Source organism: Cucurbita pepo, chromosome 10 (assembly GCF_057944985.1).
Source record: "Cucurbita pepo subsp. pepo isolate OVF chromosome 10, ASM5794498v1, whole genome shotgun sequence".
NCBI classification, from domain to species: domain Eukaryota; kingdom Viridiplantae; phylum Streptophyta; class Magnoliopsida; order Cucurbitales; family Cucurbitaceae; genus Cucurbita; species Cucurbita pepo.
Genome location: NC_141807.1, coordinates 18,659,553 through 18,720,500, shown reverse-complemented (window position 1 = coordinate 18,720,500; position 60,948 = coordinate 18,659,553). Strand labels below are relative to the sequence as shown.

The following is a 60,948-nucleotide window of genomic DNA, read 5'->3' as shown; positions in this document are numbered from 1 at the left end:
TATCACCACCACTAGCAAATATTGTTCGCTTTGACCCGTTACGTATCACTGTCAGTCTCACGGTTTTAAAACGTGTCTAATGGGGAGAGGTTTCCACATCCTATATTTTGACGTGGGATCTCACAACCCTACTCGTTATTAGGTAGGATTATATTTTTTTTTCTATTTAGTTTGGGTTGAATTTATAAAAAACCGAAAATTTTGGTCAATTTGTAGGTTGACATTTGACCCACCAACCCGAAAATAAAGTTACAACTCAATTTTACCATACTCTACTTTTAAGATCATTATGAACATCAAGAATATTTGACGTTTGTAACTAATGTCAGTGATATATTGTAACTTGTGAATGTTTGATATATATTATAACATGTATCGTGGATAAGTATGATTTTTTTAAATAATAAAAACGACCCGACAACCCAATCCCAACCAGATTGGTTGAATTGGGCTGTGAACTAACTCTATTCCGATTGTTCGGGTCACCAACTAAATAAACTAAAAATTTCATGTTAGTCCAATCGATTTTACCGACTCAACCCGTACACGCCCCTACAAAAACGATTCTCATAAAACCCAAAGCTACATAACACCAAAATTTAAGCATCTTCATTTTAAAATCAAAATGATAAAAAAAAAAAAAAAAAAAAAGTCTCCTACAATAATGATATATGTGAATTTGGATATACAGAAAACAAGCCATGGAGCTAAGACATGTCTTCAGCTCGACACCGAACTATCATCCTCTGCAGCCGAGAAGACAGCAGCATCGTGAAGGTTCGTTGTCGAGCCGATCAGTTGAAGCGCCTTGGCGACTTCCAGCATCGACGGTCGTTTTTCAGGCATCATAGAAGTGCATTGGAGGGCAATGTCTAGAGCTTCCAGCATCGACCCTCGTTGAGAATGCTCCGATATGCTCGGGTCAAGGACTTGGGAAGCACCATTCGCTATGTTCACCTTCCTCCTCACCCACTGGATCACGTCGAGAGCGTCTGTCGATTCCGAACGCTCGGCTAGTCTTCCAGTCACCAGTTCTAGCAACACTACTCCAAAGCTGTACACATCCATTTGCTCTGTTGCCTTTTTGTTGTATTTACATTCTGCATTCCAAATGATAGATGTAATAAGACTCTTTAGATCGCTTTACTACCAACACATTTTGAACAAAAGAAACCTATAAAACCCGACTCGACTATAATAAATTGTACTGGACTGATAGATTTTTCGGGTTATCGAGTTTTTGAAACAGCCGGGTTCACTATGTTGAGGATTGTTGAGAGGGAGTCCCACATTAGCTAATTTAGGGAATGATCGTTGGTTTATGCTCAAAGTGGACAATATCATACCATTGTGGAGATCCGTGATTCCTAACCTAGTATTAGAGTCATGCCCTTAACTTAGTCATGTCAATAGAATTCTCAAATGTCGAACAAAGAAGTTGTGAGCCTCAAAGGTGTAGTCAAAAGGTGACTCAAGTGTCGAACAAAGGGGGGTGTACTTTGTTTGAGGACTCTAGAGAAGGAGTCGAGCCGGCTGTTCGAGGGCTTCATAGGCCTCAGGGGAGGCTCTCTAGTGTACTTTGTTCGAGGGGAGGATTGTTGGGAGGGAGTCCCACGTTGGTACGAGGCTTTTTGGGGAATCAAAAAATAAAGCCACTAGAACTTATGCTCAAAGTGGATAATATCATACCATTGTGGAGATCCGTGATTCTTAACATGGTATCAGAGTCATGTCCTTAACTTAGCCACGTCAATAGAATTCTCAAATGTCGAACAAAGAAGTTGTGGGCCTCGAAGGTGTAGTCAAAAGGTGACTCAAGTGTTGAACAAAGAGTGTACTTTGTTCGAGGACTCCAGAGAAGGAGTCGAGCCTCAATTAAGGAGAAGCTGTTCGAGGGCTCCATAGGCCTCAGGAGAGGCTCCATAGTGTACTTTGTTCGACAGGAGGATTGTGGACTGGACAATATCATACTAATATGGAGATCCCTGATTCCTAACACACTATCGTAAACTTTTGTGTACCTGGTGCAATATAGCAAGAATGAGCGGATTCCGAAGCGATTGTCGAGTGAAACGCCGACTCTCCAACGATATGGTCGAGAGCAAAATCCGTGAGCTTCGGAACCAAGTCAACGTCCAGTAGAATGTTCGACGATTTGACGTTTCGATGAAGCAAACGTGGGACGTAGTCCTTGTGAATGTAAGCAAGTCCTTGAGCAACTTCAATAGCAATTCTTAGTCTCACATTCCAATTCAAACAAGAATCATTTCTGCATAACAAGTCAGCCAAGCTTCCTTTATGTAAGAATTCATAGATCAAAAAAATGGCATCATCAGAATGACAAAACCCCAGAATTTTGATGATGTTCTTATGCCTGATCTTAGCCAACGTCTTGACCTCGGCTTTCAACGACTTCCACGAACGACTCCCGAACTTAACAAGTTTCTTCACGGCAATCAGTTCACGGCTCGGTAAGCTTAAAACAAACACTTGACCAAAAGCTCCCTCACATTCTTGTGCAGTTTTCTCATTCATCCCCATGATCAACGCGTGCTCACTGATTCTAAGAGGGTAGAAGTAGACCGAATGCCAGTTATCGACACGGGATTTCGATTTGAACGACCGGTAATACAGAACGAACCCAGCAGCTAAGCTCATAACTCCGAGAACACAAGCTATAGAGACAAGGGCACATGTCATTTTGTTAAGTCCAGACATATCATTTACTGGATGGCCTTGTGAACAAGGAGTTTGCAAACCAGGGCCACAAAGATCAGGGTTTCCTTGCAGAAAAGAAGCTGGCAATCCAGAAATCAAAGAAAACGGAACAGCGCCCGATAGTTGATTAAACGAAACATTAAACAGCGCAAACTTTAAGTTTTCGAGTCGTTGAGGGATCGAGCCAGTGAGATTGTTATCAGAAAGATCAAGATAAGTCAACACAGGTAGATCTGCAAGGGAACTAGGTATCTCTCCACTAAAACTATTCCCTGCTAAGGACAATGAGACAAGTTTCTTGCAGTTCTTCGGCTCGGGAATTCGACCCGAAAGAGAATTATGAGACAGATTAATAATACTCATCAATGGAGAATCACAGAAGTTCGGTGGCAGATCACCATGAAAACGATTAAGCGAGGCAGAGAATCGATATAAGCTTCGAATCGATCCGAGACCTTGGGGTATTCTACTCGAAAAACTGTTGTTATCAAGCTGAACTTGCTCAAGATGAGTAGCCATTGATATGAACTCAGGAACTTCACCAGAGAAACCATTGTTTTCAGCTCTGATTAGCTTAATCTTAGGCAATGACCATAAGGATTCAGGGAAATCCCCTGAAAACCCATTGTTCTGAACTTGAAACCTCTCAAGATTCAAGCATTTATTCAAGGAATTAGGCAAATTCCCAGTGAAAAAATTGGTATGAACACTAAAACTCACAAGGGATTTTCCACTACAAAACCCATTTGGGAAAGCCCCCATGAGTTTATTCTCAGAAACATCAAAGAACACCAAATTCTTCAAAGAAGAACCCATCATTTCAGGGAGTTTTCCAGTGAGATTGTTCTGAGAAAGATCCAAAACATTCAAACTCTTCAAACCCAATAAAGAATAAGGGATTTCGCCATAGAAACCAGAGCTTTGAAGCCATAGCTCCTCAAGCTTCTCAAGCTTCCCAATCTCACTAGGAATATCACTCATCAGATAAGCATTTTCAGACAAATCAAGAACAACAAGTTCAGTAAGATTATGAAAGATAACAGAGGGTACTCTACCAGAAATCAAGTTGTTCCTCAGATTAAGAATTTGAAGATTCTTCAAAGCCCCAATGCCTTCAGGGATCTTCCCTTCGATGTGATTCCTCGCAAAATCAAGAACACGTAGAGAATCAAACAGAGAAATCTGATCTGGGATTGTTCCCCAAATGAGATTATTACTCAGATTCAAACTCTCCAACGCGCTGCACTGCGAGAGATGAAGAGGAATCGGCTGATTGAAGCGATTATCAGCGAGATTAAGATGGGTTAAACGAGGGAGTTCGCAAATGGAAGATGAAATTTCACCGGAAAGGTTCAAACCCTGAAGAACAATGGCGGAAATCGAAAGCGATGAAGGAGAAGAACTCGTACAAGAAATTCCAGTCCAATTACAGAAATGGGTTGGAGAAGAAGAAACCCAATTCGAGAGAGAGTTCGTTGAATCGTTAATGGAAGCTTTGAAGGTCAAAAGGGTCGATTCCTCAGAGGATGAAGAACACAAAACGAAGAAAGAAAAGACTAATGAGAGCAACAATGGCGGTTTCAAGGGGGAAGCCATGGGAGGGACTCAGAGTGAGCTCTGTACTTCAGTACTCCATTATATATATATATATATATATAGGTTGAAAAAGTCTCGACCCTTTTACTTTGGGGCAATTTTCTTGAGAAAAGTGATTTGGGGGAAGGAAATTGACCTTGGGAATCATATAATAATATAAGGGTTGATTTGAATCACGGGTATGGTTTTTTTTTGGCGAATAAATGACAAAAAGTTGAAACATTTGGAGAAATTATAATAATATCTCTCATTTTTCTTTGTATTGTAACAAGAAGTCTTCGTCTTTCATCTCAAATCTATGCTTCATAAAATTATTTATTTATTAAGATCCGGATAGTGGTTTCAAATCTCAACATTTTCTGTCTCGAGCGAGGAGCAAAATCGCTTTACTAAGTGAAAGAAAGGAAGAAGCAGAGTTTTTAGCTAGCTCTTTCGAGCGGGTAGCTTCCCACTATACTAATTGAGTGAAGCAGGTGCTAGATGTCACACCTCATTGAGAAGATAGTAGGTTGTGACTCTCACATGTAGACCAACTAGATGGCGACCCTCAGTTGGCGTCCAATCGGCTATGTGAGGGTCGAGATAAATAAGTGTCATGATGAGATCGAAGAGAACGATGCATCATCTAACACACCAACTGGGTAGCTTCCCACTACACTAATTGAGTGAAGCAGGTGCTAGGTGTCACAACCTCGTTAACAAGAAAGTAGGGTGTGACTCCCACATGTAGACCAACAAGATGGTGACCCTCAATTGGTGTCCAATCGACTATGTGAGGGTCGAGATAGATAAGTGTTATGATGCGATCGAAGAGGATGATGTATCGTCTAATACACCAACTGGGTAGCTTCCCACTACACTAATTGAGTGAAGCGGGTGCTAGGTGTCACAATCTCATTAAGAAGACAGTAGGTTGTGAATCCCACATGTAGACCGACAAGATGGCGACCCTCAGTTGGCGTCAGACCGACTATGTGAGGGTCGAGATAGATAAGTGTTATGATGCGATTGAAGAGGACGATGCATCATCTAACACACCAACTAGGTAGCTTCCCACTACACTAATTGAGTGAAGCAGGTGTTAGGTGTCACAATCTCATTAAGAAGACAGTAGGTTGTGAATCCCACATACAGACCGACAAGATGGCAACCCTCAGTTAACGTCACACCAACTATATGAAAGTCGAGATAGATAAGTGTCATGATGCGATCGAGGAGGGTGATGCATCATCTAACACACCAAGAAGAGTATGCATTAACGACAAGTTGAGGCATAAGTAAGATTGGAGAGTACAAGACGACATGAGTTAGACAGTATCTCAAATTCTCGATCAACAGGGTCAACATTTCGAACCTCTAATGATAATATAATTTTTTTTGTTCGGTTCGAGGTCAAATAAAATCTACAATTTTTTTATAAATAATTTCAAATTTTAAAAGGTCGAGAGATTAGGTGTGAATAATCGAGTGATGTTTGAAATTCGTTTTGATTAATTTCAAATTATGTTATGAGAAAAGTATGAAAAAGAATCCTAAGTGATATTATTAATAAAAAGAAAAAGAACTAGAGATCTGACCTTCCACCTACCCTTTTAAACCCTAAACCCTAAACACATTTCAACTTTCCTCAACCACTCTACTTTCTTCGACCCGTCTTTTCGTACGTAGTCACTCGTTAAACGGTTTAATACAATATATCTTTAATGGGTTTAGGGATTCCGTCAAATATATAAAAACAACTCTCATCTCTATAGGTCCCGCTAGTCCTCTAACAAGCAAGTAAGTCAACTAGTAGGTTAGCTCTCTACATTAGAACTTTGGTCGGTGGCGGATGGAAGCGATGTGAATGGGAATAATAAGGCATTTATTCAAGACCTTCTCTCGAACATCCATATAGAATACTAGTTTTCAACCTTTCTTAGCGTACTTGCAAAACCATAATTACTAATAATATTATCGTGGGCTCTAGCTGCAGTCGAGGTGGGTAATTGGCTAAGCCTCTTTTGTCGCATGAGAATCGTAATGAATATATGAGACACAACCTCGTAGCTGAACCCCTAAGAGACATTTAGCCTGATCAATCACTATTAGAGGTTAGCAATCATGTATCTCAACCGACTACTGAGATACATATGCATACTCTATCTATCTACACAGTTAACGACAAGAAATTAGTTGACAACCCTCTAACAGTCCCTATAGATAGAACCAAATAATATCAACTAGGTCATATGTACGGATGATAACGTTAGTTGAGGAGGTCATAGGACCAACATGTTGTAGCAGTCTTATTTTAAAAGAAAAAGTATGGTTGTTACAATCTATCAATTAGGTAAGACCTCGACTAGACGATGAACAAAAACAAGGGTGCTACCGACGTATAATCCTCTCATGAGCCATCGCCTTAACGACTTAAGCATCATAGCTGGTTTAACATAGCCACATGTGTGAGTTACTGTAATTGTTGAGTCAATTCTAGCATGAGAGGACCCATGAGACAAAACAATGTTGGATGCATTCCTTCATTGATTGGTTTACAAGATTAAATGACTAATTTGCCATTCGATTGTTTTCTAAGAATGTTGAGCGGGGTATGCCCCGTTCTGTAACTTCCTTTCTTTTGTCCGTCCACGAAAGCGCATCGTAGCTAGTTCGACATAGTCACATGTGTGAATTACTGTAGCGAGCCAAAGCGGACAATATCAGCCCAAACACATCATAGCTTGTTCGCTTTGATCCGTTACATATCGCCGTCAGCCTCACGATTTTTAAAATACACTCTTGTAAAAAATGTTTCGTTTCTCTTTCCAATCGAGACGAGATCTCACAATTATCTCCTTCTACGTCGATCACTCCGTGCTGACAAACGGTCGGATTAAAAAAAAAACAAAAAAAAAAACAAGAAAACAAAGGTAAGGACGGTAAAAAGTGGAAAAGAGAAACGGTAAAAAAAGAAAGGGGGCGGCAGTTGAGCTTTGGGGAACGCTGACTTATTTAGTTTGTGGCGGTGGTTTTACTGCTGACAGTAAGGGTAAAAGTTAAAAGCTGCAGTTCCCCGGCAAGATCTTGCCAAAATTGTTACCCTGTCTGCGTCAAGATTCTTACCCTTATTTTATTTCACCTATTAATACAAATACTGTTAAAATTTGCTTTAAATTAAAAATAATAATAATAATAATAAATTTTATTTAATTATATGCTACGGGAAGGTTTTCACACTGTTATAAGTTGACTTCTTATCTTCCCCAACCAATGTGGGACCTCACATTTTAAAACCATTTTAAAAGTTTAAGGTTATTTTTAAAATTTTTCCAAAGTTCTTGGAATATTTTTTAAATAAAATATTAACAGTTTCTATCCAAAACTAACTGCAACGGTTTCTATCCAGGACTAACATTTCAAAATTTTAAAAGTTAATATCATACAATTATGGAGAGTCGTGATTCCTAACATGGTATCAGAGTCATGCCCTAAACTTAACCATGTCAATAGAATCCTCAAGTGTCGAACAAAGAATTGTAAGCCTCGAAGGTGTAGTCAAAAGTGACTAAAGTGTCGAACAAATGGTGTACTTTGTTCGAGGAGTCCAGAGAAAGGAGTCGAGCCTCGATTAAGGGGAGGCTTATAGGGTACTCATATTGTTGAAGATTATTGGGAGTAATATTTTTATTAATTTATGTCTAATAAAACTATATAATTCGTTATTAAAATTAAATACCCTAATAAAAAAACATAGGAATAGACAAAATAATTAAAAATATTAAAATAGTAATTTGATTTGACATTTGTGGCAATATATAATGTATGCTTATATCTTAATCAAGACAAAATAATAAAAGATCACTCTTTTTTTTTTTTTTTTTTTTTTTTTTTAAGTGAATGATTATTAAACATAATGACATTTAATAAAATATATATATTATTTTGTCAATTACTTTTGTTTGGTCATTATATTAAATTTTAAATAATTTATATTTCATATTGAAATATGATTTGAAATCATTTTATTACTTTTGTAACTAACAAGCTTTCTCATCTACAATTTGTACATCATTTCTTCCGATATAAAATTTATATATATTTAAGATTCGAGTCGAGATTTGATATTTGAGACTCTTATGTTCGGTACGATATGATCATGTTACTTACTTTTTGCTTCTAAGAGTGAAGACGATTTCATTCACGAATTTTTTAGATTCATAAATACTTTTAGTACATTTCAAATCTCGATTCATGTACCTGATAGAAACACGAGATTTTCAGAGGCTCGTTAGAAATCTAGCACCTCCCCCGTCCCCATTCCATCACATATTTCATTTCTCGTCCTCACAAAATTTCTCATTCATTTATTATTATTTCTAAAAAAAAAATTGTTATCTTAAAGTTTTTACTTCTTTTAATATAATTAAAAAAATTGTAATACATCACATAAGTAAAATATTCTATTGGAATATTTTTAAAAATTTAAATTATAATTAGAGTCACAAAATTAACCCATTAAATTTTTTAATATATATAATAATATGTGTTGAATATATATTTATATTAAATGGGTCGAGACCGAGAATTACACTGGGACGAAAAATATAATCCTATCCCCGACCCCATTTAGCTAAACAGAGAAAAAAAAATGTTTCTCACTCACTCCCCTATTCTCTGTCTAAACGGGGAATCCCCCTTCTATTTGGGTGACCCGTGGGTAAAATAGACTTATTTAATCCACCCCCTTCGAAGTCTAACGTTCTCAGTGGCACACTACTCGGTGTCTAGCTATAATACAATTTGTAACAGCTCAAACCCACCACTAGTAGATGTTGTCCGCTTTGACCTGTTATGTATCATCGTTAACCTCACGATTTTAAAATACATATGCTAGGAAGAGGTTTCCACATTCTTATAAAGAATGCTTCGGTCTCCTCTCCAACCAACGTGGGATCTCACAATGTCCTTGACCGAACAAGCTCCAAATCAATCATTGACAAGGCGAAGAAGTAAAAGGGGCAAACTAAAAGATGCAGCAGATACCATTTAACATAATGGGTAAAGAAATGCATACAGAGCAGAATGTCATTGCAGAGGAAACTCATGAATTCATTAAATCCAGTAAGAAATCACACAATGAAGCCAACAATGGAACCTTTGCCAAGGCCAGAAGGACTCCAAAGATCCACCCATCACGACTTCCGTGATCTAATACCATCGACGCCTGGTAAACGAAACGCCCAGCTTGGACCGAGATGCGTAGCACATAGGTCTTAAAGCGTTGGGCATCGACTTCAAATCTTATCGAGCTTCTCAGCCTTAACAACAGGATTTTCTTTAGCAATGGCGTCCTGAGCAGCAGCACGATAATCAAAATCACAGTTATGTTTGTCGGAATAACGATGAACAGCACAGAAGAGATTTCCACATTTGCAATCGAACCCAGTCAAACCAACGCGCTTTCTACAAGTGGCACATCGGTTCGGGCGCTCTTTCATGCTGACTTCTTCACAGCTCTTATTCGAGGAGGAAATGCTGGATGATTCTATTGAAAATATCTCTGTCTCCGTTACTCCGGTCTGTACATCGATCGATTCTGTAACGACAGGCTCCTTCCCGTTGTTACTGGAACTTCCATTCATAATGTTCTCAATAGATGAGGCTGCAAGTTTTTCTTGTTCTTGTTTGAGCAGAGCGTCCTTGTAGCATTTAGAACACATGTTCATCGTCGATCCCCGTCCGAAGAAGCCACAGTTGTTAATGCAAGGCGTGGGGCATTCCGGAGTTCGGCATCCTGTCTGGTCATGAGACTCCATCTTCTCAAACCTCCTGCAAGAGATGATAGCAGCAATACATACAGCGTCGTTCTGTTTAAACTTTCGACACAAAATCGACATTCATCGCTTCAACAAATTTAAAGTAAAAAGAAACAAGTCCACACTTGAAGTTCATCTTATTCTCAGCAAAGTCTAATTGGCCAACTTAGAATTTATGTTCCATTCAAACAACTTAGCTCAACGTTGAAAATTGTTCGGAAACGAGTCCCACATCTACTAATTAAGGGTTGATCTTGGGTTTAGAAATAAGGAATACATCTCTATTAGTACGAGGCTTTTTGGGGAAGCCAAAAGCAAACCACGAGAGCTTATGCTCAAAGTGAACAATATCATACCATGGTAGAGGTTTGTGATTCCTAACATGGTATCAAACTCATGTCCGTAACTTAGTCATGTCATAGAATCGTCGAATATCGAACAAAGAAGTTGTGAGCCTCGAAGGTGGAGTCAAAAGTGACTCAAGTGTCGAACAAAGGGTGTTAGTTTGTTCAATGGCTCCAAAGAAGGAGTCGAGCCTCGATTAAGGGGAGGTTGTTAGAAGGCTCCATAGGCCTCAGGGGAGGCTCTATGGTATACTTTTTTCAAGGGGAGAATTATTGAGGATTGTTGGGAAAGGAGTCCCACATCTGCTAATTAAGGGGTTGATCTTAGGTTTATAAGTAAGGAATACATCTCTATTAGTACGGGGCTTTTGGGGAAACCAAAAGCAAAGCCATGAGAGCTTATGCTCAAAGTGAACAATATCATACCATGGTTGAGGTTCGTGATTCCTAACATAGTATCAAACTCATGCTCGTAACTTAGTCATGTCAATAGAATCATCAAATATCGAACAAAGAAGTTGTGAGCCTCGAAGGTGGAGTCAAAAGTGACTCAAGTGTCGAACAAAGGGTGTAGTTTGTTCAATGGCTCCAAAGGAGTCGAGTCTCGATTAAGGGGAGGTTGTTAGAAGGCTCCATAGGCCTCAGGGGAGGCTCTATGGTGTATTTTTTTCAAAGGGAGAATTGTTGAGGATTGTTGGGAAAGGAGTCCCACATCTGCTAGTTGAAGGGCTGATCATGGGTTTATAAGCAAAGAATACATCCCCATTGGTATGAGACCTTATGGAAAAACCAAAAGCAAAGCCAAAGCCATGAGAGCTTATGCTCAAGGTAGACAATATCATATCATTGTGGAGGTTCATAATTCTTAACATGGTATCAGAGCCATGCCCTTAACTTAGGCATGTCAATAGAATCCTCAAATGTCGAACAAAGAAGTTGTGAGCCTCAAAGGTGGAGTCAAAAGTAACTCAAGTGTCAAACAAAGGGTGTACTTTGTTCAAGGGCTCCAAAGGAGTAGTCAAGCCTCGATTAAGGGGAGGTTGTTCGAGGGCTCAATTCTATCTTGTACTTTGTTCGAGAGGAGAATTGTTGGGAAAGGAGTCTCATATCTGCTAATTAAGGGGTTGATCATGGATTTATAAGGAAGGAATACATCTCGATTAGTACGAGACCTTTTGGGAAAACCAAAAGCAAAACCACGAGAGCTTACGCTCAAAGTGGACAATATCATACCATCGTGAAGGTTCGTGATTCCTAACACCAAATTCCCACGGTAAAAACACTAATTCATCATAACTACAAACATCAGAAATCCAGAAAGAAACGTGCTAGACAGACAAATCAACTAAGCAAATAATAACCCAATCCCCATCTGAAAAAGATGTAAACAAAATCGACGAACAGTCAATCAAGAGTAAGATACAGAGGCAGACAACTAACCTGTTAGCTCAGATGATCCTGGAGAGGAAAAACAAAGCTTAAAATCTGCTTCATCACAACAAAAATCAAAAACCCACAAGATCAAACATATGAAAGTAGCCATAAACTAATCAAAATCAAAACAAAAACAAGACATTATGATATGGGTAAGGCCGAACACACCCTATTGCAAGGAGATAAACTCTCTGATAATCGGAGAATTTGAGACCGGAGACGTAATTGAGAGAGAAAGACGGTGAAGAGGCTTTAGGGTCTCTCTTTCGTGTATTTTTAAAACTTGCTTCGTTTGTTTCCGTGCTGCTTTTCTTCAAATTTTGAATTCAAACATGAGCTCGGGTTCATAGGGTGAGATTCAAGATGGGCTTTGATATAGGCCCATAATTCATAGAAAGCGAGGCCCAAGATTGTCAATCGAGTGGATTGTGAGATCCTACATCGATCGAAATGGGTAAAGAAACATTTTTTTTGTAAGGGTGCGGAAACCTCTCCATAGCAAACGCGTTTTAAAAACTTTAAGAGAAAGCCCGAAAGGAAAAATCCAAAAAGGACAATGTCTGCTAGCGGTAGCCTTTGACCATTACACTTAGGGTTTTCCTTAATGCAGCAAGATCAACGGTCTACTTTATGCTCAGTAAACCCCACCACTGTTTAAAAGTCTTAATCCCATGATCAAGATTAATCCATACATCCAATAAACAGTCCAACAATCTTGGAACCATACCCCGATAAGCAAGACTAAACGAACATCAACTAAGTGATTTGAGCTAAGGCCAACAATCTTCTAGTTAGGTTGGATGAATTGTAGGATGTATGACTAACACATGCTATGTGGTTTATCTACATGTTACTTCTTGTATTATGATTTGCTTATGAATTTTTTTGTGATGTATGGACTTCCAGAATATCGATCCATGTTTGTTATGATACCATGTTCATATTTGTCCTGTGAGACAATGATGAGCCATATATGTTAAGTATGAATATCATGAACACGTATATGTGTCTTATAGGAAGGTTATGTCATGAAAAGTATGAAAGTATGATGTGTATCACAACACATGCTATATGGTTTATCTCCAGTATGTTTGTACGTATATGTATACCATGATATGATACACGCTCATTTCTTTATGTTAGTTTTCGGCAACATGAGTATGTGCTACTTGTAGTCGGACCTAGAAGATATGTATACGAGCTCACCTAGTCGGTTCATGCACGTGTACGTGAATTGTATGTAAAAAAGTACTATACATCCAACCTTATCCGTAAAAAGAAAGTAGAGCCCAAGTATAATCATGTTGAGTACAACATGAGCATTTTATCTCAAAACTTTGATACGAGATGTTATGCTTCTGTTCTCAACCATGCTATTATTATTTTACTCTGATTATATATGTAAAGAATTTCTGCGTCGGTGAGTCCATGACAATGTTTATAATAAATATTTTTTAAATGATTTTCCACGCATAATAGTCATTGCATACGTGTAGTAACATATTTTAAAAGAAAAAGTACTATAAAATAGATCCTTGTCAAGACAACCTAATGACAGTATATTTACGACATGGATTATGCGATAGTTGTTTTAACCCAATAAACGAGTCAGTCGTGTAAAATTTGGACTTCACGGACAATATCGACATATACCCGAGCCTCGAATCACGTTTTAGAGACAAATTATAGGTATATCACAGTTTATATATCATATGCTTTCATTTGCGACATACATTTGGTACTTAGCTTCTCCTAAACGCCCCACCGAGACATTCTCGGTTTGGCATTTGTTTGTATAATATGAGTCTTCAAAATTTCTATATATATGTTATTTCGAATCGAAATTACTCCAAAGTTTAAGAACTAAAGTAAAGTACGAAAATTATATATTAAAAAATTATATATATGTTTTTCGGTTGTGTTGGGTTGAGTTGTCAAGTCATTTTTTTTATTATATAAAAAAATCTTACTTATTCATCATATATGTTATATTAATAATTAAAATCTCATAAAATTCAAATATCAAAACATTTACGAGTCATTTAGCCTCTTCTCCGCTGATCGAGGCAATAGGCAATTGAGGTTGTTTTTCGTGACCAAAGAGGGCCATGCAATGGTGCGTGAAAAGGGAGAGGTAATCCTCTGTGCTGGGGCTCTCGGAAGCCCACAACTTCTACTTCTGAGTGGCATTGGACCGAGGTCATCCCTCTCATCGTGGGGAATTCCTCTGTCTCATCACTTGTCTTATATTGGACCGTTCCTCTATGATAACCCCCAAAATGACATCTCAATTGTGCCTCCAATGCCGTTGGAGCACTCTCTCATACAAGTCGTGGGCATAACCAATTCAGGGACAGTGGAATCCATCACTAAAATCGGTTAACCCTATTTTTTTTATTGGTCGGGTTGACTTGACAAGAACATGTCAACATGCAAAGCAACAAAATTTTCTATTGTTCGAAAATTCAACATAAACCAAACTGAAAAAAATTATCTAATACAGTCTAATCTTTATGATTTGAGTTGGATAATCTAAATTGATCGAATTCTCAGATCACATGAACACGTCTAGTAATTTACTAATATATCGAAATAAACTCGATGATTAAATTGTTGGCGAAAACTTTGTTATATTTCTTGTTTTATTGGACTCTACTTTATTTCTTAGGTAAGGTTGAATGCATAGTACTTCTCTACACATGGTTCACACACATGTGCATGAATTCACTTGGTAGACTCGTATGTATACTCCCTAGGTTTGACTATGGCTAAAGCATGCTTCCGAAAGCCAACAAAAAATAATGAACACGTATGATATTATAGTGTACGTGTATGCATTTAACATACTAGAGAAGTAAACCATGCTCATGTGAGATACAACGTGAATGAAGTGTCGTGTTAAAAATCATTGGTTTTGTGAAATTATGTGGATTATACTTCCATACTTATGATGACATGAATTCCTTATGAGACGTGAATACATGTTCGTGGAATTTTCTTCATGCTCATCATACAAGTACATCATAGTGTCTCCTTAGACATAAATATAATTGCATCAATTTCGGCCCGTCACCAAACTTTTAGCAAGTGTCGACTGTACATAAAAAATTTGACCATTACAAAATACACATCTAAGAGGAACTTTCTTCTTCAAAGTCCAGTACATAAGCACGAGCGTCAAGGTGAAATAACAACCTCTCGAGAGGCACAATTATAGAGAGAACAGTTACGATAATGTCAGCAACTTATGCATGACCACACAACTCTTTGTTTCGACGATCTTCCCCGAGACATCAGGTCCTTGAAGCCCACATGTATAGAAAAATGCCTCAAAGGCTACAACGACCAAGCCAAAGACGTCCCTCCTGTTACACAAAAGACCTACCTTGATACCTCCCCATAACATTCCAGAACCTCCACATGTCCCCTAAGGCAATACCATAAGAGCCCAATACAAATGGAAGAACACTCTCACCTTAAAAGCTACAAAATCCTACCGCGCACTCAGCTCAACACCACTTCAACTAGATACTAAATTAACCATCGAAGCATGTTAAATATAACACAATACGAGTATGAGACTCTATTTTATAAGTGTGCTTGACTCGAGGACAATGAACCCACCCGACCAAAATCGAGCATAAACCCATATCATATATGATTAACTCGTGCCAAAAGAAAATTTCTTGAAAATCAAAGGAAACCCATTTCGTTTAATCAAATAAATTCATCAATTCCGATGTGGGAATAGTTTATTTGTAAGAAAGAGGAGAGAGAAACCCGGGTCTTGTTCTCAAAACCTTGCTTCCTACGCATCTCTTACTAAGCTCCATCAAAAAAGAGGCAAAAAGTGGAGCAAAACAGTTGAAAAATCATTCCGGAAGTGGGAATTTGGGGCCATCATCAATTTCTTCCAAAAGGGTAAGATTATTTTGTTCTTCTTTCAAATGGGTTTGTCGACATCTCATCTGCCTGCCCTCAATTTGAAGCTCTTATGAATCTGCTAATCGAAGCAACGCTTTTGGGTTTGCTTTTCCCTTTCATCTTCCTAACTTCCCACTTTCCCTTTCTCTTTTGAGTTTGTCATTCCCTTCACATTCTTTACAACATCATCATAATTTCACGGTTGCTTTACTCATTGATTGTGTCTCTGTAGATTCTGGAAATTCCACTTATAATTGAAAGACTTATAGCTTTTGGGGGAAGTTTTTGGTTCAAACTTACCCAATTTGGTGTTGGATTTTCATTTTTGTTAAGAAGTTTTCGCCATGTGAGAGTTTTGCATAATGGTTTCGATTTCGAAATGGTTTTTGTTTGGGGGTTTTGGCCTTAACACTGTGTTTTTTGGCGTTTGAAGGACGACATGGAGTGTGATGATGCTGATATGAAGAACAGGATGGAAGATTATGAAGTTCTTGAGCAGATTGGGAGGGGAGCTTTTGGATCAGCTTTTCTTGTTTACCATAAGATTGAGAAGAAAAAGTAAGTGATATACCCTGATGTTCATATTTCCATGTAATAATTGAGAGATCATGGTTAGTTTCGTTCTCTGTTGTTAACGGTGTTGAGGATTGTCGGGAGAGGAGTCCCACATCGGTTAATTAAAGCAAACCCACGAGAGCTTATGCTCAAAGTGGACAATATGGTACCATTGTGGAGGTTCGTGATTCCTAACAAATGGAACCACCCCTTATCTTCAGAACTAAACTCGGTCTCGAATCTTTTCTTTCTGTTCTTTCACTGTAAACGAAGAAAGACTTGAGAAAAGGGTAATTCGAGATCGATACCTTGTTTTCTGAGCGTTGAAATGAAGCAAATGGTTCGGTGTTGTGGCACCACGAAACGTTTGGCGTATGTAGTGCTTCTCTTAAGATTTACCTTCTTTCTGAAATAGGTATGTACTCAAGAAAATTCGCTTGGCTAAACAAACGGAGAAGTTCAAGCGCACTGCACACCAGGAGGTTAGTTTATTGAAAACTTATATGAGAAATGTTTGAATTATGAGTCACAGATCCACATCGGTTGGGGAGGAGAACAAAGCATTCTTTATAAGAGTGTGGAAACCTCTCCCTAGTAGACGCGTTTTAAAAACCTTGAGGGAAAGCCCCGAAGGGAAAGCCCAAGAAGGGCAATATTTGCTAGCGGTGGGCGTTACAACCTGCATCAGTGCTTAACGATCCAAAATATATCACATAGAAAGTTGAGAAAGAAGAAAGTTTATGTCTACAAATGTGGGCATAGGGAACAAGTTTAGGATATGTTGTGTTGGTAACTAAGAGAAGAGCGGACATGGGGACTTGGGTTAGGGTGTAGCGTAACTAAGAGAGCCATTCCATTTAGGGCGAGCCCGTGTGGTTATGGGGGCTGACACGAGCGGTCTGGTGTCCGAGCCAATTGGTCAGACGATGACCACTGAACTTATTAGATTAGTATTAGCCGCCTATCCGAAAGAAAATGGGATAATAGAAAGAATGGGAAGCGCAGGAGCTATAGGATTGGTTTTCCCCGATCGACAGCTGTTGGGTTTCTCCATCTCTCCTAAACTTCCCCCGTCATGGCAAACTCTCTCACTTATCTCGAGTTGTAACTAATAAGATATCTTGGGTTGGTACAATGGTTAAAGGGGCAAGTTGAACACCTAGATAGTAAGCTCATTTTTCAAACTATAGTGTTTAACATAGAGGATGTTGAACATCTTAGGAGCTTCTTGATATTATGTCTTGTTGGATTGGGGGGTTGTCGTGAATGACAAGTCGAGTGTGCTTAGCTAGCTCGAAATCGAAAGAAATGGATACCTCGTTTTCATCCTCGGCATGAACTTGGCGTATTTTCTCGTCGGAATTAACATAATTAGTTGATGTGTAACTATATATATATTTATTCATGTGATCTTCTCAATTTCAGATGAATTTGATTGCAACACTAAATCACCCATAGATTGTGGACTACAAAGATTCATGGGTGGATAAGGTACATTTTCTTTCTTTTTCCTACTATTCAAATCTGGACTGAATCTGTTTCTTTTACATTAAGAACTCTTTCTTTTGTTTTCTTAGTTCTTATGTAGATTTCCTTTTAGCCTACCTTTTGCGTATAATATGTAGATTTTCTTTCTTTTACCTTTTCCGTTGGGCCCCGAGGGGTGGATTGTGAGATTCCACATCGGTTGGATATTCCTTATAAGGGCGTGGAAACCTCTTCCTAGTAGACGCGTTTTAAAAACATTGCAGAGAAGCCCGAAAGGAAAAGCCCAAAGAGGACAATATTTGCTAGCAGTGGACTAGATACCGAGCGGTGTGCCAGCGAGGACGTTAGGCTTCTAAGGGGGTGGATTGTGAGATCCCACATCGGTTGGACATTCCTTATAAGAGTATAAAAACCTTTTTTTAGTAGACGCGTTTTAAAAACCTTGAGGAAAAGCCCAAAACGGAAAGCCCAAGAAGGACAATATCTGCTAGCAATGGACTTTGACGGTTACAAATGGTATCAGAGCTAGATATCGGGAGGTGTGCCAGCGAGGACATTGGGCTCCCAAGGGGTGGATTGTGAGATCCCACGTTGGTTGGACATTCTTATAAGTGTATGGAAACCTTTTTTAAAAACCTTGAGGAGGAGCCCAAAATGGAAAGCTCAAAAGGGACAATATATGCATGGACTTTGGCGGTTACAAATGGTATCAAAGCCAAATATCGGGCAATGTGCCAACGAGGATGTTGGGCCCCGGGGGGTGGATTGCGAGATCCCACATTGGCTGAACATTTCTTATAAGGGCGTGGAAACCTCTTCCTAGTAGACACGTTTTAAAACCTTGAGGGAAGCTCGAAAGGGAAAGCCCAAAGAAGACAATATCCGCTAGTAGTGGACTTTGGCTATTACAAATGGTATCAGAGCCAGACATCGGGCAGTGTTCCAACAAGGACGTTGGGCCCCCAATGGGTGTGGATTGTGAGATCACACATCAGCGAGTTTTAAAAACCTTGAGGGGAAGTCCGAAAGGGCCAAAAAAAGGATAATATCTACAGCGGTGGGCTTGAGCCGTACTTATACCTCGGTGATTTCTCTGCCTTCTCGTTTTCACTTGCTCTACATTTCATATTTCGGGCGTTCTGTTTTGTAGGGTGATTGTATATGCATCGTAACGGGCTATTGCGAAGGAGGAGACATGTAAGTGAGCTATTTAATTTTACACCATTTGGAGTATGCTTCATTACGACCTTTAAAGCAGTAGCTTAATTGTTTGTTGTTGACTTAATTAGAGAACAAAAGTTGTTCAATTTATTTTTCCAACTACATGAACCTTCTCATGTCTTCCACTATCATCCACTGTTGCATATGAACAGGATAAAAGTTTGATTAAAAAAATCCTTCCCATTGGTATAAATTCAAAAGAAAACGGCTACAAAATTCTCCCTCTCACTGTCTCTCGTTTTACTCTTTCCCTTCGTGTTGTGAGATCCCACATCGGTTGGAGAGGAGAACAAAGCATTCCTTATAAGAGTGTGGAGACCTCTCCATAGTAGATGTGTTTTAAAATTGTGAGGCTGACGGCGATACGTAACGGGCCAAAGCGGACAATATCTGCTAGCGGTGGGCTTGGGCTGTTACAAATGGTATCAAAGCCCGACACTGGGCGGTGTGTCAGCGAGGACGCTGGCCTCCAAGGGGGGTGGATTGTGAGATCCCACATCGGTTGGAGAGGAAAACGAAACATTCCATATAAGAGTGTGGAGACTTCTCCCTAGTAAACGCGTTTTAAAATCGTGAGACTGACGGCGATACGTAACGGGCCAAAGCAGACAATATCTGCTAGCGGTGGGCTTGGGCTGTTACAAATGGTATCAAAGCCAGCCACCGGGCGGTGTGTCAGCCAGGACGCTGGCCTTCAAGGGGTGTGGATTGTGAGATCCCACATCGGTTGGAGAGGAAAACGAAACATTCCATATAAGAGTGTGGAGACCTCTCCCTAGTAGACGCGTTTTAAAATCGTGAGACTGACGGCGATACGTAACAGGCCAAAGCGGACAATATCTGCTAGCGGTGGGCTTGGGCTGTTACAAATGGTATCAAAGCCAGACACCAAGCGGTGTGTCAGCGAGGACGCTGGCCTTCAAGGGGGGTGGATTGTGAGATCCCACATCGGTTGGAGAGGAAAACGAAACATTCCTGGACGCTGGCCTTCAAGGGGGGTGGATTGTGAGATCCCACATTGGTTGGAGAGGAAAACGAAACATTCCTTATCAGAGTGTGGAGACCTCTCACTAATAGACGCGTTTTAAAACAGTGAGGCTGACAGCGATACGTAACGGGCCAAAGCAGACAAGGGAGTAACAACCCAAGCCCATTGCTAGCAGATATTGTCCTCTTTGTGCTTTCCGTTTCAGACTTCCCCTCAAGATTTTTAAAACGCGTCTCTAGGGAGAGGTTTCCACACCCTTATAAAGAATGCTACATTCCCCTCTCCAACCGATGTGGGAACTCACGATCTACCCCTTCGGGGCCCAACGTCATAAATTAAAATTCTTTGATGAAAAAAAATCAACGTTAATCTTATTACTTAACATCGAATGGATAAAGGAATGAGAAGAAAACTCTAAGACTAATGGTATGCCCCATTTTCTTTTGTTGAGCAGGTCCGAACTGATCAAAAAGGCGAAAGGAACATACTTTCCCGAGGAAGTAAGTCGAGCACGTTCTCAACTATTCTTTCTCTACCGAATCTATGCCCGATGACCAATTCTTTTTTCCTCAGAAACTTTGCAAGTGGTTAGCGCAGTTGTTACTAGCTGTGGACTACCTCCACTCGAATCGAGTGCTACATAGAGATCTTAAGGTATCTATTCCGTATTATTAGCCTACAAAAATCTCATTAATGATTCTGATCTTTTGTTCTTCATTTCAGTGTTCCAACATCTTCCTTACAAAGGGCAATGATATCAGGCTTGGTATGATGGCTTCCAATTTGTATAGGGTGGCATGTTTTTTTGATAGCTATTTCTTCTGGAAAAGTGCTAATATCTTGAATGGGTGGCATGTATAGGGGACTTTGGACTTGCAAAACTACTGAATACGGAAGATCTTGCTTCATCGGTAAGGATGTAATCATCGTCTGTAGTTATTTTGCGATAGAAAGCGTTTTAATCAACAAACGTATCATTTATGCTGTTAAAATCGGGTCTGACAAAGGACTTAGAATGTTTAACTTACGGAGTTGTACGTTGGCTAATTAAGAGGATGATCATGGGTTGAGAGCTTATGCTCGAAGTGGATAAATATCATACCTTTGTGAAGGATCGTGATTCCTAACATGGTATAGCGATGTCAATCAAATTCTCAAGTGTCGAACAAATAAGTTGTTGGGTCTCAAAGGTATAGTTAAAGGCGAGTAAGTGTCGAACAAATGGTGTAATTTGTTCGAGGGCTCTAGAGGAGTCGAGCCTCGATTAAGGGAAGGTTGTTTGAGGGTTTTATAGGTCTCAGGGGAGGCTCTATAGTGTACTTTGTTCGAGGGGAGGATTGTTGAGGGGGAGTCCCACATCGGCTATTTAAGAGGATGATCATGAGTTTATAAGTAAGGAATACATCAAAAGTAAATCCACGAGAGCTTAGGATCAAAGTGGAAAATGTCATCATTGTGGAGGGTCGTGGTTTCATAGCCCAAGCCCACCGCTGACCGATATTGTTCGCTTTGGACTTTCCCTTGAAGGGAACGTGTCTCCTAGGGGAGGAGCAAGCAGAATGGAGGAAACTATTATTAATGTAACGGCCCAAGCACACCGTTGGCAGATGTTGTTCTCTTTGGGCTTTCCCTTGAGGGGAACGCGTCAGCGAGGAGAGGTTTCCACACCCTTATAAAGAATACTTCGTTCTTCTTCCTAATCGATGTGGGATGTCACAATCCCACCCCCCCTTTGGGGCCCAACGTCCTCGCTGGCACTCGTTTCCGTCTCCAATCGATGTGGGATCTCACAATCCACCCCCTACCAGTTGTAAAAGCCCAAGCCTACCGCTAGCAAATAATATTGTCGTTGACACTCGTTTCGCTCTCCAATCGACGTGGGATCTCACAATCCACCCCCTCCCATTTGTAAAAGCCTAAGCCCGCTAGCAAATATTGTCCTCACTAGGAAGAGGTTTCCCACGTATAAAGAATGTTTCATTCCCACTTATAAGTAATTACGTAATAGTTCAGGAATAATAGTTTGATTGTACTCGACGCTTGTAGGTTGTTGGTACTCCTAATTATATGTGCCCCGAGCTCCTCACAGATATACCTTATGGCTACAAGTCCGATATATGGTCACTTGGTAAGCGTTCATGGAGACACGATTCTTGGTTGATATTCGTGTTCTTGGATAGTAATAAACCGTGTTTTTTCCAGGTTGCTGTATGTTTGAAATTTCTGCTCATCAACCTGCGTTTCGAGCTCCGGTAAGCTTAAGCTTCGGTCTCGTGAATTTCATCCGTTTTGCTCGACTCCTGATTGATTTATGCTTAATTCAACAGGACATGGCTGGTCTTATCAATAAAATTAACAGATCCTCCATTTCTCCTCTCCCAATTGTTTATTCCTCTGCGTTGTAAGCTATTTCTATTGATTTTTCAGCTAAAAACAGTGTATTTTCCGCTATTTTAAGACTCCGAGACTGTTCGTTTCGACTTGCAGGAAACAGATCATCAAGAGCATGCTACGGAAGAATCCCAGACACAGACCGACGGTGAGTGATGCGATTTCGACTCTTTGAATGATCATTTTGCTTCTAATCCATGGCTTAATTTATATTTAGGCTGCTGAATTATTGAGGCATCCACATATCCAACCGTATGTTCTTCAATGCCGCAACGCTTCGGCTAATATACTACCAATATGTCCCGACTCGAAGAATAAAACACCGCGAAAATCGCCATCTAACAAGTTGAATAGTGGGCATGAGAGCCGAGCCAAACCGAGCGTAGTTTTCAACCTGCTGGAAAATATCGATCTGGTGGCCAGAAGTGCTGACATACATAATAGCAACTCGTCAACTGATGAAAACATGTCGTTAACAGCTATTTCGGAAGACATACTCGAGACGAAGATGGTCGATCCTACATCCTTTCCTGATGAAATATCCACATCAAATGCTGTTGATAGTGATGCGCAAACGAGTTCTGCGTCTGTGACATCGACTTGCAATGGTGGAAACAGCATCCGGTGTACGAATTCTTTGCAGAAACAACCTCGATTGGAGACGGTAAACCAGGACGTACCGAAAACAAGTTGCAACAAACCGGTAATGAAGGCTGAGGAAACTAGTAAAAGGAACTCAATGGAATCATCGATATCCTCCGTACGCAGCGCTGAAAAGTCCGGATCTTCTGATGATAAACGCTTCAATGTCGAACCGAGAAGCTGCTTAAACCAGGAGAGCTTCAAAGGGCATCGAGAAGTTGCTCGTAGTACACAAACAGAAGAAACACAGGCAGATTCTATGTCGTCGGAATCCAAATATCCAAGCCAGAGAAGAGCCGATGCTCTCGAGTCTCTACTCGAGCTATGTGCACGGTTACTCAAGCAAGACAAGCTCGAAGAACTTGCTGGTGTGCTGAGTCCATTCGGAGAAGAAGCGGTATCGTCGAGAGAAACAGCAATCTGGTTAACAAAGAGTCTGATATCGTCGCAGAAATCAAACGACGGACCTTAGTATCCTAACGAGTTTTCAAACGCTTTCGTTTGATTGATTGATTGATTAACAATTTGAAGTTACGAGAGATTCATATATCCGTTGAAACAATTCATTTCATTGAAAGGGATCAATTTATTACACAATGTGTTTGAAGAAACGAATCAAAAACTTAAAAACAAGAACAAGAATCACAAGAATCACAAGAATCACCCCACATTGATTTATTCTCCCCCTTCCTCAAGCTGCCAAGCTCAGTTAGTGAAGGTAGAAGGCAATAAGAGAGGCAACAGAGGCACCTAGCAACGTGCCAACGACAGGGACGGTAGCAGCAGCAGCAGCGCTGGAGGGGCCGGGTGCCGGGGCTGCAACTTCAGTGGAGGCCAAAGCCATGGTCAGGGAGGCGGTGGCGGCGACGGCGACGATGGCAGCAGAGGCGAAGTTCTTCATTTCCATGATGAAAAGGGGGGGTAAAAGGGAGTTAAGAGAAAGGCCTGTTGCTGAAGAACAAGAGGGAAATTTCCCTTTTTATTTATTTATTTTTATTTGGGTTTTATTGGTAAGTAGTAATTGAATGCAGGGGTGAGGAAGAAGAGGATGGGGAGAACATATTTATAGGGTGAAATTTTGACTATTTTTGGGTTTAAAACAGTTTTCTCCAATAATGGTGGAGAGTTTGTTAGTACGAGGATTGACCGTTGACTTTTATTTTCCTTTTTAATTGGCTAAAGACAAATATTTTATTTTAATTATTTTTAGGTTTAAACTTCCTAATTTCGAGTTTACAACCCAACCCAACTCTTATTTTTTAATTGGGTGGTAGGGTTTTTTTAAATTATTTAAAAAAAATCTAATTTTATAAAGCTTAAATACCAAATATTCACAAGTCACGATATATTAATGACATTGGTTACCAGCGTTAAATATTTTTTTATTTTTATAATAGTTTTAAAAGTAGGGTAAAGTTGTTGGGTTGTTAACTCTATTTTTTATTTGCTTGAATTGGCCGAGTTGACTCAACAAAAAAAAAAAATTTAATCTGTGAATTAACTCAAATTATAACGTTTATGATTTGGGTTGGATAATTCAGATTGGTCAATATCTTAGGTCATATGAACACTCGTACTTATTATTTTAGAAGACCGTGTTTTTTTTGTCATATAGTATCTTAACAGTGTATAATATATATATATATATACATATATTTTGCGAGTAGTATGAAAGAATTAAAAACATAGCTTATACTACACCGCAGCCGGCAAAGGTCTTGATCAGAGCCTTGCGGAGCATAGAAAGGAGGAGTCCGTTCACGAAAATTGCAGATAGATTATTCACGATGCTTTTTCTTTTTTGGAGATAATCCATCATTGAGATAGAGCCTGCCTTTTTTATTGGTCTCTAAATATATATATATATAATAAATACGGAGACTAAAATGAATAAAAGTTGAAGCGCTGGTACTAATATCAAATAAGTATTTAAAACTTTTTATTTATTATTGTTATTAGGTCATTGACTTTTATTTATTTATTTATTTATTTTGTTATTAAATATTTTTAAATTAAATTTGACGTCCAACTAGGTTAAATTACAAAATTAGTTTACAAAATTAAAGTTTCATCCTTATAATGTGATTAAATTTCGTAAATAGTCTTTATAATTTGATAAAACTCTCATGAAATGTCCATGGAGAAAATAAATAAAAATCTCCAAACATTAAACTTGTAATATTTTACCAAATTTGATCAAAATTAACTTCTAAACTAATTTTAAAATTTATTGCAAAAAGTATATAAACTAAATTTAAGCAATTTTAAAGCTAGATATTAAAAAGCTAGATAAATCCATCTCCTAAGATTTGTAGCAATAGCATTACGACACGAAACAATCATATTGAAAGCGTGATTGGTTGGCGACTCGAGAAGAAAAATAATTCACAACGAGAAACCGACCTGAGTTTGTTAAGTTATAGGCAAGTCAAGTGGGAAAAGACATATTTTCTCATAGCAGTTTGATGATAAGGAAGCAGATACTCCTGTTCTATGGCATACAACAAATAATCTACATCCATAAGTGGCAACAATAAAGCTAACTTACAGTGGCAACTGTGCGGTATTCGACTTCGGTAATAGACCGTATGCCATTTTCATCGGCGGTCACTTCTTCTGTATCGTCTTCAGGAGGATAGCCACGTGTTCGGCCAAGTAACCATTGGTCGATTACGCCACAATTGATCGCGTACTTTATTGAATGCTCCAAGTATCCCTTATCAGTAACCAGATGAGGCTGAACTGATAACATTCTCATTAGAGCTGCAATGATGCCCGAGCAAGGGGTTAAAAACCAATAAATATAAGATTATCCGAGATTTAGCTTGTCGTTACTATAACAGCCCAAGTCCACCGCCAGCAAATATTGTCCTCTTTGGGTTTCCCCTCAATTTTTTTAAAACGCATATGTCAGGCAAAAGTGTCCACACCCTTATAATAAATGTTTTGTTCCCCTCTCCAACCGATGTAGGATCTCACAATCCACCCCCTTCGGAGCCCAGCATCCTTATGATATCCTATATTGGTTGGAGAGAGGAACGAAACATTCCTTATAAGAGTGTGGAAACCTCTCCCTAGCATACGCGTTTTAAAAACTTTGAGAGGAAGTCCAAAGATAACAATATCTACTAGCGGGGGGCTTTGGCTGTTACAATGGTATCAGAGCCAGAGCCAGACAGCGAACGGTGTGCCAGCTAGAATGCTGGTCCTCGAAGGAGGGTGGATTGGAGGATCCCACATTAGTTAGAGAGGGAAACAAAACATTTTTTATAAGAGCGTGGAAACCTCTTTCTAGTAAACACGTTTTATAATATCAGCTAGCGGTGGGTTTGGACTATTACAATCCTCACTGGCACACCACCCGGTGCATGACTCTGATACCATTTGTAACATAAGAGTATAATATGAATGTTTCCGCATAAAAAGATCACATCATGCATATGAGGGAAATTAGGATCGTTACAGTTACATTGATTCGCTTTTAAACAAAAAATAAAGAAATATATAAGAATGTTTACCTGCAACAATACCATCTCCAGATGCTGACATATCAGAAGTGAAAGGGGTAACTGGGGCATCCTCCATTCCAAGAATAGCACCATCATGCTCCTCTGTATAGTAGTGTACTTTAGAAGTACCATTAGTAACAAACAAGACCTTGAGATTCTCATGCCAAAGTGGCTTAATAACTTCTGGTTCATAGTGGATAAATTTCGAACTATCGTTGTTTCTGGTGTCGAATTCCTCTGATGGCTCGATCCCGCAAAGGAACTCGAGCTCTTGCTTCGTGACCTCAATAATATCTGCAAGATTCCAGACTCGTTCAATGAACTTTTTTGTTTCATCACGACAGTTCCAGAGCGGTAACGGAAGGTTCAAGTCATAAAAAATAACTCCTCCCAACTTTCTGGAGATTTTAATAGCTTTCATTGTAGTTGATCTCATACTCTGATCCAGGAGGGAATGTGTACCGAAGTAAAACATTTTAGCCTGCAAAACAGGATGTGAAAGGTAAGGTAGAACATATAAGTTTATAATCAACCTCCAGAGACAATAAGTAATATCGATTAATTTACGAAAAAATTCGTCCTACATATGGAGAAAGTTAGAATTTAGTCCATATGCTTTATTACTCATAAATAGTTCCCGAAGGGACTAAATTTTAACGCTCTCCAAAACCATAGATTCGAACATAAAAGAGGAATATATTCTACATGAACAATATCAGAATATTGACCAGAATCCTGAGATAGAATATTGCAGACTATGCTCTACAGCTACTAAATTAAAAGGTTCAATATATAATATGCACAGAGCCCACAGGTTTTTCATGGAAAAAAGGAATGGAATTCAGGTTAGTGTAATCCTTTCAATACGGTAAATTTTGTATCTTTTACCTCCTTTAACACATCTATGTTAATCTCCGACTTTGACAACGAATCCTCTGCACTAGGTTTGATGCAAGTCATTTTCAAGCGACCCCGCTTGCCAATTTTCATCTGTGACGTAGCTGTTCCCCGCTTACTATCAACTCGAACTGATCGAGTCTGGACATTGTTCACATTCATATAATACAACATTGCCCGACCATAGTCATCATCCCCAAGTTTTCCCATAAAAGCAACTTTTCCACCTAAGCTTGAAAGGGCAATTGCTACAGTTCCTGCAGACCCCCCAGGTGCCCGAACGAACTTTTCCGGGGCCCATAATGCATCTTTCATTCTGTCATGAATTTCATAATCGAGAAGTCTATTTGCTGGCCTTCCTGAAGGCACAAAAGCATGTTGTGCAGCTCCAAAGCAACAAACAAGAGGAGGCCAACCGTACGTGATACTAACATCATCTCCCTCATCAGTACCGAAATCTAATTCCTCGTCACTCTCATCAACATCGTTAACAATGAGAGAGGAATTTTCGTCATCACTAACTTCAGATTCACTTAACTGAAGCTCCATACTGTTATCCTTCTTCTTTGGCTTCCTCCCTCGCCTTTTCGTCACAGGTTTATCATCGTCCACGTTAGTTGAAGTAGATGCAGCTATGAATTCAATTATTGGTTCAGCACTTACAAGATATAAAAAGGAACGAATAATCTCAATGGCACACATCGAGAATAAAACTTGGATAAAAGCGTACCTTTGCTTCGAGACATTCTCGAGGCTGTCTTAGAATCTTCAATAGATGCATTAACAACGTTTTCCTCAACTTCGGTCTCATTCACTGAAGATAGTAATTCATCGTTTCGGTTCGGAGCATCTTCTGAAGCTTTCTTTCTAGTTCTTTTGGTGGTGCTTCTAGGTGTTCTAGGACTCTTCTTTTTCGCAATCTCTTGGTCATTGAGTCCATCTTGAGCTAAGCTATCTGAAACTTTCCTCTTAGAAATAGCTTTAACAGCCCATTTATTGTGTAGTTTAAGATCCTGATGTTGGTTTAAGCGTAGGTATGGGTAGCAGTGAAATGACAAACTTGACTCGCATCTGCATCATTGAAGAGTATACTGATATCAAAGCTATGTTTGGATTTACAGGGCTGTTGGAGAGTAACAACATAAGAAAGTACATACAGAGTGTTTATGTTAAAAGTGCTTGAACGAACGGCCTTTAAAAAGCACTCTAAGAATGTTGAACTCATGAACTACAGTGTTCGGGTCGATATTCAAAGTGCTTAAAAACATTTTTTTTCGTACCTCAAAACACTTAAAAGAACTTAAAAAGTCATTCCAAACACGACTTTCAAAAGTGCTTGAACGAACAGCCTTTCAAAAGCACTTTAAAAATGTTGAACTCATGTACTACAATGTTCGGTCTATATTCAAAGTGCTTAAAAACATTTTTTTCGTACCTCAAAACACTAACAAGAACTTAAAAAGTCATTCCAAACACGACTTTCAAAAGTGCTTGAACGAACCGCCTTTCAAAAGCACTTTAAAAATGTTGAACTCATGTACTACAATGTTCGGTCTATATTCAAAGTGCTTAAAAACATTTTTTTCGTACCTCAAAACACTAACAAGAACTTAAAAAGTCATTCCAAACATGACTTTCAAAAGTTCTTGAACGAACAGCCTTTCAAAAGCACTTTAAGAATATTGAACTCATGTACTACAATGTTCGGGTCAATATTCAAAGTGCTTAAAAACATTTTTTTCGTACCTCAAAACACTTACAAGAACTTAAAAAGTCATTCCAAACATGACTTTCAAAAGTGCTTGAACAAACAGCCTTTCAAAAGCACTTTGAGAATGTTAAACTCATGTACTAAAATGTTCAGGTCGATATTCAAAGTGCTTAAAAACATTTTTTTCGTACCTCAAAACACTTGAAATAACTTAGAAAAGTAATTCCAAACACGACTTTCAAAAGTGCTTGAACGAACCGCCTTTCAAAAGCACTTTAAGAATGTTGAACTCATGAACTACAGTGTTCGGGTCGATATTCAAAGTGCTTAAAAATATTTTTTTCGTACCTCAAAACACATAAAAGAACTTAAAAGGTCATTCCAAACACAACTTGAGCAATTTTTAAGTACTTCAGTGCTCGAGTTGACATTCAAAGTGCTTAAAAACGTTCTTTTCGTACTTCAAAACTCTTCAAAGAACTTAAAAAGTCATTCCAAACACGACTTAAGAATTTTGAACTTGGTAACTAAAACATAGTGGAAATTTGAAGCAAAAAACAAAGAGTTTGAATTGGCAAAAATTCATATCAAACAATCTTAACCAAACAAACTACGATGATTCAAAGCAAGTTAATCTGTTTAAGTTCAAAGCACAAATTCAACATTCTTACATTCTCAAATCCACAACATTCCGCAAACAAATCAAACCCAGCTAAGAATGCAATTCTAAATTTCCTCTCATTTTCTGTTCATGTCAATTAACAAACAACCAAACAAGAATCTGAGAAACGCTAAAACACATCACATTTACTTCACGGGGAATTTAGAAACGTTTAAAGATGAACGAAATTGGAAATTCAGAATGGAGTAAACAGAGAACCTGGGAATGAAAAGAAGCTGAGAAAAAGTTGAAGCCGTAAACATGACTTGAGATTTGTTCAGAACTGCAAGGGTAGTGAATTCAGCTCCCCATCGGCGCCTCTCTTAGACCTTAGCCACGAAAGAGAGAAGAGGGCGAACGAGGGTTTAAGAGTGGGAGAGAGAGAGACTTCGGTCAGTTTTGTTACTCCAATGGATTAGCGGGAGATTGGTGAGGATGGGTTTTCTGTAAAACGGTGCGTTTTATATTATTAAAAAAAATAATAATTTTAAAACTAGCATCGGTTAGACGAACACAACTCTCCACAATGCCATGATATTGGGCTTTGGGTTTCCCCAAAAAACCTCATACCAATGGAGTTAGTATTACTCACTTATAAACCCATGATCATTTCTTAAATTAGCCGATGTGGGACTTTCATCCTCCAACAGCATTAACTCCTCCCATTTTTATAAAAACATTTTTTACAAAATTCTTACCATGATATATTAACGAAACTTGTTACTAACGATAATAATGTTTTTTAATTTTTGAAAAAAAATTAAAATATATTTTTGAATTTCTTGAAAATTTTAATTATTTATTTAAGGGTATTAATAAAAAAAATATTTAAATTAAAAGTATTTTTGAAACTTTTAATTTTAAAAGATATTTTATATTTTTTTTAAAAAAAAAAAAAGAGTATTTACTTATTTTTAGATAAAAGATAAAATTTAAAGATATTTTTATTAATTTAATCGACATGAAAGCTCAGAACAATGATATAAAATTAATTAGTTTTCATCATTTTCGTTTATTAGGATAATAGAAGTTGAATTATTACAATCTTATTGACCTCCTATTTTTTGGCGAAAAGTCAATTGAACACTCAACTGTTCGAGTTGTGTCGTGTATCGTGACTAGTATCTCTATTTCGGCTCTCTCTAGGTCAACCTGCAACTTTGCTCACTTTTTTTTTTTTTTTTTCGTTCTAGCTTCTTACTAAACTCACTCGAGATTTAGGTGACGTAGAATTTTGATCTACCAAGAGATGGAACTGGAGATGATCCACAAACGTCTATATGGATCATTTCCAACCGCAGCTAACTTGTTTATGTTTGCTAATTGTGTCATAGACTTGAATTTGAAGTACTCTCAGCGACAACAACCGTATTTATACACCGTGCATTGGTGTATAAAATTCCAGATTTTGTCACATGCTACCACCATAGCACTCTTCACAATCTTCGACTAACTTTTCTCAAACTCGATTGCATAACTTAAAAGTATTCGGGAACTCACTTTTCTTGACGGTTTGTTTTTATCATCGAAAGAAGTTCTCTTTCCCAACACTATGCATTCTATTAGGAACGACAATTTTTCCCATCGTTAACTTAAAGGCATTAGGAAAAGTAGCTTTTCCCGACAGTTTTGTGTTAACGTCAGAAAAATTCCTTTAAAATCCCTAATTTGCATTCTCTCTATTCCTCCCTCTCTCGAAAAGTCCTTTCCAGTATTCTAGTTTCGAGTAACGTGGTAGTAGACCCACAATCGAATAAATTCAATCTCGTCTAAAATCCTATAAATAAAGGGGACCCCTGTTATTTAAAGAGCAAAATCTGACTCCTCAATGGATGACTCGGCATCCTCGGGTGCTTATGTGTATGCTTTTTCAGTTTAGGAAATGAAAAAGCCTCGAAAACTTCAAAGATCTAAAGAATATGAAAATCGAACCTTTTGAAAAATCTGAGTATATGCAAGTAAAAAGACTTCTAGCATGCAACACAATACTTGGTTCAAATTTTCTATCATGTCTTATATGCTAAAATAAAATAAAAAAAACTACAACTAAAACTTCGTCTTAATTGACACGTTTTTAAAATCGTGAGATTGACGATGATGTGTAACGGGTCAAAACGGATAATATTTGCCAATGGTTGACTTGAACTTAAATGGTATCAAGTGTGTCAACGAGGACGTTAGCCCCCAAGGAAGGTGAATTGTGAGATTCTACCTTCGTTGGAGAGGGGAACAAAACATTTCTTATAACGGTGTGAAAACCTCTCTCGTACATTTTAAAACTATGAGATTCAGAACGATGCGTAACAGACTAAAACAGACGTAGAAAATATCTGGTAACGAAAAACTTAGGTTGTGAATTGTCCGTTAGATTCATTTCTAACCAACTTTTTAATAGATCATTTCAATTTTTTTTTTTTATATAATTTCTATTAAAAAATGTAAAATATCGCGAAATAATCTTAAGTTTATAATCCAAGAATATACTCCTTTTTTGGAAAGTCCAAAATAAAGCGAGAAGAGCTCAAAGAAAACAATATCATACCAGAGTTGTTATTATAATATATATATATATATATATATATTTTAGTTTGAACGCGATTCTTGTTCGTCTTCGTCAATGTTAAATTATCTTTTTTTTTTTTTTTTTTTCTATGCCATTTTCAACGCCAATTGCAGTGGATTTCAATCATCTTTCTTCGACGACAAGGTGCCTCTCTTTCTCTCTTTCTCTCAAAACTATTGGACATTTGAGATTTTAGATTCGAGATTAGTCACTTAGTCCTCTCATTCATCTAATTGCGGAACAATACTTGAGTTCATTTTGATGATCAGTTCAAATTGAATTGCTTCTCATCATCTCTGGAACTTTCTTGATTTCGAGTTTAATTCTTTAAATTTGCCAATTCGTAATCGAATTAGAGCTGGTTTTTTGTTTTTTTGTGTTTAGATTCAGTGCGATTTATCCTCTGGTTCCCGTAAAATTGCAGGATAACAGTGTACCTAGCTGCTTGAACTTGCTGTTTCATTGCTTTGCAGCTTTTATCGCTTATGGATCTTAACGATCTCAACAAGGTTTGGGAAATTAAGCCTTTGAAGAAGATTGGGGAAGATGATGCTCGGAAAGTGCTTGAAAAAATAGCTAAACAGGTGCAACCTATCATGCGCAAACGCAGATGGAAAGTGGAAACTCTTTCGGAGTTCTAGTACTCACTTGATTCTCTTATAATATGCAATTAATTGAGATTTTAGTTCTTCGTGTTTTATAATATTGAATTTGGATTGCAGTCCTGACAATCCGGGTCTCATGGGAGTGAACATAGCAGGAGGTCAGGAGATAAAACTTAGAATTCGGAGGCCTAATAGTGAGTGGGATTTCTTCCCTTATGAGCAGATTCTTGACACAATGCTTCATGAGCTTTGCCATATTGTTCATGGTCCTCATAATGCTGATTTCTACAACCTTTTAGATGAACTCAGAAAGGTGATTTTTTCTTTTTCTGCCTGCAGTTTGTTGAAAGCTATTAAGTTTTTGCTTGCTTGGTTGGTAAGTGGCCCAAATGGTATGAATTATTTTAAATAGTTTCTTCAATTGGAATAACTATACCACATTTAGCATTCCAGTTCAAAATGGCTGGAAAGGACTTTTCTCATATGAACGGATTAAGGGTGAGTTTGAAATGGCTCTTGGGAGAGTGAAGAGTGTTTTCTCTTTCTAAAAGTGCTTATGGAAGAAGCGTTTTCACTCAAAAGTCTCTTTTCGAGTCGTTCCAAATTCATTTTACAGTTGGTAGTTTGATTTTATTGTGGTTGGCTTCGGTACGTATATGTCTTAACTCGTAAGAAATGCCCGAAAGAGAAAAAAACAGCATGCATAAATTATTCAAGAAAAACACAAGGAAATTAACATTTTTGCAGTGGAACCACAAATCCTAATAATTCTACTAGTGTTTGTGGGAGATCCCACATCGGTTGGAGAGGGGAACGAAGCATTCTTTATAAGGGTGTGGAAACCTCTCTCTAATAGACACGTTTTAAAACCATGCGGCTGACAGCGATATGGAACGGGATAAAGCGGACAATATCTACTAGCGGTAGGCTTGAACTGTTACGGTTCGAGTTGGAGTGTGTGTGTCAGTTAATTAAATTGTTCACCTTGCAACTTGAACCATGGCTATAAATGCATATTACAAGGCTCTGTTACTTTATCAATGCTAAACTATGACAAGCTTTAAGAATTGACTTAAGTATGGGCCATTATTTGCTCATTTGGATTGCTTATTCAATTTGCTCTGCCTTTTGCCACTCTGATATATGCTAATCACCTTCCATTCTTTTTGTTTCTTCAGGAATGTGAAGAACTTATGTGTAAAGGTATCACCGGCACCGGGCAGGGATTCGATGTTCGTGGGAGACGTTTAGGTGGGATCTCTCACCAATTACCTCTATCATCCCTCCGGCAAACTACCTTAACTGCTGCTGAAAATCGAGCTCGAGGTGCTCCATCAGGACCTAAGCGCCTAGGTGGTGACAGCAAAATGAAGGCAGTGCTTAGTCCTGTACAAGCAGCTGCCATGGCAGCAGAAAGAAGATTATAAGATGATTTGTGGTGTGGTTCCAAGTCCTTGGAGAACAACTCAGATAGAGCCAAAAATATGAGTTCCTCCACTGGACCCTCCAGAACTTCAAATGTTTTCACTCCTGTTACATCCCAAATTCCATCAGCTGCTTCCTTTGCTACTCCTCAGGAAGCCATGTCTGATCTGGAAAATTGGCAGTGCAGTGCATGTACCCTTCTAAACCAGGTAAGTTTCTCTAGCTTCCTTTTCCCGTACTTATATTGGTTAAATTATAAGTTCGATCCATGAGTATTTGAGAATAAGCCTCGTTATTACTTACCTAGGTTCTTGAACTTCTAAAATTATGTCTATTTGGTTAGTATGAAGTTTTTAATTGATCTCTGAACTTTTAATTTTGTATCTAATAAACTTTGATAATTTAATGCTCACATGACATGTGAACGGTATGGATTACGTGGTGGGTTTATGTGAGATCCCACATCTGTTGGGGAAGGAACGGAGCATTCTTTCTAAGGGGTGGAAACTTCTCTCTAGTAGAGACGCGTTTTAAAAACCTTGAGAGGAATCCCAAAATGGAAAGCCCAAAGAGGACAATATCTGCTAGGGCTGTTTCCGTTTATTTCAGGTAGGTTTAGGCATTTGATGACATGCATCGATATACATGAGTTAATGAAATAGACTTGTTAGATTCAAAATTATCAAGAAATCGAGAGGTCCTTCAGAATCTTGTTTAAATCTGTGATGTCCCACATTGGTTGGGGAGGAGAACAAATCACCATTTATAAGGGTGTGGAAACCTTCCCCTAGCAGACGCGTTTTAAAGTCTTGAGGGGAAGCCCGAAAGGGAAAGCCCAAAGAGGACAATATCTTCTAGCGGTGGATCTGGGTCATTACAAAATCAACAACCTTTTTGTTTAGGAAACAGAAGAAGCTCTTATCTGGGAATAATTACAAAAAACACCTCCAATGAAAAACAAGGGTAGATGAGCTATAATCACAAAACGGAGAAGACAGTTTACTCCAAGAACTAGTCAAAAGAGATGTTGATTAAATAAAGCGATTGGTCCTGTTGTTTGTCAGAGAGTATGCATGCATTGCGTTCCAACAAGAACCAAAAATAAGTCCGAACATGATTTAGCCATAGAGTTCTCTTTTCCTTTCAAGAGGATACCCCATGGGAGTAAGGGAAAGAAGTGTAGCCACCCAAGTCGACCACTTGCAGATATTGTCCGCTTTGGCCCGTTACATATCACTATTAGTCTTACGATTTTAAAACGCGTCTACTAGGAAGAGGTTTCCACACCCTTATAAGAATCGTTCCCCTCTCCAACCAACGTGGGATCTCACACAATTACTGAAGTTGCGTATTTGTGATTCTTATGCTCTCAAACATAGGGGCAGCAGGTAGGGGAGATAAATAGATAGTCAAGGGAATCTCGTGTAGCATGCCTAACGTTTTGATGCAAGAGTGGCTAAGTTCTCAAATAAAAGATTTAATCCTTTTGGATACCGTTGATAAAATCGGTATTAGTATAAGCAAGTTCAGAGATCTGTTAGAAATTTCTTAAAAGTAATGGAGTAAGTAAACACAACTTTAAAAGTTCGAAACTATATGGATTAACTAACACGACTTGCGTTGATTTATGTCTCGTTTTGTCTTTGTAAACTTGAATTGCAGCCATTGACTCTGACTTGTGAAGCTTGTGGGAACCGTAAGAACAAAATGAACACAAAGACTTGGGCTTGCAAGTTCTGTACTCTCAGCAACAGTACTGATGCAGATAGATGCTTAGCTTGTGGGGAATGGAGATATTCATATGGCCCTCCCCTCGCCACTCAAGGTCCTTATATTGGCACTTGACAATTTATCTGCCTATTCATACATTGATTTCTACAGGTATACATAATTTAATATTGTATCATACACCAAGTGATGCATTTATTTGAAAAGGTCAGAACCCAAGTAGAATTTGTCGATAAAGCATTTTACAGAAATGGTATGAAATAAAGCTTACTTATGACGGGGCATTCTACTATACACGTGTTAGACGAACACAACTCTCCACAATGGTATGATATTGTCCACTTTGAGCATAAGTTCTCATGGCTTTCCTTTGGGCTTTTCCAAAAGGCCTCGTACCAATGGAGATAGTATTCCTCACTTATAAACCCATGATCAATCCCTAAATTAGCCAACGTGGGACTCACTCCCAATAATCTTCAACATTCCTCCCCTCGAACAAAGTATACTATAAGCCTCCCTTGAGGCTTATGGAGCTCTCGAATAGCCTCCCCTTAATCGAGGCTCGACTCCTTTCTCTAGAGCCCTCGAACAAAGTACACCATTTGTTCGACACTTTAGTCACTTTTGACTATACCTTCGAGACCCACAATTCTTTGTTCTGTTGGGTTTTATGTCCTAAAACTCATAGTTTGTAAACAAAGATATATTCTATTTTCAATAAAGTTATTATTGTTGTTTATTCAGTAAAAATTGTTATTGAATAAAGTGAACTTTACGATCATTAATCTAAATCCAATAAACTAAGAACACTCTGGCTATAGTATGACTACTTGAATTATATGTAGAGACATAAGAGTGGATCAAGTTCAAGTATATAGTCAAAATGATCTATAGTATAAGGATAAGGCTGAGTACCTTATTCTGGGGACACTATGGATGCGGCCCACTTTTGTATATGATATAAACAATGCGATCACTAAATTGTGCATGTGGAGACATGTGAGTGGGGGCGTCCTATGCAATGAGTATTGCATAAGATCGGACCATGAAGAAAACCACTCTCACTTTATAAAGTCGTTTACTGTTGAGACTGATTTTCTTTTCATTCGATAACCTAGGTAACTCGGTTTTAATCCTGAGCTAACCATGAACTCCTATTTATTCGGAATTATCCTTAGATTTGCATGGGTGAGAGTGGCTCTAGTTCGCCGACTCAACAGGCCTCCCATTTCAGGGGTAAAACTGGGTGAATGGCTGGGGACGTGGGGTGCAAGACGGAATTCACTCCTACCCACTTTTAGGGATAGAAGAAAGGTAGTTCCCTTAAGCACTGACTCCAGGTCTTGAACAAGGGGCCCCACCCTCTCATTGGCCTGAGAGGGATTCGGTTTACTGGTTGGACCACAAACCAATTGTTTATTAGAGGATCAGTGAGACATAAGGAACAAGAAGTAACTTCAGGGGTAAAACGGTAAATTGACCCAACTCTAGTTACGAACAACCTGTGAAGGATCGACTTACTAATCATGGTTATATCAGATGGACAGAAATATATCTATAGTGAGGGGAGTGCAACTACTAGGCTATAGTGGAGTGTCCTAGTAGTTAACGAATATTGGTTAACCAGGTTAATGAGTTTAATCGGTTAATCTTGAATCGTTGGAGCCCATGATCTATAGGTCCATTAGGTCCCTCTGCTAGCTCATATCGGACTAAACCATAGAACAGTGTGACGAGTGAGTTCGAAGTGTTCGAATTCAAATTAGGGAATATGCGTTACATATATACGATATATTTAACCGCAATTTTATTTTATTTACGAATTAAACGAAAAGAGAGAATCTGAGATATTTAAATAAGATTTAAATATCTTAATCAATTATGTGTCGGAATTGATTGGGATTGGCATTTGAATTAATATTAAATATTAATTAAATTGTTTAATTAATTATTTAATGTTACTTTAATTTGAAATTCATTATTCAAATTAATTGTTGAATTAAAATGAAGAAAGTCAAAATGTTGACTTTCATCCCATTAAAATGAAGAAAGTCAAAATGTTGACTTTCATCTAATTAAAATGAAGAAAGTCAAAAGGTTGACTTTCATCTAATGGAAAAATCATGTTAGTGGAATTTTGAGGTGTCAAAATTTGGTTTAACCAAACTTGCATGTTTGCCAAATAAACCCCACAAGTTTGAGTGGAATTTTGAGTGTCAAAATTTGGTTAACTCAAACATGCATGCTTGCCACATAATCCCAAACATTTGAGTGGAATTTTAAGTGTCAAGATTTGGTGATCTCAAGTTTGCATGAACATGCAAACTTGACTCTTTAAATAGAGTGATCATGATACTTGGAAGGGATTCTTCTTGATCTTGATAAAAAAAAAACCTCTCACAAGCACTCTCTTTCACGTATACAAAATCCCTCCCAAGTTTAGTCACTCACCGGATTCCACAATCCCGTTCTAAGGCCGGAGAATAGTGGAGAAGACACTAGTGGTGGTTCGAAATCGGTTCGTGAGGCAAAAGGAGTTTGAACTACAAAAGGTTAGTATTTAAACTCATTAAGTTTTAATACTTATGAACATGCTAGTCATTTACAATAATTGATGTTCTAAAAGTGCCTAAGATCCAAATTGCTTCCGCATGTGTTATATTAACACCATCAATTGGTATCAGAGCAAGTTTTAGGCACTTTATTTGCATTAATTTGATCATGGTGGGTACCATTTCATGCATGAAATTTGTGGTTGCTAAAGTGGATGGTTTTGGTTTTGGCATTTTTTTTATATGCTTCCATTTGATACAATTATTGTAATAAGCCTAAGGGTGTATGGGCTTTAATAAATGAAGAAAGGTCTGTAATTTTTATAAAGTCATTAGAGTCCACTTTAGGTTGTAATTGATCGAAAATGGAAGAGATAAGCAAGCTGAACCGAAGAGGATGGAAGAGGCGGTTCGGGTGTTTTTTCTGTCGTTGGGGACCGATTGAACGTTTTTAAGGGTTGGTTGGTCCAGTTCGTGATCGTCGGGAGCGGCTCAAGTTATTTTTAGTTATTAATGTAATAATTTAGTTAATTGCTTGCTTTAAAATGCCAAAACCAACCCACTTTAGTGTGTTTAATTAATTATGCATTATGAATGTATGTTTTAATTAAATAGAAAATGTATATGCATAAAGTATGTCATATAGATTTAAAATCCCACCATAGGCTAAGCATGTTTCATGCATTCCAAGTATGTTATAAGTGTTATAATGTATAGTATGCATGTCTTAGGGTTCCATGAGTGATAGATATAAATTGTTATATTATTGCATGGAATAGATGATTATATAAATTGTTATATAAAACATGTTATAGGTTATTTTCAACGTCATAAAATGAGGTAGACGTTAAAATCTATAATAAAGATAAGTGCATGCTCACTAAGGGTTAAGAACCGAGCACGATCAATTTTAACAGTTAAAAGGGGTCGATGTCTTATAAAATTGCGGTTACGAGAAAGCTCACCTGGCACGATCTTGTCTAAGGCTGAAGGTACTTAAGTTGACGGTTTACGGAACACCTACTACCTGGAGATCGGACCAGTACTTGAGCTTAGTTAGCCGAGTTTTATGAGCATGCTTAAGTGATTTAAGATTTAGAAAAATCACCTAGACTTAAGTTATATTTAATTAGCCGGAATATACTTAAGTAATGAGTATACCCAATCATCTAAAATACTTAGTGGGAGGAAAAAGGTGTATAAGATACATCATTTTCTCTTCACGCTCTCTGTAAAATTCACACAGTGAGATTCATGCTCGGCCCCGTGTCGCCCTGGGAGCGTCCTCCATTCGGAAGGTATTTGCATGAGTCAATAACAAGGGGAATTGAGAAAGTATTTATAGTAAGTGGGAGAAGGAAGTCAACACGTCCTATGGTCTCCACCACTAGGTTGCACCGTGAGATTCCCATGTTCCGCCTGCATGTTGCCCTAGAGCAACTACCCATTCGGAGGGTCGTAACATGGGAGTCGGAACAACGCAAACTCCAGAAATGGATAGGATTTCTTAGGTCCATTCCCAACTTTGGCCTTTTCATTCGATAGCGTTGTTGGGGCCGATTTCTGAGGTCTGAAATTGGTGGGTCACACTTGCGAAGAATTACTAAGAGTTAGTATATTCTTGACCAAAATAGCGATAACTAAAACACTATAGGAACAAGAGTTATTCTGGGATTAGTGTTTATGTCAAGAATGTCTTGGTTTAGTGAATGAGTGATTGACTGCCCCTCGGTAGCAGTTGCTCTAACTCACTAAAGTATCGTTGCAAATTAATAATGATTTGGGTACATTATTACATTTGCTAAAACTGATTGGATTAAACAGGATTAAGTCAAAATCACTAATAGAATTTTCTTTATATCACAGCATGACAAACTCAATAGTACAATTACTCGCTTCTGAGAAATTAAACGGCGACAACTACACAACTTGGAAATCAAACCTAAACACAATACTGGTCATTGATGATTTAAAGTTTGTTTTAACTGAGGAGTGTCCTCCAAACCCAAACTCAAATGCAAACCGAACAGCTCGGGATGCATATGACAGATGGATAAAGGCAAATGACAAAGCCCGAGTGTACATTCTAGCCAGCATATCTGATGTCTTGGCTAAGAAACACGATGTTATGGGTACTGCTAAAGAGATTATGGAATCTCTAAAAGGGATGTTTGGACAACCGTCCTTCTCCCTTAGACATGAAGCCATAAAATACATTTACAACTGCCGTATGAAAGAAGGGACCTCAGTTAGAGAACATGTCTTGGACATGATGGTCCATTTCAATGTGGCAGAAGAAAATGAAGCTGTCATTGATGAGAAGAGTCAAGTCAGTTTTATCATGATGTCTCTTCCGAAGAGCTTCTTCCAGTTCCGCACCAATGTGGTTATGAACAAAATAGAATATAACTTGACTGCTCTTCTCAATGAGCTACAGACTTATCAATCCCTCTTAACAAACAAGGGACAAACAGGAGAAGCAAATGTTGCTATCTCCAAGAAATTACTACGAGGATCGTCCTCCAAAAATAAGTCTGGACCTTCAACTTCTAAAAGTGTTTTGATGAAGAAGAAGGGAAAAGGGAAAAATAAGATTCCTACTAACCGCAAGAACAAGGTTCAAAAAGTAGATAAAGGAAAATGTTTCCATTGCAACGAAAACGGGCACTGGAAGAGAAACTGCCCAAAATACCTTGCAGAGAAGAAAGCCGAAAAGACACAACAAGGTAAATATGATTTACTCGTTGTAGAAATGTGTTTAGTAGAGTATGACAACTCAACTTGGATACTAGATTCAGGGGCGACTAATCATATTTGTTCTTTTTACCAGGAAACTAGCTCCTGGAGAATGCTTGCGGACGGCGAGATAACACTCAGGGTTGGAACAGGAGAGGTTGTCTCAGCAAGATCAGTAGGAAATTTAAAGTTGTTTTTTGGAGATAGATTCATTATATTAGATAATGTACTTTTTGTTCCTGGAATGAAAAGAAATCTAATATCCATCTCTTGTTTATTAGAACAGTTGTATAAAGTATCTTTTGAAATCAATGAAGTGTTCATTTGCAAAAGAGGTATTCATATTTGTTCTGCAAAACTAGAAAACAACTTATATATGTTAAAACCGAGCAAAACAAAAGCTATTTTAAATATTGAGATGTTTAAAACAGCTGAAACTCAAAATAAGCGACAAAAGATTTCTCCTAATACCTATCTTTGGCACTTAAGACTAGGCCACATTAATCTCAATAGGATTGAGAGATTGGTTAAAAGAGGACTTCTAAATAAGTTAGAAGACAATTCTTTACCTCCATGTGAGTCTTGTCTTGAGGGTAAAATGACTAAACGATCATTTTGCGAAAAAGGCTATAGAGCCAAAGAAACCTTAGAACTCGTGCATACAGATCTCTGTGGTCCAATGAATGTCAAAGCACGAGGAGGGTATGAATATTTCATCAGTTTTATTGATGATTATTCAAGGTATGGCTATCTTTACCTAATGCATCACAAGTCGGAAGCTCTTGAAAAATTCAGAGAGTATAAGACTGAGGTTGAGAATCTATTAGGTAAAACTATTAAAACACTTCGATCAGATCGAGGAGGAGAGTACATGGATTTAAGATTTCAGGACTATATGATAGAACATGGAATAAGGTCTCAACTCTCAGCCCCTGGTGTGCCTCAACAAAATGGTGTATCAGAAAGGAGAAATAGAACTCTATTGGACATGGTTCGGTCCATGATGAGTTTCGCTCAATTACCCGATCCGTTTTGGGGATATGCAGTGGAGACTGCTACATACATTTTGAACATGGTTCCTACTAAGAGTGTTTCAGAAACACCTTATGAGTTATGGAAAGGGCGTAAAGGTAGTTTACGTCACTTCAGAATTTGGGGATGTCCAGCACATGTGTTGTTGCAAAATCCCAAGAAACTAGAACGTCGTTCAAAATTATGTCTATTCGTAGGATACCCCAAAGAGACGAAAGGTGGTTTGTTTTATGATCCTCAAGAAAATAAAGTGTTTGTATCAACGAATGCTACATTCTTAGAGGAAGATCACGTAAGAAATCATCAACCTCGTAGCAAACTAGTATTAAGTGAGATTTCTAAAGAAGTTACTGATAAAACAACAAGAGTTGTTGATCAAGCTGGTCGTTCAACCAGAGTTGTTGATGGAGCTGACACTTCTGGTCAATCACATCCTTCTCAAAAGTTGAGAATGCCTCGACGTAGTGGGAGGGTTATAACTCAACCCGATCGTTACTTGGGTTTGATAGAAACTCAAGTCATCATACCTGATGATGGCGTTGAGGATCCATTGTCCTATAAACAGGCAATGAATGATGTTGATAGAGATCAGTGGATTAAAGTCATGAATCTTGAAATGGAGTCAATGTACTTCAATTCAGTCTGGGAACTTGTAGATCAACCAGATGGGGTAAAACCTATTGGTTGCAAATGGATCTATAAGAGAAAACGAGACCAAACCGGTAAGGTACAGACCTTTAAAGCAAGACTAGTAGCAAAGGGTTATACCCAAAGAGAGGGGGTGGACTATGAAGAAACCTTCTCACCTGTTGCTATGCTTAAATCAATTAGAATACTCTTGTCTATTGCCACATTTTATGATTATGAAATTTGGCAAATGGATGTTAAGACAGCTTTTCTAAACGGCGATCTTGAAGAGAGTATCTATATGGCTCAACCAGAGGGGTTCATTGAACAGGATCACGAGCAAAGGGTTTGCAAGCTTAAAAGATCCATTTATGGGTTGAAGCAAGCATCTCGATCCTGGAACATAAAGTTTGATACTGCGATCAAATCTTATGGCTTTAAACAGAATGTTGACGAACCTTGTGTTTATAAAAGGATAGTCAACTCTACAGTAGCTTTCCTGGTGTTGTACGTTGACGATATCCTACTAATTGGAAATGATGTGGGAATTCTGACTGACATTAAGCATTGGCTGGCGACACAATTCCAAATGAAAGATTTGGGAGAGGCTCAGTTTGTTCTTGGAATCCAAATTGTTCGAAATCGCAAGAACAAAACACTAGCTTTGTCTCAAGCATCGTACATCGACAAAATGTTGATTCGATATAAGATGCAGGACTCCAAGAAAGGATTATTACCTTTCAGGCATGGAGTTCATTTGTCGAAGGAACAAAGTCCTAAGACACCTCAAGAAGTTGAGGATATGAAACACATTCCCTATGCATCAGCGGTCGGTAGTCTGATGTATGCCATGCTATGTACCCGACCCGACATATGCTATGCTGTGGGAATTGTCAGCAGATATCAGTCCAATCCGGGACGTGCTCATTGGACTGCCGTTAAGAATATCCTCAAGTATCTTAGGAGAACGAGGGACTATATGCTAATGTACGGTGCTAAGGATCTGATCCTTACAGGGTACACTGACTCAGATTTTCAGACCGATGTAGATACAAGAAAATCGACATCAGGATCTGTCTTCACTCTGAACGGAGGAGCAGTAATATGGAGAAGCATAAAGCAAGGTTGCATTGCTGATTCCACCATGGAGGCTGAGTATGTTGCTGCTTGTGAAGCAGCGAAAGAATCTGTATGGCTTAGGAAGTTCTTAACTGATTTGGAAGTCGTTCCAAATATGCATCTTCCCGTCACTCTTTATTGTGATAACAGTGGAGCAGTTGCAAATTCAAAAGAACCAAGAAGCCATAAGCGAGGAAAACATATTGAGCGCAAATATCATCTCATAAGGGAGATTGTGCAACGAGGAGATGTGATCGTCACACAGATAGCTTCAGAACACAACATTGCTGATCCATTTACAAAGCCCCTCACGGCTAAAGTGTTTGAAGGGCACCTAGTGAGTCTAGGACTACGAGTTATGTAATCTAGGGCAAGTGGGAGAAAAGGCATGAGTATGTGATGCCTTAGTTTATTGTATTTCTCTCTACTCAACGTTATAAAACCCCACTAGAGTTTTAGTCCAAGTGGGAGTTTGTTGGGTTTTATGTCCTAAAACTCATAGTTTGTAAACAAAGATATATTCTATTTTCAATAAAGTTATTATTGTTGTTTATTCAGTAAAAATTGTTATTGAATAAAGTGAACTTTACGATCATTAATCTAAATCCAATAAACTAAGAACACTCTGGCTATAGTATGACTACTTGAATTATATGTAGAGACATAAGAGTGGATCAAGTTCAAGTATATAGTCAAAATGATCTATAGTATAAGGATAAGGCTGAGTACCTTATTCTGGGGACACTATGGATGCGGCCCACTTTTGTATATGATATAAACAATGCGATCACTAAATTGTGCATGTGGAGACATGTGAGTGGGGGCGTCCTATGCAATGAGTATTGCATAAGATCGGACCATGAAGAAAACCACTCTCACTTTATAAAGTCGTTTACTGTTGAGACTGATTTTCTTTTCATTCGATAACCTAGGTAACTCGGTTTTAATCCTGAGCTAACCATGAACTCCTATTTATTCGGAATTATCCTTAGATTTGCATGGGTGAGAGTGGCTCTAGTTCGCCGACTCAACAGGCCTCCCATTTCAGGGGTAAAACTGGGTGAATGGCTGGGGACGTGGGGTGCAAGACGGAATTCACTCCTACCCACTTTTAGGGATAGAAGAAAGGTAGTTCCCTTAAGCACTGACTCCAGGTCTTGAACAAGGGGCCCCACCCTCTCATTGGCCTGAGAGGGATTCGGTTTACTGGTTGGACCACAAACCAATTGTTTATTAGAGGATCAGTGAGACATAAGGAACAAGAAGTAACTTCAGGGGTAAAACGGTAAATTGACCCAACTCTAGTTACGAACAACCTGTGAAGGATCGACTTACTAATCATGGTTATATCAGATGGACAGAAATATATCTATAGTGAGGGGAGTGCAACTACTAGGCTATAGTGGAGTGTCCTAGTAGTTAACGAATATTGGTTAACCAGGTTAATGAGTTTAATCGGTTAATCTTGAATCGTTGGAGCCCATGATCTATAGGTCCATTAGGTCCCTCTGCTAGCTCATATCGGACTAAACCATAGAACAGTGTGACGAGTGAGTTCGAAGTGTTCGAATTCAAATTAGGGAATATGCGTTACATATATACGATATATTTAACCGCAATTTTATTTTATTTACGAATTAAACGAAAAGAGAGAATCTGAGATATTTAAATAAGATTTAAATATCTTAATCAATTATGTGTCGGAATTGATTGGGATTGGCATTTGAATTAATATTAAATATTAATTAAATTGTTTAATTAATTATTTAATGTTACTTTAATTTGAAATTCATTATTCAAATTAATTGTTGAATTAAAATGAAGAAAGTCAAAATGTTGACTTTCATCCCATTAAAATGAAGAAAGTCAAAATGTTGACTTTCATCTAATTAAAATGAAGAAAGTCAAAAGGTTGACTTTCATCTAATGGAAAAATCATGTTAGTGGAATTTTGAGGTGTCAAAATTTGGTTTAACCAAACTTGCATGTTTGCCAAATAAACCCCACAAGTTTGAGTGGAATTTTGAGTGTCAAAATTTGGTTAACTCAAACATGCATGCTTGCCACATAATCCCAAACATTTGAGTGGAATTTTAAGTGTCAAGATTTGGTGATCTCAAGTTTGCATGAACATGCAAACTTGACTCTTTAAATAGAGTGATCATGATACTTGGAAGGGATTCTTCTTGATCTTGATAAAAAAAAAACCTCTCACAAGCACTCTCTTTCACGTATACAAAATCCCTCCCAAGTTTAGTCACTCACCGGATTCCACAATCCCGTTCTAAGGCCGGAGAATAGTGGAGAAGACACTAGTGGTGGTTCGAAATCGGTTCGTGAGGCAAAAGGAGTTTGAACTACAAAAGGTTAGTATTTAAACTCATTAAGTTTTAATACTTATGAACATGCTAGTCATTTACAATAATTGATGTTCTAAAAGTGCCTAAGATCCAAATTGCTTCCGCATGTGTTATATTAACACCATCATGTTCGACCTTTGAGGATTTTATCGACATGGTTAAGTTTAGGGCATGACTCTAATGCCATGTTAGACGAACACGACTCTCCACAATGGTATGATATTGTCCATTTTGAGCATAAGTTCTCATGGCTTTGCTTTGGGCTTCCCCAAAATGTCTCATACCAATGAAGATAGTATTCCAACACGCACATACTACTTTTGTGTATGTAATAAGTTTTTATTTTGTTTGTTTTTTTTAGTTCAACTCTGAGTCTGAGTGATGCAGGAGATTCGAATCTCTAACCTCTTGATTTCGAGTTAAAGATATATGCTTTAACTAGTTGAACTATATTCAAGTTAATTAATACTTCTTTGTTAAAATGTTTTTAGTTCAACCTGTGGGTGAGAGATTTGAGCTTTCTTGATTGAAGTTATATGTTTTAATCAGTTCAGCTGTAACAACCTTATTTTTCTACTAAAATAGAGCAGTGTCTTGTCTTGTGTTTACTTGAAAGCTAAGAATAGCACGTGACTAAAGTATTTTAAGAAATACTCATTAACTGACCCCATTGTTGGAGTCAGGTAATGCAACAACATAGCATGATCTTGAGCTCTTTCATATTTCGGGCAGGGTTGGATGTGTGTGTGGTACTTCTCCACACCACAGCCCACGCATGCACACATAGACCCACCATGTGGGCTCATATACGTACCCTCTAGGCCTAGCTTCATTGGACTAAACACGCTGACGCGTCGCTGTACACCATGGAAGGGAAAGATCGCATGACATTATAATGAACATAAATATCGAAGGTATGCCTCCGTATTAACATAACATAACAGGAAAGTATCCCAATACACATGACATACATAAATGCATGAGGTTCCCATAGTTTAAAATCATAATATATAATAAGAATCATTTCGTTCTTCCTTTTGTTCATATCATAGTACACGTATGAGTCATGTATGCATAATAATCATCACGGCATTCATCTTGCATCATCATATTATAGCATAATCTATAACATGATTATACTATACAAATAATAATTTACAACATGGATATTCAACTTTAATTTCCAACCACGAGGGAGTGAATCAAACCTCTATTAATAGTTTATATTGAAAAAATTTGTTTATAATTTAGACATAAATTAATTTTATATTTTGTTTATTATGAAGTGATCTTATTTACAAATAATAATTTATAATAAGGTGGTTCTAACTCAAACTTTTAATAATAGGAGCAAATCAACAGCAATTAGGGGTATACATGTTCCGGATTGAGTTGGATTGAGAGATTTTTTTTGACCCAATCCAAAAGTTCGAATTGGTTGGATTGGTAATCCAACCCGACCTAAAAAATTTCACAACCCAACCAAACCCAATCCTCTATTTTCGGGTTGGGTTCTCCGGTTGCTAACTTTTTTTAAGTTTTAAATTATTTATTTATTTATTCCCAATTCATAATTATTGGATATAATCCTAAATAAAAAATATTAAAACTTCAAACAAACACAAATAATGTGAGATATGCAAATAATGTGTTTAAAAATAATAATAAAAATTATAAAAGAAACAAACAAAATAATAAAGTAATAAAAAACACGACATCGTTCTCAGTGTTATTTATAAGTTTTATTCGATTTCGGGTCAACCCGAGTTTTTTATCCTATGAACCGGAAACCAAACTGAGTTACTTCAGGTTTAGAAAAATTAACCCAACCCAACCCAAAAGACTAATCCAACCCAACCCAACCTCTATAATTCGGGTTGGGTTAGTTCGGGTTGTCGGGTTAGATGTACAACCTTAACAGCAATTAATAGTTTATATCGAAAAATAAAAATGTATACAATAAAAAGTTTTTTTTTTAAATTATTATTATTTTTTATTTCTTTTAAATAAAAAACTTAAGTGTAAATTAGGAAGGTAAAAATCTAAAAAATGAGTGAAAAGTTAATGGGTGAAAATTGTTTATTATTATTATTATTATTATTTAAAAAAAAAAAAAAAATTAACCCTTTGGAAACCCTAGACTTTTTTAAGTACCTGTATTTTCCTCTGGTTTGAGCTCTCCAGCCAGAGTTCTTCGCCTCTGTAATCAACGTTCTTCGTAGTCTTCCAACCAGATTCTCAGCGGCTGACCCCTCAACATGGTATGTTATTGCTTCAAAATCCTACAAATTATCTTCTTTTTCCTTGTATTACTTCATTTTTCTTACGGAATCGAGTAAGGCTGGTGTAGAATCATCTTGCGATGTGCTGCAATTTTTCTCCATTGTCATTCTGTAGTTTAAGCTATGCTAGATCTCCGGGTATTTGTCTGGTTTTGTGAAAATTTGCGGCGTAAGTCATTGTCGGAGTTCGTCGTTCTATAGTATTGTTATTTTACTCGAAAACAAAGCAGAATAGACACATTAGGTTTGCGATATGATTGTTGTGTGTTTGTGTAATGATTTAAGACGATTTATCTGTTTCAATTTTCTATTCGTAAGGTCCAATGGTAAAATTACAAGTAATGTTGTTACTTAGTGTGGAACAGTTGGGAAGTTCTAAGTGTTTATCTGATTTATGAACACGAGTGATGTAAACTTTCTCCTACTTGGTATCCATCTGGCAGGCACCGAAGAAGGATAAGGCTCCTCCTCCGTCCTCCAAGCCCGCTAAATCTGGCGGAGGAAAGCAGAAGAAGAAGGTAATTTGTTTTGTGAGGACTGCTTTGTTTTTAATGTTTAGGCCTGTTGATAACCATTTAATTTTTGGTTTTTGAAAATTAAGCTCATAAACTCTACTTCCACCCATAAAACAATTTGTTTTCAAATATGTTTTTCAAAATCTAAGCCAAAATTTGCAAACTAAAAAACGTAGGGCCTGTTTGATAACCATTTTATAAACATTTTACAGATGTTTTCAAAATCTAAGTCAAGTTTTGGAAGCTGAAAAAGTAGTTTTTATAAACTTGTTTTTGTTTTGGAATTTAGTTATGAATTCAAAATGTTTGTCATGAATGATGATGAAAACCTATGTAAATAAATTATGAGAAAATTAGCCCATTTTTCAAAAACTAAAAATAAAAAATCAAATGGTCATCAAACAAGATCATCTTTTTTTAAAAACTTGTTTTCTTTTTTTGGAACTTGACATCCGAGTGTTTCTTCAAGAAGTGTGAAATCATAGTAAAGAAATGGTATGGAAATAAACACAATTAAAAAAGAAACAAATAACAAAATCGTTATCAAATGAGACCATAGTCATTAGGGCTAGTGAGTATTCAGGTACATCTTTCTTTCAGGCCTGTTACTTACTTTTGGTTCTGTTATTTTATTTCTTATGTTGTTTATTGCATAGAAATGGAGCAAGGGAAAGCAAAAGGAGAAGGTGAACAACATGGTATTGTTTGATCAGGGAAGCTATGACAAGCTTCTTTCAGAAGTTCCAAAATACAAGCTTATTACTCCTTCCATCCTTTCAGACAGATTAAGGGTATGGCTTGCTTAATTCCATTTAAGCTTGTATCTTCACATGTTGTAAATGCATGTCTTTGGATTGTTGAATATGGACCATGCGTCTTAATGTTTGTTTGAAATTTGTGTCCCCTACAATACTTCTCTCTTCAATCAGTTTTTTTAATAAGACCTGCGAGATCCCACATCGGTTGGGGAGGAGAACGAAACATTGTTTATAAGAGTGTTGAAACCTCTCCATAGCAGACGTGTTTCAAAAACCTTGAGGGAAAGCCCAAAGAAGATAATAGCTGCTAAACCCTAAACCATAAACCCTAAACAAAACCTTCTTTATAAGGATGTGGAAATCTCTCCCTAGTAGACACGTTTTAAAAACTTCGAGGAGAGGCCCAAAAAAGAAAGCCCAAAGAAGAAAATATCTGCTAGCTGTGAGCTTTGGCTGTTACAAGACCAATCCCCACTATCCACTAAAAACGAAATGGAAAAGAAGTTGGGGGCGGATGATTATACATTGAGCTTTTTTTTTTTTTTGTCTGCTTTTATGAATTCCAATGTATGATATCACATCCAAGTCAAAGAACTTCTTGTACTATAATGTTATAGATCAACCTTTATTTGTTAAATCTTCATTTAATTAAGCATGTAATCATGTTTCTATCCATTTCTAAAACATAATCGGACTCATTCGAGCGATGATTTAAATAGTTGCATTGTATTACACTTTCATAATTTCTGTCTTCTGTTTTTTCATACCATATTCCAAATGTGTCGTTTATTTGAGATGTTGCACTACTCCCATGTTTAAACTACATATCCCTATGGGTAACACAATTACAAAGTGATATCTGTTGGTTTGATTTCATGTCAGCAAGGTGTTGTATTGCGTTCATTATTAATCCATGTGTATAAGCAATTATTCTTAAACCATAAGAGTTGGATATCTTTTGTAACTATCCCTTGATGTGAAGTATCTGATATCTCTAGTCAATATAAAGTGCCAAATGTCCTCCATATGACCCGTTTTTTAGACGTATTCGTTTGGTTAGCATGTCATTCATGTAATCAAACCGAACTGTGGCTGGTTCTACTTGGATGGATCGATGTTGAGATGGTAAATTGCTAAAAATCTTTCTCTGTTCGTTGTTCATTACTGTTCATCAGATCAATGGATCGTTGGCTCGTCGGGCGATAAAGGATTTAATGGCGAGAGGCTCTATTAGGCTCGTATCTGCTCATGCTAGCCAGCTAATATACACTAGAGCCACAAACACATGATCAAAGCGTTGGCGTTTGAAAGAGGAACATCTTGTTATTTTTGTGAGCTTCCTTTCAAGAACTATCTATGCTTTTGTATCTTCTGCATTCATGGAACGCATGCTGCTCTGAAAACTTCATGAATTATTTGCACTGCTTAATTTCTTATCTATGGAGTAACAATTTCTCTGGAACTAGAAATAGAATGGTTTCATGTTCCTTCATCGATTGGTTATTCCTTCCCGTTCTCTCTTTTTTCAATTGAGGTATCGATTAGTTTACAAGATTGAATGTCTTTGATTTTGTATTAGTACAATACCTATCCTTACTCCACGGGCACCACATTCAATTTCAAAAGTTCAAGTTCTTGATATTTTTCAATACAAAGGATACATTTTTCTTAGTAAGTTCATTCGAGGGTGAAGCAATTGTACTAAAATCCTTATTGAATCTACCGTAAAAACTTACTTGCACGACCATGAAAAATTCTCACATCGTACACTTTTAGGTGTAGGTCATTCTTTTATAGCCTTTACTTTCTCCTCATCAACTTCAACACCATCAGATGAAACTACGAATTCATGAAAGTTAACTTTTTCCATGCAAAAGCTACATTTATTTATATTTACATGCAAACATTGCTACATTTATTTATATTTACATGCAAACATTTGTTTCTCAAAGTTGTCAACACGTTGCGTACATGCGTAACATTATCATCTAAGAATTTAGATTAAACAGGGTGTCATCAAAATAAACAACCACAAACTGACTTAAGTATTTTCGTAAGACATGGTTCATTAATCTCATAAATGTGTATAGTTAATCCAAAAATGTTTTAAAAGTTGTTTTCCATTCATTCTCAATAGGTTTGTTAATTTGATGATAACTCAGATTTTAAATCAATTTTAGTAAAAACACTACATCTATGCAACTCATTAAGCATATCATCTAATATGGGGTTTGGATGCCTATACTTTATATTATCTTATTTATAGCCCTACCATCAACACACATACGCCAAGAACCTTGCACAAGAATAACTGATACAGGACAAGGACTCAAACTTTCACGCTCACTCACTTGCCTTTGTATCTCTTTGGCCTCCTTTGAGTTCGTCCTATATGTTGGTTAGTTTGGAACGAGCGCACCTGGAATGAAGTCAATCTTGTGTTCAATCCCTCTAATAAGTGGTGGCAGACAACTAGGCATCTCCTCGAAAAATAAATCTTCAAACACTTGCAAAAGCACAACAAAATCACTAGGCAAAGAAGGGTTAAGCGTGTTTGTAAGGTAACAAGACCCCTTGCACATACATAAGTACAATAATGATCCGGTGAAAGGGCAAAACATTCATAGCCTCACTTGATCTAATATACAAGTTCAATGATTTTGCTTCTCTCTTTTTTTCTTCTCTCGAGACTGAGTATTACTCTCTTGTTATCTTTTGGAGACAATGGAATTAGAGTAATTTTTTTTTACCATTGCGAGTAAAAGAGTATCGATTTGCATACCCATCATACATTACCCGACGATCAAATTGCCAAGGCTTCCCTAGAAGTAAATCTCCAACATGCATGGATATAACATCACATAAAACATCATCAACATATATTTTTTCAATAGTAATAGAAACAAGAGCTTGTTGAGTTACATTTACTTCCCTACGATCACTCAACCATTGAAGCTGGTAGGGTGTTGAATGTTGTTTTGTCTTCAAATTAAGTCTCTTGACTAGAATGGAACTCAAAACATTGGTACGGATTGAAGAAGACACCTAGTTTGAAATAAGTTCTCTTTGGTTTAGGCTTTCCTCCTTAATTTGGGTGTTTAGAGATCGTCAAGTCACTAAATATTAATTGCAATGTGCAACAACTCCTCGATATCAGAATAAGGCTATTAATTAGCTTTGTCTTACAATCTCTGTGTTTAACCCATTAAGAAACCGTGCCATGAGAGCCTTCATGTTCTCATCGAGATCAGGTTGATCCATCAATGTATTCATCTCCTTGTAATAATCCTCTAACACTTTACAGTATATGTCGATTGTCAAAATCTAATCAATTTACCATAAAAAAAAATTGATTTAGAAGATCATAAAGAGGTACAAAAAAAGTGTTGATAAAATCCAGATATAACACTTCATAAAATTTGTCAATATAAATTAAAGAACAAAAGTAATATATTTTTTTAGACAAAATATGACCATGATACACAAACTCAAAAAAAAAAAAAAAAAAAAAAATATATATATATATATATATATATATAGATAAATCAAAGAAACATATTTCCGACCAAATAGCCTAATGCCCAGATACCAAATGTTATGATACTCTTGGAATTCGATCTAAACTTCCTTCTTGAAGAACGAGACCTTTAAATCTAAATTATCCAAAAATTTAAAAAACGATAAGAATCAACCCAAGGGAAAGTTTTGGAGCAAATTTGATGATCAAGATCAAGAGTAAAGAAAGTTCGTTTCTAAAATCGTGATTCAAATCACTCCACAAGAGGTTTTATCAATACCATTTGAATGATCCTATCTTTCTAAAAAAATATGTTCAATGATTTGATATTATACGTGCACTCTTATAATAGATTTGGTTAATATTGCTTTTCTAGTAGTTATAGTGTCAAATATTTTGCTGACTAATTGTCCCCTGTCCGACCCCGAGCATCATTTTTGTTGATGGTAGGCTTGACAAGTAAACCATCACTAACCGTTGTCTTTCCTTACAACATTTAATTTCTTCTCGTCTTCCCATAAATTCAACATTCGTGAGTAATTTTATCAATTCTCCTCTCAAAAGGGGATCTCGAACCAGGTTATAAAACTTTATCCCATGCTGGGAAAATTCGAGTCTAAGTTACTTTCATCGGGCCCATAAAGCCTTAGGCCCATGGAACCTTATTTCTACTCGACAATGTCATATGTCCAAGATACAAATTAGACAATACACTTAACATTAGAATTCCTATGATTAAGTTACCCCGTAGGAATGTGTACCTTTAACCTTTTCTTAACAACATATGTTTAGGATCGCTCTCATTTATACGTAGTCTCAGTTCATTTATGTATTTCTCATTCACTCAGGACGTCACAATAGTTTATAAATCAACATATTCGTTATTACGAAAGTAACGTGGTTCATATAGCATTCTCGAGAACTAAGATTCTTACTATAGAAACGTCAAGACGGGACAAAGATAAAAAGTTGTCAAAGTCTCCATCTGAAATTCTAACCAAAATCCTAGACGGTATGCTTACTTGATTGGGGAATGCATCTTTGTGAGATGGAGTGAAGAATTCAGAGGGTCCAACCAAGAGATTGTAAAAGATGATATTTATGGAGGCAATAAAGTAAGATTTTGGTGAGTCACGTTCCCTTCATCAAAGCTAAAGACTCAGCTTTGATTGGGTATCCCAAAGTTACAAAAGTGTAGGACAAAGAATGTGGAAAAGCTAAATTTATGATGCCACAAAGTTGCCAAAAAAGCACTTCTTTTCACAACCTTCACTCCCAATTATGAACCGAACAAAATCACGATTCCTCAACAATGTTATGATATTGTCGACTTTGAGTATAAGCTCTCGTGGCTTTGCTTTTGGCTTCCTCAAAAGGTCTCGTGTCAATGGAGATAGTGTTCCTTACTTATAAACCCGTGATTTTTCTCTTAATTAGCCAACGTGTGACTACTTCTTTCAATAATCCTCAACTGGATAAAAAAGCTAGTTCAATCTACTAATTCAGTTCTTCGTTTTACGGTCTTTTGCATTTAGAATCGAGTATTTTAAAACTGTCTCTAAACTTTGTATAATGTGAGTATGTGGGTTCGTTTCTTATCTCGAACTTTAAATTTGTTAATTTACAAGCTAAACCCTAAACTCTAACCCCTAGGTTTAGTTTTTTTTGTAAGTCAGCTTAATATAAAAACAAACTAAAGGTTGCATGAGATCAAATTGTTCGACAATCCTTGTTGAGGATTGTTGGGAGGGAGTCCCACATTGGCTAATTTAGGGAATGATCATGAGTTTATAAGTAAAGAATATATCTCCATTGGTATGAGGCGTTTTGGGAAGCCCAAAGCAAAGCCATGAGAGCTTATGTTCAAAGTGGACAATATCATACCATTGTGGAGAGTCGTGATTCCTAATATGGTATTAGAGTCATGTCCTTAACTTAGTCATGTCAATAGAATCCTCAAATGTTCCACCTCGAAGGTGTAGTCAAAAGTGACTCAAATGTCGAACAAAGGGTGTACTTTGTTCGAAGACTCCAAAGGAGTTGAATCTCGATTAAGGGGAGGCTGTTCGAGGGCTCCATAGGCCTTAGGGGAGGTTCTATAGTGTACTTTGTTCGAGGGTAGGATTGTCCACTTTGAGCGTGTAGTCAAAAGTGACTCAAATGTCGAACAAAGGGTGTACTTTGTTCGAAGACTCCAAAGGAGTTGAATCTCGATTAAGGGGAGGCTGTTCGAGGGCTCCATAGGCCTCAGTGGGAGGTTCTATAGTGTACTTTGTTCGAGGGGAGAATTGTCCACTATGCTCAAAGTGGACAATATCGTACAATTGTGGAGATTTGTGATTACTAACGGTGCAATTCAACTACATCATACAAAGTTGAGTTGCTTAACCCTAAGGTTTATAAACTTATGTTTGTCCATTAAAATGGTGGGTCAACTTTTACCTTTAAATTTAAGTCAGATTCAACTTTTAAGTTGGGTATTATCCTTTTATAATCTTTGTATTCCATATGCATCCTCCCTTATCACTTAAGAAAAAGAAAGAAAAAAAGATTTATTGAAGTAGGTTCTGTTAGGTATTTATTCTGGGCAGAAACTCGAATATTCTTGTTTGTGGTGGAATGCTTCGAGTAGGATGGACCGACCATTGCGATATGGACAGACACAGTGTGAGATTCCATATCGATTGGATAGGGGAACAAAACATTCTTTATAAGGGTGTGGAAACCTCTCCATTGTAGACGCGTTTTAAAAACATTGAGGAAAAGCTCAGACGGGAAAACCCAAAGAGGATAATATTGACTAGGGGTAGGTTTGGGCTGTTATAAATGGTATTAGAGCCAGACATTGGGCGGTGTGTCACCGAGGACGCTGGTCTCCCAAGGGGGTGGATTGTGAGATCCCACGTCGGATGAAGAAGAGAACGAAGCTCTCCCTAGTAGACGCGTTTTAAGACCTTTGAGGGAGGTCCTGGGAAAGCCCAAAAAGATAATATCTGTTTGCGGTGGGCTAGGGCGGAGAAGTCCTGGGAAAGCCCAAAAAGAACAATATCTGCTAGGAGTGGGCTTGGACGGGGAAGCATTAGGAAAGCCCAAAGAGAACAACATCTGCTAGCGGTGAGCTTGGGCCGAGAAGCCCTGGGAAAGCTTGAAGAGGATAATATGTGCTAGCTGTGAGCTCGGGCTGTTACAAAAAAAAAAAAAAAAAAATAAATAAATAAATAAATAAAACTGAGAAAGCCCAAAGAGACTATATCAGCTAGCGGTGGGCTTGGGCAGGGAAACCCCGTAAAAACCCAAAGAGGACAAGATGAGTTTGGACGGGAAACCTCAAAAAGAAAAATATCTACTAGCGGTGGGCTTGGGTTGTTACACATAAAAAGAATGCATGCGACAGAAATGCTGGAGTTCCACGACTACGAGCACCTATTTACCTAAATATATAGTTAATGAAAGTTATGAATCAAAATCAAATTACCAAAACACAAACATATTCATTTATACATAAAATTTTAATTTTTTTTAAAGAAAAACATTCACTAATAATTCTTTTTTCAAGAAATAAAATAAAAAAACTTAGGGTCGAGGAAGGGGACACGTACTACCTCGGCCCCTATATAGCTTTATCGTTCGTAGTGTACCTTTATATGATTGATAGAATAACATAAATAGAATTAGATTCGTTCAAAGTAGACAAATTATCTAAAAAATCGAATTAACGTCTCTTTTTCTAAATTTTATTCGTCAAAGATAAAATAAAAATAAATATATATTTTTTAACATGGTCTATCGATACTCAAATAATGTAGGATTGAATTTCAACCGTTCACGTTGAGAAGACAGCACGAGGAAGAAAAGAACATGTTTTGAGGTGAAAGGAAGGGCTACCAAAGCATAATACTTTATGTAATTCAAAAGCTCAAAACTGATCGGGAGAGATCAGATATCTACTTTTGAAATGATAAAAAGTGTCTAATTTACTAAATGTTCATAATCCCACTCAATTTAGAATGTGAATGTGATTGGAAGAAAATTTGAAAAACTTTTATATTGATTGGTTAGTTTTATAATTGACTGTCGATGTCGATATCACATTGATGATTGACATGGAAGATTATTCAACACTAGTTTTTTTTTACCGGTTTTTAATTCTAGCTACATTTACCATGAGATCTCATATCGGTTGGAGATGAGAATGAAACATTTTTTTATAAGAGTCTGAAAACTTCTTCTTAGCAGATAAGTTTTAAAATCGTGAGGTTGAAGGCGATACGTAACGAGTCAAATTGGACACTATTTACTTGCGGTAGGCTTAGACGGTTACAAATGGTATTAGATCAAGACACTAAGCTGTGTGCCAGCATGGACGCTGTGCCCCTCAAGAAGGTGAATTGTGAGATCTCACATTAGTTGGAGAGGGTAACGGAGCATTTCTTATAAGGGTGGTGGTTGATGACGATACATAACAGGCCAAAATGAACAATATCTACTAGCGGTGGGCTGGAGCTATTACATTTACGATATTGTACCACTATTTGGTAATATCTTATCATTATATATCATACATACTTGTGATATCTGAGTAAAGGGAGGGTACATGAATGCTAAAAAAACTACTTATATCGATGAGGTGCCTGTTCTTGTTCGGTGGCTCAATCATAGGAACTCCAAACTTAAATGTGATTCGCTTGGAGCAATTTTAAGTTGAGTGACTTTTGGAAATTTTCATAGAAAGTATGTGAGTAAGAACAAAACATGTTGAAAAAACTCGGGTTGGCTTGTGAAGATAGAGTGAATGTTTAGGTACACTCTTAGAAGCAAGAAGTAAATAATGCGACCATGCCGTAGGGTTATGTCGGGGCGCATACCCAACCCAACTCAACCTGTATCAATAGTATGATATTGTCCACTTTGAGCATAAACTCCTGTGGCTTTACTTTGAACTTCCCGAAAAGGCCTCGTAACAATGGGGAGAGTATTCATTGATTATAAACTTATGATCATTCACTAAATTAGCTAACGTCGGACTTTCATCCAACAAATCTTAGTTAAATATTTTACACGATAACTTTCACTTTTATTAAAAATAAAAATTTAAACAAACTACTGAAAACTAAACGACCCAAAACCAATTCAACCCAATTATTATTATTTTTTTTTACTATTGAGATGTTTGAGTTCATTATTTAAAAAGATTTATTTGAGTTGAAAAAATTTACCATGAGAATAATTAGATTGGGTCTAAAAAATGTCTGAACCCAACTGAAATCAAGCCATAAACATCCATATCCGATGTTACCCATTCTTATCAATAATCTCTTTCATAAGCGAACGAGGCTTAGTAATTTAATCCGTTTTTAAAAATTTTAAAATCTCTATATACTCCATCTCACTTATGAATATTATTATGTTATGCTTTCGAACATCCAAATATGAACTTTATTAATTTAGTATTAATAATACCACGTCAACTACAATTTGACAAAAAATAATCTATTAAACAAATAATAATTTTCGAAGTTCATATGACTCGAAAATTCGATCAACTTAGAGTACTCTACTCAAACCTTAAAAATTAGGTTGGTTTAGATGTTTTTCAATTTGGTTGGGCTGAATCTTTGAATAACCAAAAATTTAATTACGTTTGCAAGTTGACATTTTTTTTTGTTAGGTCAACTCGACCAACACAACCAATTAAAAAATACTCGATCCTACCCTATTTTTAAGATTATTTTAAAAATTAATAATATTTAATATTTGTAAGCAATCTCACTTATACATGGTAACTTGTGAAGGTTTGATATTCCAATTTTATGAGATTTTAGTAACTAATGTAATATCTATGGTAAATAAGTAAGTGTTTTTTTAAAAAATAATCATAAAAAAAAAAAAAAAAAAACAACTCAATGACCAAACTTGAGAATAGAGAGTTGAGTTGGGTTGGGAACGGGTTGCTCGAGCCACCAATTTAACTGTGAGATCCCACATCGATTAGAAAGGGGAACAAAACATTCCTTACAAGTGTGTGGAAACCTCTCCGTAGTAGACACGTTCTAAAACCGTGAGGTTGACAACGATACAACAGGTCAAAGCAGACGAATGTCTGCTAGCAGTGACCTTCAACTGTTATAGACACTAGGCGGTGTGTACCCAAAGGAGGTGGATTGTGAGATCTCACGATAGTTGTGAATTGATCCAAAAAATTTCTTCAACCTATATATATATCTCGAGCTAAAAAAATTAATAAAATTTTGAATTATTTGTTATTATATAATAAAAATTAAAACTTTATACAAATAACTCTACTTTAGGTTGTGTGTTTTTAAGTACAATCATGATTGAATCCAATTGGAGGGCTGATGAAAATGACAGCAAAAAAGTTGACTTTTTGGGGTATTGGGGAGCGTATTTTTGTCGGCTCTTTCTCTTAAAACTAGGGTTTCTTGAATTTCGTGACACTCATAGATTTGTTCCTTTATTTTATTTCTATGGGCACCTCAAATTATGATTAGGATCATTAATTACTATCTAAATTATATTAGGTTTAAATTCCAACTTTTTAATTTATTTTACATTAGATTATATATATATATATATATTATCGTGAATATTCAAAATCATAATCTAGTTCGAGAGTTTTTGAAATTTGTAAAAAATTGCAAATTATTACACGAAAGTTTATATGCAAGCTTCACGTCGTGGATCAGGATTCAAAATTTAGGTCCAACACTTGATGGTCTCGACATGGTCATGTTACTTTTCGTTTCTTAGACTGAAGACTATCTTCACAAACTAACACGAGCATTTTTAACATATTTTGTCCTCACTCGCATGTTTTCTTAAAAATTTTTTTTGGAAGTCATCCAACATATATTTGAAATTTGAATCCGACACCTGATGGCCCCGACATGGTCTGTTAGTTACATCTCATTTTTTAGAGTGAAAATTATACATACTTTGTGGCACATAATGGCCCCGACAGGGTCACGTTACTCATTTTTTAAAGTGAAAATTATCCCCACAAACCAACATGAGTCTTTTTAGAATACTTTGTCTTCACTCACGTGCTTTCTCAAAAAATATTTCAGGAGATCACCAAACATAGAATTGATCTAAGCAAAGTACACTTTAACTTTTGAGTTATTATGATTAAACTACAGAAAAGGAAAATGTACCTGTAATAACTTTAAATTATGTCATGTTTGTTAATAAGGTACTATATATTATTCTTTTTTGTTACATAATCTATATTTTA

General features: G+C 37.3%; 6 protein-coding genes across 7 annotated transcripts; 3 read left to right on the top strand and 3 right to left on the bottom strand.

The window, feature by feature from the left end:
* Positions 1-490: 490 nt before the first annotated feature.
* On the bottom strand, positions 491-4,401 carry LOC111803393 (probably inactive leucine-rich repeat receptor-like protein kinase At5g06940). Its single transcript, XM_023687768.2, has 2 exons — positions 2,022-4,401; positions 491-1,100 (listed from the first exon to the last, which is right to left on the bottom strand). Exons 1-2 carry the CDS (start codon positions 4,312-4,314, stop codon positions 721-723), a joined length of 2,673 nt encoding a protein of 890 aa, XP_023543536.1. The 5' UTR covers positions 4,315-4,401; the 3' UTR covers positions 491-720.
* A 4,905-nt stretch (positions 4,402-9,306) lies between these two features.
* On the bottom strand, positions 9,307-12,209 carry LOC111803433 (zinc finger A20 and AN1 domain-containing stress-associated protein 8). 2 transcript variants are annotated; one of them, XM_023687834.2, is made up of 3 exons: positions 12,059-12,209; positions 11,897-11,941; positions 9,307-10,125 (listed from the first exon to the last, which is right to left on the bottom strand). In XM_023687834.2, exon 3 carries the CDS (start codon positions 10,110-10,112, stop codon positions 9,591-9,593), a length of 522 nt encoding a protein of 173 aa, XP_023543602.1. In that variant the 5' UTR covers positions 10,113-10,125; positions 11,897-11,941; positions 12,059-12,209; the 3' UTR covers positions 9,307-9,590. The 2 variants fall into 2 exon arrangements, with proteins under 2 accessions (XP_023543602.1, XP_023543603.1); XM_023687835.2 differs by having other exon boundaries at positions 11,897-11,914; positions 12,059-12,192.
* Positions 12,210-16,253: 4,044 nt separating this feature from the next.
* On the top strand, positions 16,254-24,126 carry LOC111803405 (serine/threonine-protein kinase Nek6). Its single transcript, XM_087127880.1, has 12 exons — positions 16,254-16,372; positions 16,785-16,851; positions 17,817-17,860; positions 20,521-20,566; positions 20,640-20,720; positions 20,790-20,832; positions 20,928-20,977; positions 22,113-22,194; positions 22,269-22,318; positions 22,394-22,467; positions 22,554-22,605; positions 22,675-24,126. Exons 1-12 carry the CDS (start codon positions 16,254-16,256, stop codon positions 23,569-23,571), a joined length of 1,605 nt encoding a protein of 534 aa, XP_086984006.1. The 3' UTR covers positions 23,572-24,126.
* Positions 24,127-25,532: 1,406 nt separating this feature from the next.
* Positions 25,533-30,299, bottom strand: FLN2 (fructokinase-like protein). The gene is made up of 5 exons (XM_023687781.2): positions 30,097-30,299; positions 28,236-28,576; positions 27,497-28,137; positions 26,618-27,089; positions 25,533-25,862 (listed from the first exon to the last, which is right to left on the bottom strand). The coding sequence occupies exons 1-5, from the start codon at positions 30,138-30,140 to the stop codon at positions 25,639-25,641; spliced, it is 1,722 nt and encodes a 573-aa protein (XP_023543549.2). The 5' UTR covers positions 30,141-30,299; the 3' UTR covers positions 25,533-25,638.
* Positions 30,300-32,602: 2,303 nt separating this feature from the next.
* LOC111803415 (DNA-dependent metalloprotease WSS1) lies at positions 32,603-36,475 on the top strand. The gene is given in 4 exon segments (XM_023687799.2): positions 32,603-33,080; positions 33,163-33,358; positions 34,224-34,679; positions 36,133-36,475. Coding segments are annotated over 4 exon segments (990 nt in total). The 5' UTR covers positions 32,603-32,925; the 3' UTR covers positions 36,316-36,475.
* Positions 36,476-48,758: 12,283 nt separating this feature from the next.
* LOC111803439 (small ribosomal subunit protein eS25) lies at positions 48,759-51,671 on the top strand. The gene is made up of 4 exons (XM_023687843.2): positions 48,759-48,885; positions 49,350-49,424; positions 50,078-50,212; positions 51,355-51,671. The coding sequence occupies exons 1-4, from the start codon at positions 48,883-48,885 to the stop codon at positions 51,466-51,468; spliced, it is 327 nt and encodes a 108-aa protein (XP_023543611.1). The 5' UTR covers positions 48,759-48,882; the 3' UTR covers positions 51,469-51,671.
* The last annotated feature ends 9,277 nt before the right edge of the window (positions 51,672-60,948 follow it).

What these genes read in the sequence shown, in the direction of transcription:
- LOC111803439 (XM_023687843.2), top strand. An exon ending in GAGGAAAGCAGAAGAAGAAG is followed by an intron (nt 49,425 to 50,077) that starts GTAATTTGTTTT and finishes TTTATTGCATAG; the next exon opens with AAATGGAGCAAGGGAAAGCA. An exon ending in TCCTTTCAGACAGATTAAGG is followed by an intron (nt 50,213 to 51,354) that starts GTATGGCTTGCT and finishes ACTGTTCATCAG; the next exon opens with ATCAATGGATCGTTGGCTCG.
- FLN2 (XM_023687781.2), bottom strand. Translation starts at nt 30,140, where the DNA reads ATGTTTACGGCTTCAACTTTTTCTCAGCTTCTTTTCATTCCCAG. An exon ending in CAGCTTCTTTTCATTCCCAG is followed by an intron (nt 28,577 to 30,096) that starts GTTCTCTGTTTA and finishes TCAATGATGCAG; the next exon opens with ATGCGAGTCAAGTTTGTCAT. An exon ending in GAGAATGTCTCGAAGCAAAG is followed by an intron (nt 28,138 to 28,235) that starts GTACGCTTTTAT and finishes TTGAATTCATAG; the next exon opens with CTGCATCTACTTCAACTAAC.
- LOC111803393 (XM_023687768.2), bottom strand. Translation starts at nt 4,314, where the DNA reads ATGGCTTCCCCCTTGAAACCGCCATTGTTGCTCTCATTAGTCTTTTCT. An exon ending in TTCTTGCTATATTGCACCAG is followed by an intron (nt 1,101 to 2,021) that starts GTACACAAAAGT and finishes TTTGGAATGCAG; the next exon opens with AATGTAAATACAACAAAAAG.
- LOC111803433 (XM_023687834.2), bottom strand. Translation starts at nt 10,112, where the DNA reads ATGGAGTCTCATGACCAGACAGGATGCCGAACTCCGGAATGCCCCACG.
- LOC111803405 (XM_087127880.1), top strand. Translation starts at nt 16,254, where the DNA reads ATGGAGTGTGATGATGCTGATATGAAGAACAGGATGGAAGATTATGAA. An exon ending in AACCTGCGTTTCGAGCTCCG is followed by an intron (nt 22,319 to 22,393) that starts GTAAGCTTAAGC and finishes TTAATTCAACAG; the next exon opens with GACATGGCTGGTCTTATCAA. An exon ending in ATTGTTTATTCCTCTGCGTT is followed by an intron (nt 22,468 to 22,553) that starts GTAAGCTATTTC and finishes TTCGACTTGCAG; the next exon opens with GAAACAGATCATCAAGAGCA.